At 55.6% G+C, this 71,190-nt stretch overlaps 1 protein-coding gene and 3 non-coding genes across 4 annotated transcripts; all 4 read right to left on the bottom strand.

Moving 5' to 3' along the window:
* Positions 1-32,393: 32,393 nt before the first annotated feature.
* Positions 32,394-68,456, bottom strand: LOC119110885 (transcription factor SOX-10). Its single transcript, XM_037234764.1, has 6 exons — positions 68,195-68,456; positions 55,157-55,300; positions 35,250-35,420; positions 34,407-34,537; positions 33,142-33,345; positions 32,394-32,491 (listed from the first exon to the last, which is right to left on the bottom strand). Exons 1-6 carry the CDS (start codon positions 68,305-68,307, stop codon positions 32,394-32,396), a joined length of 861 nt encoding a protein of 286 aa, XP_037090659.1. The 5' UTR covers positions 68,308-68,456.
* On the bottom strand, positions 46,123-46,196 carry TRNAT-AGU (transfer RNA threonine (anticodon AGU)). Its single transcript has one exon. It is a non-coding gene; the product is annotated as a tRNA-Thr (tRNA).
* TRNAT-AGU (transfer RNA threonine (anticodon AGU)) lies at positions 52,314-52,387 on the bottom strand. The gene has a single exon. It is a non-coding gene; the product is annotated as a tRNA-Thr (tRNA).
* TRNAT-AGU (transfer RNA threonine (anticodon AGU)) lies at positions 54,133-54,206 on the bottom strand. The gene has a single exon. It is a non-coding gene; the product is annotated as a tRNA-Thr (tRNA).
* Positions 68,457-71,190: the final 2,734 nt, after the last annotated feature.

Genomic DNA, 71,190 nt, shown 5'->3' with positions numbered 1-71,190 from the left:
CGGCCGGTACCGTACTGTGCTGTAGCCGCGGCTACGGACAGTGTGCTGCGGCCGGTACCGTACTGTGCTGTAGCCGCGGCTACGGACAGTGTGCTGCGGCCGGTACCGCACTGTGCTGTAGCTGCGACTACAGACAGTGTGCTGCGGCCGGTACCGTACTGTGCTGTAGCCGCGGCTACAGACAGTGTGCTGCGGCTGGTACCGTACTGTGCTGTAGCTGCGGCTACAGGTGTCTGCGGCCGGTACCGCTGTGCTGTAGCTGCGGCTACAGACAGTGTGCTGCGGCCGGTACCGTACTGTGCTGTAGCCGCGGCTACGGACAGTGTGCGGCCGGTACCGTACTGTGCTGTAGCCGCGACTACGGACAGTGTGCTGCGGCTGGTACCGTACTGTGCTGTAGCTGCGGCTACGGACAGTGTGCTGCGGCTGGTACCGCACTGTGCTGTAGCTGCACGCTACAGGTGGCTGCGACCGGTACCGTACTGTGCTGTAGCTGCGGCTACGACAGTGTGCTGCGGCTGGTACCGTACTGTGCTGTAGCCGCGGCTACGGACAGTGTGCTGCGGCCGGTACCGTACTGTGCTGTAGCTGCAGCTACAGTGTGCTGCGGCCCACCGCACCCGCACTGTGCTGTAGCTGCGGCTACAGACAGTGTGCTGCGGCCGGTACCGTACTGTGCTGTAGCCGCGGCTACGGACAGTGTGCTGCGCCGGTACCGTACTGTGCTGTAGCTGCAGCTACAGACAGTGTACTGCGACGTTACCGCTGTGCTGTAGCTGCGGCTACAGCACAGTGTGCTGCGGCTGGTACCGTACTGTGCTGTAGCTGCAGCTACAGTGTGTTGCGGCCGTCACCGCACGTGCTGTAGCTGCGACTACAGACAGTGTGCTGCGGCTGGTACCGTACACTGTGCTGTAGCTGCCTACAGACAGTGTGCTGCGGCCGTACCGCACTGTGCTGTAGCTGCGGCTACAGACAGTGTGCTGCGGCCGTCAACCGCACTGTGCTGTAGCTGCGGCTACAGACAGTGTTGCGGCCGTCACCGCACTGTGCTGTAGCTGCGACTACAGACAGTGTGCTGCGGCTGGTACCGCACTGTGCTGTAGCTGCGACTACAGACAGTGTGCTGCGGCCTGGTACCGCACTGTGCTGTAGCTGCGACTACAGACAGTGGGCTGCGGCTGGTACGTACTTGTGCTGTAGCTGCGACTACAGACAGTGTGCTGCGGCTGTAACCGCACTGTGCTGTAGCTGCGACTACAGACAGTGTGCTGCGGCTGGTACCGCACTGTGCTGTCGCTGCGACTACAGACAGTGTGCTGCGGTTACAGTATGCCGCTGACGACGCCTGTACTGTACACAACGTACTGTGCTGTAGCTGCAGCCGCAGACAGCTGCTGTGGCCGGCTGGCTCCTGCACCGGATCGCCAGACAGGCGTCCAGGATTGTCTGCCAACAGTCTGAGAGGCAGGAAAGCACTTTAGATCAGGGATGTATTCCTTTTTCAGTTGGAGGAGGTTCCCGCCCTCTCAGTCTTGCCGTCAGTCCTCTCAGCTTCGAGTGAAATTGGGTTAAAGCCGCAGAGAAAGTGGATTTTCGCGTGAAAATAGGGGAGGCTTAAAACTCTGTTGGCTTGAATAGCCCCTCCCCCACGTCAGTTCGTCGTCACCGCTGGTCCAGGCATGTGTTCATCATTGTCCACAGCAGTACCTGGTGCCACGGTGCCATGCCGCGCGTGCAGTCTGCCGTCGGCTGTTGGCTGGCTCCGTTTGGCGCTCGTCGGCCCTCTCCTCGCCTCGCGCCGTTCAGCAGCTGTGGCAGGGAGGAAGTCGTGTCTGGTATGCCGGCCAGACGGAGAGCACTGACCGGGCTCCAGACGGCATACTGTGCCGTTGAGCGCCCGGTACGGCGGCACAGCATGCCTTAGACTCTACAGGCGCAGCGTGCCCCCAGATGACACCCACTGCCCAGAAAATCTAGCTTGGCTTAGAGGTGGGCAGCCCACTGGTAGTGTCACGTCAGGGGTGGCTCGAGATGCGCCCTCTGAGTACGCGGCTGTCTGGGGTCACTAGACCTGCCTTGCCTTGCCATGCCATGCCATGCCATGCCATGCCATGCCACACTATTCCATGCCCTGACCTGACCTGACCTGACTTCGTGGTGTGCAGTGCTGGGCGTAGAGCACGTCCCTGGGATCATCATGGGCGTGCGGGAACAGCTGGTTTGCGGCGCGGGGGGAGATTGCGGCCCCGACGGCCTGTCCGGCTGAAAAACGGCTCTGTCTGGCGCCACGTGCCCGGCGGGAGCGAGGCCGGCCGGAAACGCGTCATTTCCGGGCGGCGCCGGGCGCTACGGGGGCTTCCGGCAGTCCGCGCTGGGCCGCGGAAGGCGCGCGCAGGCGGTGAAAAAATCAGGGGTTGCGGTATAAAGCTACAAGAAGCTAGCGTGAAGCCCAGTTTTCTCTGCGCGGCACTCCGGAGAGACGATTGTCGCAAGGAGGACGCGTCTTATGTCGGCCAGTCCAAGTGCCGATCTGTACTCCGGGACCCGACGAGGCGGCTAGCGTCTGCGGTGCCGCCGCGCTGTGTGTGTGGTGTTTTGTGTGTGTGCTGTGCTGAGCGGTGGCGTTTTGGGCGCCGTGCTGTGTGTTTGGTGCTGTACTGGCGGTGCGCTTAAAGCCACCGTGCTGTGTGTGTGTGTGGTGCTGAGCTGGGCGGTGCGCTTTGCCGCCGTGCCCGCGCTGGGTGTTAGTGCTGTTTTGGGGCTCCAGTGGTGCTTGCTCTGTTACCTGATGTACCCGCCGGCGCCTCAAAGGGCTTATCGCCTGAAAACCCAGCCCAAGGAGACTGCACTCCTGGCTGTTGGGGACCGTCTGGTAAGCCGTGACCTCGGCGCCCTGGAAAGGCCGGCGCTGGGTCCCATGTCCGGCGCCGCCGTGGCTGGACGGTGCGGTATCGCACCATTCACTCGAGCTTACCCGGCTCAGAACATTGAACAGGTCACGTGCGCCGCCCGGTCGGTGCTCACGACCAGGGCCGCCGCTCACCCCGGCCGTCTGTGTGCCGTCTTTGCGGTGTCTCATTCCGTGCCCGACGCCTCTTGTGGCGCCTCAAATCTCCCTGACTGCGCCCCTGTCGACACCCCACCCCTGCTGCCTACCTGGCCTCAAATCTCCCTGACTGCGCCCCTGTCGACACCTCACCCCTGCTGCCTACCTGGCTCCGCCTCTGCTCCTGTTGCCCTCCCATCCGTCGGTGAGTCCGCCGCTGCCGGCTCCGTGCCCCGGTCGCCGCGCCTGGCTCCGCCACTGGGCCGTCGGCATCCCCCGTCTTCATTCACCGGCACGGCTGGGTCGACGGCCGGCGGCGGCCGCCCGCCCCGGCCGACTGGCGAGCCGTCTGGACCGGACGCCGCCGGCGGCCCCGGCCGGCCGTGTCACGCTCGAGAGAGGACCACTGACACCGGGCAGGGAGAGGGTCAGAGCGGACTGACGCCAGTCGGAGTATTACAGCCCAGGGGGGATTGACGGTAGGCAAGAGGAGTATCAGGGCCGGCGGGGAAATGACACTGGGCAGGAGTGTCACGCCCGAGAGGACTGACACCGGGCAGGCGGAATGTTACGACCAAGAGAGGATTGGCGGGGAGGAACGTGGAGAGGGAGGTAACGCTGGGGAGGGGGTGTGTCACTGCAAGGAGAGAGGTAACGCTGGGGAGGGGGGGGGTGTCGCTGGGAAGAGAGAGGTGACATTGGGGAGGGGGGGGGTCTCGCTGAGGGGAGAGGGGAGTGACATTCTGATACTGGCGGCGGGGCTGCTAGGTAGGCTGCGCGGTTCCATCCGCACGGGGCCTCTCTAGTCAGCGCGGTTGGTTCCTCTGTGGAGACATGTGGCGCTGCTGCTCGCGGCTTGGGCCGCTGAGGACTCGGGCGGCTAAGGACTCGGGCCGCTGAGGACTCGGGCCGCTGAGGACTCGGGCCGCTAAGGACTCGGGCCGCTAAAGACTCGGGCCGCTAAAGACTCGGGCCGCTGAGGACTCGGGCCGCCATTACACCGGACTGGACGCCGTCGGCGGCGGGTCAGGTGATGACGGTCATTAGACACATCTGTCCCGGACAGATGTGGCGTCGCGACAGATGTTTCAGTCGTTTTACGCCCTGAATCCCCGCACTCGGCGCATGTCCGATTCCCAAACATTTTACCCGTTGGCCCACCTCCACAAAAACAGCCAGGCCCGGACTACATTTCAATCGACCGCTGTGCTTTGACGCACGGCGGAGTCCCCCTGATCAGCGGACCTTGGCCGGCCAGATGCCTGGCTGGCGAGCGCGAGGCGGCGGCGGGGGTGGGGTATCTCCAGCACGGCCCCTGCCCTGGTGAGCGGGCCTTCTCTCCGACGCGACGACCCCGCCTTCGCCGGAGGACAGACGACCTGTGCCATGACGTCACGGCCGCCCGGTCCGCCGGCGCGGCGGCTTCCGGCCAGCCTGCCTCCAATATCGCGTGCCAGTTGCGCCGCCGGCCGCCGCCGCCGGGCCGGCGGCCGGGGTCACCTGACGCTCCAGCGGGGGGGCGTGCGCGGCGGGGGTGGGCACCGGCGAGCGCACATACCAGAGCACAGCTCCGGTGCGGGCCATCGGAGCGTGCTGCGCGCGCGACTGGCATGGAAGGGGGGGGGGGGGTCAGGACGGGGTGCGCCAGGCGAGGGGGGGGGGGGGGTTGAGGTGGGGTAGACACCTGCTGCTTCATGTGAGGCTTCCCTGGAGCCTGCGGCCGACGCCGGCGGCCCGGAGCTCCGCGCGACAAGGGCGGCCGGCCGGCAGCTGGCGGCGGGCCCGGCTGGCCCGCCGCCCGCGGCCTCTGACCCCCCGCCCTCCGGCGCCCGCCGTCCAGGCGGCAGCAGTGCGCCAGTACCCGGCCTAAGACGGCCAGTCTCCCAGCGAGTCTGACTGTTCTGTCTCCCTTTCCACCTGTCTGTGTGGTCCGTCTGTTATGGCCTGCTCGGTCTGCTCGCGCGTCTTCTGTCTACTCTTAGCGGTCCAGTCTGCCTGTCCGAGACTTGCGTGCTGAGTTATCCTGTCGTGGTCGGCTTTTGGACGTGACACCGCGCTCTGCGCCGTCCCGTCCGCCCGACCTTGCCTCTGTGCGGTGCTCCGTCCGGAGACCACGCGGTGCTCCGGTGCTCGGCGCGGTGGCCGCGCCGCCGGCGCCGGCGCCGGCCGGCAGCAGCCCGGCCCGCACCCATCCTGCCTAATGCCGGCGGTGGCCACGCGCGAGCGGTCGCGCCCTGCACGTGGTGGCGCCGCCGCCGCCGCCGCGTGGCTGGGATTCCACGGCCGGCATTGAGGTCAACGCTTGGACGACTGGCGCGCTAGACGGCGGCGGCGGCGGCGGCAGTGGATTGGTGGCGGCGGTGCGGAGGTGGCGGTGGTGGTGTCGTCTGCGGGCGGTGGACGGGCGGCGACGGCGGCGGCGGCGGCGACGGCGGCGGCGGCTGATGCTGGGGTCGATGTCGGAGCGGCGGCGGTGCGGGCCGTCTCCTGGAGGCCGGCGGTCCCTGCTCCGAGCCCGGCCCTGACACGGCCCTCCTACCCTCCGCTGACGGCCGGCTGCAGCGCCACAAGGCGGCGACAGCGGGCCGCTCCAGCCCGGTGAGCGGCCAGCCACTGCGCCCGTATGCTGCTGACGCCGGCGCGAGATAACCGCCCGCTGCATCCAGAAGAAGCACAATGAATGGGGTGCAGTGATGTGGGCCTTTCAAGTCCGGGTGACGGCTGCGCCCCTGTTGCCAGTGCATCCCCAGCGCTGCGGTAGGTGAGCGCCTTCTCGTCTCTTCGCGCGCCTTGCCGCCTGACACGGAGGCCTGGTCTCTGTCTGCTCCTCGCACCCCGGCCCCGTCCCGCTCTCATGGTCTCCGTCCTGCCGGTGCTGCGTGCGGCGTGCGGCTGGGCGCCAGCGGCCGGCCGTCGGGGCGGCGACCGGCGCCGGCGCCGCCGTTCCCCGTGACCGGGCGCCGTCTGACGGGCCGCCGCAGCTGCCCTCGCCGCCGCGCACTCTGCAACGAAAACATCCGGCCACAGATCGGCCGACCGCAGGCCCCGCCCCCGACCGCGGCTGCGGCTGCGGCTGTGGCTGTGGCTGTGGCTGTGGCTGTGGCGCCCACGGGCTGGGCTCCGCTGGGCAGGGCTGGGCTGCGCTGCACTGGGCTGAGCTGAGCTGAGCTGAGCTGAGCTGAGCTAAGCTGAGCTGAGCTGGGCTGAGCTGGGCTGGGCTGGGCTGGGCTGGGCTGGGCTGGGCTGGGCTGGGCTGGGCTGGGCTGGGGCTGGGCTGGGCTGGGCTGGGCCGCGCTGGGCTGGGCTGCCCGCACAGCTCTGACACCCAGCCCCCGAACTGCTGCGTTACCTGTCATTTCCGTTACGCTAGTGTCACAAACTTTTTCTTCTGACCCATTTCCTTTCTGAGTTTCGAAGCAACACAAACGAGGCACTAAGGGTGGCGCGCAGGCGCCTGGTGAGATCTTGCATGTGATATGTCATGCGTAGAGTCTGCAGAAAGGAAGCGCCCTATGACAAAACCTATGACAAAAACCACATGCGGCTTGCAAGAGAGCCGCCCAGTGAACACGGGAAGCGTGCTCTGCTGCTTCTAACTCGTTGCTAATATTCATTGTTGAATTGTAAATGAGCATTGCTGGCATTAAGTTGCATGTGACCCCGACGCGTACCTCCCGTCGGCGTCATTTGTGGCTGCCCCTGACGCGGAGACCTCCCCCCCCCCCCCATTCGCGATGTTTTCTTTCCTGTCCTGGCACTGGCCAGGAAGCCTGTCTAGCGAGACCTCGCCTGACATGGTGTCGGCTGGCGGACGGTTTGAACTAGCTTTGATATGTAAGAGAGACGGGAGGTTCGCACGACTCGCTGTGATAGCCTTTCCTCTGAAGCGTTCCCTTTCGGGGTGAAAGGCATGCCCGATCCGCGTCGATATCCCATGCTCTTGCTCCGCTGGCAACGAATCGCTGGGGTGCCGGCTGTATCGCTCCGTCCAGATCACTGGGCTCCGATTCGCGACGCCGCGCGTTACCGAACTGCCAGGACCATCGGGGATCAGTAACACGCGAATCGTGGTGGGGCAGCGGCGGGACGCTGTCGCCTCGTGCGTGGACCCCGCCTCCCCTGGGTACCCTTAGGTCTGGGCCCGCCTCCCTCGGTCCCCTCAGGTCTGGGCCCCTTACCCGGTCGCCTCAGGTCTGAACCCCGCCTCCCCTCAGTCGCCTCAGGTCTGAACCCCGCCTCCCCCCAGTCGCCTCAGGTCTAAACCCCGCCTCCCCTCAGTCGCCTCAGGCCTGGGCCCAACAGCGCGCCCGCTGGTGGCTGCTGCCGGACGGAGGGTGGGTCCGCCGACCTGACCCCGGACGGAGGGCGGCCGACGGCTGGCGGCCGGCGCTGGCGTGTGAACCTGTGGCGGCGGGCTGACGGCTCGGGGGCGTGCCTCCCACGGTGGCGGCACCGACGGCCCGCCCTCCGCATACCGCTGGAGCGGGCCCGGCGCGCCGCCACCGCAGCGCTTCAGGCTGTGTTCTGGTGGCAGCGAAGCTGGTTTAAAGCGGCCACGTTACGAAAAGAAGACGGTTTTCCCTCATGAACGTTGCTATGTGCAGGTCGTCTTTTTATGCACTTGAGTTCGCAGGTGAGAATGCTTGCAGTCTCTGATTTCACTTGTGCAGATGGTAAAGACAGTTTCATGAGGCTGTAGCAATCAACCTCGGCATCACGGATCCTTATGGCAGCGGTAGCAATTTTCTTGCCTGTACTGAGCAGAAAGCCTGCGATGTATGACAGTCATTTTTGGCGGAATTTCTAGCCTCCGCTGTCTCTGTTGTTTGCGTGCTGGCTGCTCCGGGCGTAATCCACTTCCCCTCCGGTTACGCCATGTTGAGATTAGCGTCCCAAGAAGAGCACCATCCATTTGACCCCTAAAGCAGCTAGAGGCACGGAACGAGGATGGCCGTGTTGTTCGGCGTGAGAGAAAGCGGATGGTATCTGACTTTAAGGTTTAAGAACATTTTCAAATAAGATTGAGGTGCACACAGCGTCGTCTCGTGCGTTTGTTTCCCAAGGGTCCAGGGACTCGGGGGCCCTGCGTTTCCCAGCTCTAGAGGCTTAGTGTCCGTCGCTGTCGATCTGCCCTGGGGCGCGCCCGAGGCCCGGGCCGTCCCCCGATCGCTCGCTAGGGCAGGAGGGAATACGCGTGGCTTGTAGGTGAGTTTCGGGGTTTAGTTCGGGTTAGTTCGGGTTAGGAGGAATCGTGATCCTGTCTTACCTCAAGGGAAATGGGCATGAAAGGTGCCGTCTGAACACGGCTCTGGAGCGAGGAGCCGTCACCAGATCTGTCCTATCAGAGACTAAGCGTTCTTTCTCTCTGATCTGAACACGACGGCAGCATGCCTGCGGTCTCGACGCACGGGCTGCTCTCCAGCTGGGGTGCGCGCTGTCTCGCCGCCCCCACGCCGGCCAGCGGCGCCCCTGGCGGTGTGCCGTGCCCCTGCCGGGAACTCCGCGGGCCCCGACGAGCCCCCCCCCCCCCCGCCGGCGGGGGGAGGGTGCGAGGGTCGGCCTGGCCGCTTCCGTCGCTCCGCCGCTGGTTTGTTTAGGCGCGCAGTACGGCTCCTCAAGGACGGATGGTCCCACGCGGCCGCACGGAGCCGCCGCCGAGGTGGAGGGCACTGCGGCGCCGCCGCCGGCGACTGCGAGCGGACCCCAGCCGCGCCGCCGCCGAGATGAAGGGCACTGCGGCGCCGTCACCGGCGGGCTGCGAGCGGACCCCAGCCGCGCCGCCGGCCGAGGTGGAGGGCTCTGCGCCGCCGCCGCCGGCGACTGCGAGCGGACCCCAGCCGCGCCGCCGGCCGAGGTGGAGGGCTCTGCGCCGCCGCCGCCGGCGACTGCGAGCGGACCCGAGCCGCGCCGCCGGCCGAGGCGGAGGGCACTGCAGCGTCGTCACCGGCGGGCTGCGAGCGGACCCGAGCCGTGCCGCCGGGCGCCGCTGACCCCCGGGGCGAGGCAGCGTGCCGGGCCGGGTCGTGGCGCCGCGGCGCCTGTCGTCCGAGCGAGACTGGCGTGACGGAAAAAAAAACACGTAGGAGGAAGCGGTTGGCTATCAGGAAAGCAAAAACCGCGCAGAAATTAAGAGATCAAAGACAAAAAATGCTTGATGAAAGCCAGAAGTCGGAAAAATGCTGGAACAATGGCGTGCCGTGCGTTTCGGTGACAGTGAGCTGGTTCATGGCGAGTCTATGCCGGCGCCGTGACGGGGGCGCGTGTCGTGCCTCTCTGCGGCACGCTGTCGCCGTCTGTAGGGGCCGGCGTCGGGCGCTGCTGGGACGGTGCTGGGTGGAACCGCGGCCACAGGGGGCGGGCGGGTGCGAGCCCCTGGCGGCGCTCGTGGGCCGGTGCGGGCACCAGGGGCTGGCGGCATCCGGCTTCATGGCCCTGAAGGTCGTCGTACGCCTTCACAGAGGTGCGCTTCGCCGCTGCCGGTCGCCCGGTCGGTCGGGGATGGTCTTGGCCGGCAGGAAGGTGTGGAGGACTGGGATTAAGATGCAGATTTTCGAGCCCGCGATGAGGTAGCTGACTTGAGATGGGCGGTGGTTGCCATGGCGCCAGGGTTGCCGACACTGGGAATTTTTAGTCAGGAAAGGCCGACATGCGACCTGCATTTGGACCTGGTACCACTGTCGCTGCCAGCCACTCCTACTGCACCAGGGTGGTGTCCATGGCGATTACAATAGTGTATCTATACGATGCTTCATGCCACATGGCTTGAAGTATCTGGATCGGTACCGGTTGTCGGTGCGGTTTTTAAGATGGACGTCATTTTCAGTCTGCATGTCCAGCGGCTCGCGGCTGCCCTGGCCAGGCGCTAGCTGCCCAGCCCCGTCTCAGACACCACACTGGTTACGGGCGGGCTGGAGACAGCCGGCCCATTCATTCGCCCTCGCACCCGCCGTCTATACCGGTCGCCCCGCTTCCAGCACGGCGCATGCGCCGTGCTGGTCTCGCCGTTTTCCTGTGTGCGCCACGCCCCTCCTTTTTGTGCGGCCTCCGAACTCGCCCCGCCCGTGGTGCCTGGGCTGCGGCCCAGCACGGCGCCGCCTCCCCCGTGGCGACTCTCGGCTCTCGGCTGCGGCCGCCGCCTTCGGCCGGCGCTGGCCGGCCGGGACCTTGAGCCGCGCGCGGAAGCTGCCGAGTCCCGGCGGAGTCGACGGCCGCCCGGCAGGGGGCGCCGCCGCCGCCGCCAAACCGTTTCTCCGGTCGCTAAGGAAGCCAGACGGCGACGGACCGTTACCAAGGCCGTCTGCGGCAGAGGGCGACATCTCGGGAGCGTGCCGGGAACTGTGAGCGTGTGTGGCGACATCTGTGGAAGGAGGACAGAACCCTCAACTCCCACTGCTGTGGGCGACATCTAGTGGGAGAGGTACGTGTTGCTGTGTGGAAGCCACCTAGTGGAAAAAGGTGTAACGTACAGTCTGTTACCGTCGTAGAGGTGGCGGGTCGTGTGCGATGATGCACTCGACACCAATTTTTAACAGCGGATACGACATTACCGCGTATTACGTGTGGTTTTAAGAATGAAACTTCCACTGCTTTCTTGTTTTCTCAATGAGTGCCACCAATTCTGCTAGTAATCCCTGGTGGTGATGGTGGTGAAACGAAAGTGTACACGGGACTCTGACACGTGATTAACAGCTCGGGTCCCTTGTCCACAGTATCGACATGCTGCGACGGCAGCGATACACATCCGATGCACATCTCCGGCACACATCTCGCCGGCGTCTGAAGGCTTGTTCTCTGCTTCCTTTTTGTTTGCGGTCGTCTCATTGCATGCGTCTCGAAGGTTGTTTACGTATGACCGTCAACGATACTGCACTCCTTGGTTGACTTATGATAGCTGACGGGATACCTTGCGACGTCAGCAGCGGGGCCTGACCTAGCTGGAAGGGTCGCATTTTTTATGGCAATACCTTCGCAGCCCTCGATCGCAACCACTATGCCGTGTTTAAAAAAGCACAATTTTTGAAGTAGTTTTTAGTTACCATTTTGAAATATAGGCATACGTACTGTTTGATTAAGGCCATTTCTAATATCCTCCCACAATTTTTAAGTTTTTCGGTACCGTTTTCAAGATATTTGCATGCATACTCTTCGGTGAGGTCATTACTAATTTCCTCCCGATCATTTCCACTTCGATCCGATCATTTCCTGCAAAACCGTGGTATGGCCAAAAATAGACTTGCTCGTTTTACTTACATAGGAAAGTGCGATCTAGAAATTTTCGACAAGTGGCATAAACACGGACCTAAGATGATGTCTGATTCGGCGGCTGTTACAAAAGGGCTGTCGATGTTTGTTTGCCTTTGTTTTTGACAGATACCATTCATCCTGCGGTCATCTCGTTCGTCCCACAGTGATCATTGCCTTACTGATGCCACGATTAAATATTAACCAATCAAACGAAACGAAAAGTCGCTAGCAAGGAATCGCACCGGTCAAAAGACCAGCGGCATTACATGAAGGGTAAAATAATGGAATTTTCAGCCATTGAATGTGCAGCCCTGGAGATGTACAAAATCGCCAACAACAACAACAAAAAGCTGCACCTTGCAGCTTTCGCCACCTCGCCTCTTTGCTGAAGTCCTTTGTCTTTTCCGGAAGGCTGTCTGGTCGCGCAGTCCTCGCAAATTGTGTATATGTGTACGCGCGCGCGTGTAGGTGTATATGTGTGTTTATGTGTACTGTGTTTTTGCAGTCCTCGACCCACGTTTGTTGGTCTAAGCCGAAAGTTTCCTGTCTGGTTGTTTTCGCATCGGAGAGTCTGTCCGAAACCGGACTGTCGCCGTCGCCATCGTCGTTGGGTGCCGCATCGCTGTCAGGACACTGTACGCCGGTCCTCGTGACGTGAGGCTTGGGGCAGCCGCCAGGGCGGAGGCTCGACAGCTTTATGAGCTCGCAACAACTTCAGTCGGCACTATGCTGTGTTCCCACGACTATTAGACAACGCGCGCTCACTCGGGGGAGGCTGAGCGTCAGAAAGACAGCACCCAAAAATGCTGAGCATTGGACTGGGCAGAGATGGCTTGTCACGTGTCTTGATTGATCAGTCCACGGCGTGGTTGATTTAGGATTTGCTGTGACCGTGTGTAGAGTGCCGTGCCTGGGACTGTACTGGGGACGTCAATGGGCGTGTTTGTGACGTCATCGAACATGCTGGAGACCTGAGCTGCCGTTCCATGCAGATGCAATGGGTGTGAGACGGGACCGAGCTTTGGACGCTGCTTCTCTGTATGGTGTTTATCTACCCAGCCATGATCTCGGACTGCGTCAGTATCATGTGGCCGTAAGGCACGAGCAGTCGTCCGCGGCGTTTCCTTCGCAGTGCGTGAGCATCATTAATCACGGCCTGCTGGGCCATGAACCAACAAGCCGCCACGTCTTATGAGCGACGCGCCAGACCACGGCTATGCTGATGGGGCGACTAATGTATGCCTGGTCAGACCACCTGGCCGCGGCGAACTCGTCATCACATTCTGCAGGGCTGTGGGGGGTTTTTCCTGTGGATAGAAAAACTATGGTCGCACGTTCGCGTGAACCTGCTACTGTCGTTGTCATCTGGTGAGCCACCGACCCAGCCGAGAGGCAGGAGCATGCCCTGCCCATGGACGGCACCACGTGTCTCTGTCCGTCCTGCCGCCTCTGTGCCAGATATGTCGCCTGCCAGCCAGCTGCGCCGTTTTAAATCGCCGGCCCTCCGCGCCTCGCGCGAACGATGTGGACGGCCATTAAAGCGTCGTCAGATTCGACCGATTTCACCGTTTTACGGCGCCGTTTCCCGTCTGTAAATGACGTCACCGATGGCCGTAGCGGGCGGCGACATCTGCCGCCCCATGGAGCCGCGCCGGGGGGGGGGGGGGCGGAGCACGGTGGCCCGTTTAGGGGTGGGATGACGTTTGTTGGCGCTGAACTAACAAACAGGGGGTGTGGGCGGTGGCGGGCGGCGGCGCCGGTGTGGTCGGAGCCGGACTGAGGGACGGCTGGAGTCAGGATCGGCCGCAGTCACCGCTCACTCGGGGACCGCAGGGACCAACCCTTCGCGAACGCCATGAGAGTGCCGCAGGAGTGTGCAAGTGCCCGAGGCAAGGCCCCTGTTCTCCTTAAGTGCAAAGTATTTATACGGAACGGGATGTAATGCGGCACAGGTGCTCGGTGCTCATACGATGATAATATACAGTGCTAATGATATGCGCCAATAGTGCGATGTTGAGATCTCGTAGTTTGGATCGCAGTCCCCGAGTGAATGGGAAACTGATGCGGTAGATTGAAACTGTGACATAATCAACAAGTCGGTGTATGATGATCAGTAGATGAAACCCTGGTGCAGTAGGTTCTTCATAAATGGCCGCCATCTTTGTCATCTCGACCGCTTGTCATCTGGAAGGACAGTTGGCGGATTATCTCGATCTAGAATGGATTTTTCACAGAATCTAGTTTTCAAAAGGATGAGCTGCTGTACTAATGACCTTCACAATTGCATTCGGTGATCAGGACTTCACGTGAACCTTCAGCTGGCCGACTCAGTCTGCGCTTGAACACCCGAAAATTAGACACCACACGACGCGGCCGGCAACACCTTCCGAAGTGGCGCCCTCTCGTGTCACCTGTTGTGTCGCCTCCCGTGTCACCTCCCGTGTTACTTCTGGTGTCATCTCTGTGTCATCTCTGGTGTCAACTCCCGTGTTACCTCCCGTGGCACCTCCTGTGTCACCTATCGCATCACCTCTGTCTTCTCTTGTCACTTTCCGTGTCACCTCCCGTGCCACTTTCCGTGTCACTTTTCGTGTCACCTCTGGTGTCACCTCTCGTGTCACCTCCCGTGTGACTATGGCCGTGCCCCGGGCTCCAAGTCTGCGGGCTCTCGTCGGGTCCGGTTTACGGGGCCCGCCGCGATGTGCCGATAATATTTGGCGGCGGCGGCGGCGCTCTCTGACGGCACCGCGCCTCTGAAGTCGCCGCCAGTTCCGGTGCGGTTTCCGGCCACGCCGGCCAGCGCCGCTGGGTCGGCGCGCGCGCCGGGACATGTGTCGGTCCCGACGGGCGGCGCCGGCCGCCCCCCGGCGGCGCGCTCAGGTGGCTCGGCACACAGCCGGACCCGCTGTGTGGCGCCGAGCGGCGCAGCGCCGGTGCCTCTCGGCTGGCAGCCGGGCGGCCCTCCGGCCCTCCGGCCCCCGGCGGCCCCCGGCCCCGGTCCCCGGCCCCCGGAGGCCCTCCGCGCGGCACACCCTGCGCTGCCGCCCCAGTCCCGCCAGGGTCTGTATGGGTGTCCGGTTGTATTAGAGCAATCGTAGTGACTCCTGAAGCGTCGCTGAGCGGGCCCGTCCATCCCACCCACAGCTGGCTGACCGGACGGCCACTGTGCGTGCGCCGCGGCGTGCGTGTCTGGCCGTGCTCCTCTGTGGCGGACGTTGTGAATTGTTGTCCGTGCAGGGCACTTCATATGGAGGCTCCGTGCTTAAAAAGCTCATGCAGGAGGCTATGTTTAACACGGACGCACGCTAAACGGAGAAAAAAACACTAATCCAACAAGCCCTGGCTCCTTTGTAATCCGTGGACTGCTGCTTGTCGGGCCGTTTTCGCGGGTTGCGGAGGAATGCCTCTTCAAGTGGGGATCGGGGATTCGCTGTGTGAATTGAATTATTTTGCCCATCAAGATGGGGCTATTGCTAAATATTTACGAAAATGGTGAGGGAACCACGGTACGCCGTTCCCCCCTTCTTGCTACGCATATTCTGTTCGCCGATCTGTTGACACGATATTGATCCGGTTCGTTCGGGGCTGTCTGGTGGGGCGTCAAACAACCCGGGACGTGCCCCCCCCCCCTCCCCAGAAGCGTTGCCCCAGCGCCCACCCGTCTCCTCCCCGTCTTCCCGTCGTCAGGGGCTGTGCCCGTGGAGGGGGGGGGGGGGGGGGGGCGCCGGTGTTTGTAATTAGAGCGCATGCGCCGCCGGTCGACAATTAGGCCCTGCGCACATGTGGGGCCGCGGCCGCCGTCGCATCTCCGGAGCGCGGGTGCCCCGGGTGATGAATAGTTTTTATACAGCACCGTCGTGAGCCCTGAAACCGTCGGGTTGGTAATTGCCGAATTAAATCTGGATGCGTCTGCGATTGTAAAAAGTGCCGCTCCGGCGCCGACCGACGCGATGGGACGGTGCATGCTCGGTGTCACTTTGCGGCTTCTTTTCGCGGGAGAACGGGTTGCCCAAGGTCTTGACGCCTAATACGTTGAGCAGGCCGGGCCCCCGTTCACAGAATTTTCGTCTTTTTTTCGCGAACATGGGACGGTTTTCATAGGATTGTTACCACAGAGGAGTGAGTGATCTCTCTGTCAGGGCTACCGGGCGTCGAGTGCACGCTGGTGGTGAGCGATATGGACAACAGCATGATTGCCGACGTCATCGTTCGTTCATGGCGCGAGGACAGTTTTGGAGTTATTGTGTGCAACACATTGTGCACCCGGCAGACATTGAACCGGGCCATGTCTGGCGCAGGGTCGCGGGCTTGTAGTCATGCCGTCGACGCCGTCACCACGCGGTCCCCTTGGCGGCCGGCCCGGGGCGCCGCCGCGTTTCCCGCGAACGAAAGTGTCGCCACAACGAGGCTACCTAACACCCCTTTACTGCGGAATGCCCCCGGCCCACGCCTGGCTGGGCTGCCCGTTACCATGACGACACATGGCGACCCGCGGCCCCCGTCGGCCCCTTTGAAGTGCCTTCCCCGCGGGCGGCGTTTGCGTTAGCGGCGCGCCTTTCATCTTTCGGACGCCTCCAGCCGGCAGATACTGCTCAACAGTTTCAACAGGCAATAATGGCTGTTTGCAGATCATCGGCGCGCCGATATCGTCGATATCATCGATATCGCGCGGCTCAGAGCCGGCTCGAGCCGATCGGCCGAGCGCAGCGGCGATCGCTCGGCCGGGACGGGCGCCGTCTCCCTGTCCGAAGGCTTCCCGCCGGTGTGTTGTGACGGCGTCGGGCGGCTTGTCAGTCAGAGCGCGTGCGTGGGCGCTGCCGAGGCGCGCGTGGCTGGCGTCTCCGGCGGGAGATTCTGTTTGCTCTGATGTCGACTGGGCTGGGCGCCATCAAGTGGCCCTCGTCCGGCGCGGGTCTGCGAGCGCTGAGAGGCCAGGGGTGCCCTGAGTGTGCCTCGCCCACGCTAGACCCACCCGCGCATGACGCGGGTCACCCCCGCCCAGACATGACCCACGCCCTACCCACGCTAGACCCACCCGCGCATGACGCGGGTCACCCCCGCCCAGACATGACCCACGCCCCGACCCACGCTCGACCCACGCCTGAACCACGTCTGACCCACGTCTGATCCACGTCTAAGCCAGGCTTGACCCACGCCCGAGTCACGCCCGACCCAGCGAGCAGGTCACCACTGATCTACGCAGACGGGCCGCACTTGACCCACGAGTGCCTAAAAAACTTAGATATGATTGGTAGTAGAACGGATGCAGGATGATGCGTTCAAACGACGCATGTCTCGGAGGAATGCCAGCTATTGAGGCAGCTGGGGAAGGAGCGCGCGCCGGGTGACGGGTCCGTCTGCCTGCGGCCGCCGCTCGTGTCACGCGGGGCTGGCTCAGGGGCGGCGCGTCAGCTGGCGGCGATGTGCTGTGTCAGCCGCGTTATTTACGCCTCAGCCAGCCTCAAACGTGGCCGGCCACGATGACAGACGGCGCCTGAGAGATGGCCGCCGCCGCCGCTGCGGCCGCGTCCGTCACCGGCTGGCGAGTGGCGTCTAACGAGGGCGACCCCCCACCTGAGGTCGGCTGCCGGGCGGCCGCCGCCGCCGCCGCCACACGACGTCCGCCTTGGCCGGCGTCACCTGTGACCAGAATAGTGGCTCATCGGCATTCCGGGGCCGAGCAAATCACGCTGAGCGGCCCCGACTCCGCACACTGGAGGCGCCCGCCCCGCCCCGCCCCGTGACGGGACGGACGTGAGCGCGCGCCGGCAGCGCCTTTGGGGCGTACACAGGTCACTCCGGGGGTCATAGCGTACGGACGGCCACATCTGAGGCAGACAGCGCCACATCTGAGGAGTTCGTAACCTCGGGGTCGCCGGCCGTGAGCGCAGCTAGGTTGTCATACGAGATTGGAGGCGCCGTTGGTGTTTGGCTTTCATGGCATTATCGTCGTCTGTCGTGAGGTCCGCGTCTTGACTCGCTGGGCGCGCGGCCGCGTGTCACGGGCGGCGGCCGGGGCTATGCAGCTGTGCCAAAACCGCTGAGTGGCTTGCAAATATGTCGCCGCCGGAAGCGCCGGCCCCTGGCGTCGCCACGCCGCGGTGTTACGAATGGCCCCGCCCTGGATGAGATCCTCGCTCGTTCTGGCGGAAAAAATGGCGTCATTTGTTCAAGTCTTGTCCCGCTTTGAAGCCCAGTCGTCGCGATATTAATTGCCTGCCGCCTGGCCTACCGTGCCGGCTGTTAATCCCGCTAGCTTTCAGCTGTGGCGACGGATGGGCGCGGTCCTCTGAAAGCCGCATCTGACCGAGGCGCGCCAGTGGCTGCTGGGCGGGCCCGGCCGGATGCGCCGCTGGCCCTCGCGGAATCGCGCTGAAGTAGTGTCTGCAGCGCCCCATCACGTATGAGCCGCCGCGCGGGGCGAAACTGACGCGTCTGGCACGCTTCAGTCGGCCTCGGGCGTGAACGCCGACACAGATCGCTGGTTGTTTGTTGACGAGAACGCGGCTTTTTGTTGCAGCGTGGGATTTTTTGCGCCATTTGCAAATCCTGCGGGAACTGGAAACGATCGCGTTGGTCTCGTGTTATGGTGGTTGATTTGGGGTTACTTTGTTTTCGCTTGTCCAGCGGGCACAAGCCGCTGCCGTTCGCCAGTGAACGGAGGATTGAGAGCGCGGTGATCAGGGATTCCCTCGTCCATGGAGTCCTCCGTAACCAATACAGATGTCCGGCCGGGTTTTATACACACGGCCACCGCGGCACGTACAAGCACCGCCACCGCCCGCCAGGCTGGTCCCCGGCCCCGCCGCCGTTTACCGGCGGTCCTCGCCGTCCATCACGCCATTCAATCTGCCACCCTGTTCGCCATCGGCTCGCCATACAGGTAGTGAGCGGCGATAACAAACGGTCCGCGCCGTCCACGCCGGCCGCAGCGGCTCGGCAGCTCTGTGTATACGCGGCCGACCCCCCGCCGCTCACGGCCGCAAACATGGCGCCCGTAACGACCTCGGCCATCATTTGGGCCCTGATTGAGTTATTTGTGCAGGCCACGACGCGAGCCTCAAATAATCAGCGGCCGCGCCCGTCTTCAAACATTGCCTTTCTGTGGTTGTTTTTTCGCAGCCGGCGGCCGCGCGTCGTCGCATCTGGCAGCCGGCGGCGCGGTGAGCGGGCGCTGCCAGATCGGGGCCGGGCCCTGCGCCGCGGGCGCAGCTCGGACGGCGGCGGCTCGGACAGCTGCGAGGGTATCGCGCCAAACAGGATGATCGCCTCCCCTATGTTTATATATTTCCTGGGAAGATCTCTGGCCGGGCCTAGCCTCCAGGGCATGCGTTGATTAACGGTTACACCCTTAGAGCGTTTATGAGGATCGGCTTTTGAGCACTCACCGAGGACGGAGAAGCGACCGCTACATGTCATTCGGATCGTTGCTGGCCGGTGTTATAGCCATAGGTCCGCGTGTATTTACTGCGGAAAAAACAACGGCGAGTAAACATGAAAGCAACATAGGAGTGGCGACGGGATGCTGCAGTTAGTAACATTTTATACGAAAGCTTTATGCATTTTGCTTCTTCTGGATTTTTCGAACGCAAAGTATGAAATAGTACCGGTAGGAAGTACCGTGTGTTGTGTGTGTACTGTGTGTTCGGGCGGTGTGTTACGTTGGGTGCCTTCAACGCGCTCAATCGTTGACAATTTGTCTTGCTGGCGCAGCGAGTGACGTGCGCGTGGCGTACCGGCGACCAGTGACGGGTGTATGGCGTGCCGGCGACCAGTGACGGGTGTATCGCGTACCGGCGACCAGTGACGGGTGTATGGCGTACAGGGGACCAGTGACGGGTGTATGGCGTGCCGGCGACCAGTGACGGGTGTATGGCGTACAGGTGCTCAGCAAGATGTCCGGTGATATGATAGCTCGCGTGACGGAGCTTTTGGCCTTTGTATTGATGCTAGCCTAAAAGCACAAGCTTTCATTAGCTAGCAATAGGTGGCTTCAACCTTGGAGACAGCACGTCTGAACAAAACTGGTTTTCACAGTGATTTGCAGAATATTTGACTCTGAGATCATTGTGAAAGCTGATTTTGTGAGGGCAGCCAGCGAGACCCGGCTGTGAGACCAGCCAGCGAGACCAGCCAGCGAGACCCACCTGGGAGGGCAGCCAGCGAGACCCTGCTGTGAGATCAGCCAGCGAGACCCGGCTGTGAGACCAGCCAGCGAGACCAGCCAGCGAGACCCGGCTGTGAGGCCAGCCAGCGAGACCCGGCTGTGAGATCAACCCGTGAGACCAGCCAGCGAGACCCACCTGGGAGGCCAGCCAGCGAGACCAGCCGGTGAGACCCGCCTGGGAGACTTGCCTGGGAGACCTGCCAGCGGGACCCGCCTGTGAGGCCAGCGGGGGAACGTCTGTGGCCAGCGTCTGCGGGGAACACAGAAGGCCTGCTGTTGACGATGTGGAGCGTTCGGCTGCCGAGAAGCTCTGACGCCCGAAATGTCCAGAGCTCTCTCTGCTGCAGCCCACAGCCCTGGCGCAAGCTCGCAAACCGGTGAATGGCCCAGGGGGAAGGTGGTAGGAGGGCACAGATGGGAACAGGCGCAACATACGACTGTCGGAGGTCGATGGCATTCAGGAGTGTCACTGCATATTTTTGGGGGGGCCCAGGGACCCGGTAGCATCGAGTTTTATTACACCAGGCTCATGGTGACGCATGGAAAACATGACTGAAAACGCATAGCAGTTTGGTTGGAGCCCATGCTATATTTTTTGACAGCTTATTGACGAGAAAGTTTGGTGGGTGGAGAAGTTTTTGATGATAATTTTTAACTCCTTGATCACAAAGACGTCAACATATTTCTGATGTTTCTATGACGGCCAGAGGAGGTCACTGACCTCAAATGAGCTTGCTGATAAGCAAGAAAGTCTTCAGCTCTTGGTTTTCCGGCATCATAAGGTCAGAGTTCACATGCTGAGCCATCGACGCTCCATGTAAAAAACGGTTGCTTCCATATAGCTTCCATATGGGGGGGGGGGCTGGTTAATAATGTTACAGGGCGATCATTGCCAATGTTATTGACGGATTATCACGAGTGCTGAGGCCGTGCTTCTGATTACCCGCAGCCGTGCCGCAGCCGTACTGTGCTGATTATCACGAGTGCTGAGGCCGTGCCCTCTGATTACCGCAGCCGTGCCGCAGCCGTGCTGTGCTGGTTATCACGAGTACTGAGGCCGTGCCTCTGATTACCGCAGCCGTGCCGCAGCCGTACTGTGCTGATTATCACGAGTACTGAGGGCCGTGCCTCTGATTACCGCAGCCGTGCCGCAGCCGTGCTGTGCTGATAATCACGAGTACTGAGGCCGCGCCTCTGATTACCGCAGCCGTGCGGCAGCCGTGCTGTGCTGATTATCACGAGTGGTGAGGCCGTGCCTCTGATTACCGCAGCCGTGCCGCAGCCGTGCTGTGCTGATTATCACGAGTGCTGAGGCCGTGCCTCTGATTACCGCAGCCGTGCCGCAGCCGTGCTGTGCTGGTTATCACGAGTACTGAGGCCGTGCCTCTGATTACCGCAGCCGTACCGCAGCCATGCTGCAGCCGTGACATACCGCACCACTGAATGCACGTAAAACACTCCACACTTCTGTCTGGCGAAAGGACTGGGACAAAATTAATCGTGGAACTGGACGGCATGGCTTGGGAAGTGGGTTCAGGGTATACACGATAAGATGTACGTAGCAGGCACTTAGAACCCAAAGCCACCCTTGAAAACCATTCGGAATGAATTTATGGAAGGCGTTAAACCAGAACCTCATGGCTTCTAGTATGTCGTTAACTCAGCGAGACTCTGAAGTCATAAGGACTTGCCGCCAAGGGAGTTCTTGACGTTTGTTTCAAAGTGAAAGACCCAAGTGGTCTCAAAACACGTCGCGGAACTTAAATCTTTAAAAGTTCAGGTGATGCTACTCACCTAAAGTGACCTGGACTGACATTCCACGTGAGAAGCAAGTTCAAGTTGGTTGTGTGAGTAGGTAGGAGCAGGATACTGATGGTTGTGTAGTGGTTAACGCATCCGCATCAACCACGAAATGTCTTGGAAGCCAGGCTTCAGGTTTCTGTTCCCTCGGGCCCCCCCCCCCCCCCGCCCCCCCTCCTTCCAGCCAGGTTGAGGGGCAGGCGACGCCCTATAGCCTCAGCAGCTGAGTGCGTCGTAAAGCCCCAAGGACGACGAGTGGTTCGGAGAGCATGTCCGACAACGATTCCGAGTTCGAACTTGCTTGGTCTTGTTAACCCGAAGGTCACCACAAAAGCATACAGAATTTCACATAAGCGTGGAGAATTTCACATCATGGAGTTTATACAGTGTCCTCCATGCCATGTGGATTTTTTCCCTCTACCTTTTTTTAGCTCTCGATATCCCAGGGGATGGGGGACAAACTGGTCCGCACCTCTAGGTGGGCTCGTCATATGTAACTGATCCCCCCCCCCCCCCCCGGACGTGCGTTAGCCATTTTGAGCCAGAATGTTGCGAAGATTTATGGCACTGGAAGCAGACTTCGTCCACTTCTATCACATCTTGTAATGAACGATCGGCCGCTGTATGAACAGAGTGCCACGTCAGTTGACCAGTATCTTTGCAGGTACTGAGAACCTCGTGCAAGGGGCATTTAGTGGTAATTGTAAAATACTGCCTGTCTCCTTACTCAACGCACCGAAACCATATTTGATATGACTACTGCAGAGTAGTTTTAGACAATGAATTCTCACATGTAAGGTATCAAAATATGGGCTATATTTTATTTACGTAAAGGTGCTGCAGCAAGTACCAGATATGATGAAACAAACTAACTTATAGCTATTGGTATACTTTTAAGTAGAAAGGATTGCTTTAGACGACACAAGCTGGCTGTTTAGCAAACATGCTCCTTAATGCGTCATCGTTTGTCTCCGTCACCATCTTTTTTAGATTTGATCCGAAACCTTTGCATAGATGAATTTCTGGGATCAGAGCTCACGCTAAGCAGCACTTGTTGTGTGAGCCCTGACTCCTACCATCCGATCGCGCAATTCCAGGCAACGGCAGAATTTAATGGCGAAAGTTAAACGCGCCACCATGTTCGGCTCCGTCGGTGCTGCCCTCTGACGTCAACTGGCCTTTAACGCGACCGCTGCCACCGGCCGCAGGCCATGCCTGTCAAGGGCAGATAGCGAGGGTCTAAGGCGACTCGAGCTCGCCCCGCCACGGGTGGGTGAATTGGAAGGCGGACGCTTTAACCAACCGAGCCACCGGGACGGACAGACGGATCACACCTTGCACAACATTGGTTGAGACCCAATTGACAGCCGTTATATGTGAAAATCGTGTTCATGAGCGCCGGATCTGAACAACTCGATCATGACTTTTTTGCTCGGCCTTGATCGCCGCATGATATGGAATGGTAGGATTTCAGTGACGTCATTATGCCGTCGTGACTGCCAAGGTGACCTTAAAATACTTTCCCCGAAATACTCTCCCCACTTTTGCAGGCGTGTAGCTCATGAACTAGAGGGGCTGAGTTTACTAAGAAGGACAGGGTTGTTAAATGCACCGAGAGGTCTTCAGGATAGCTATTTCACTTCAGAACCACATATGAATCTGGAACACGCCATTTAGGCTGCATTTAATTGGGGTGACAATGACAACTAAGTCCAGGTTATTACTGTAAGCAATGACGATTAATTTTTTAGTCTCCACTCACCGCGTCGTTCGAGCAGGTTTATAAATGAGTTGTAGTGACAGCCATATTACTTTACGGATACAGATCGGTGAGCTGCGTGATGAATGATGAATCAAGTTCTGCATTTGTATGCCTTCCATGCTGCTTTTTGTTAATCTGCCGAACGTTACCAGCCCTCTTCAAGTTAATGCTTTATTTGAAGTGAACATGAAGCTCATTCTGAAAGGAGCACGTTGTGTGGAAAAATGTGGGCGACACACACCCCCAAATTGAAGGTGACGTCTCACATCTACTCACCACGGTGTGTCACAAGACTGAGGTTGCAAACACCAATGCGCAGATTTAAACACCAGAAAACCCCTGCCCAGAACACATTTTAATTCGAAGTGGTAATGGAACTATGCAGCAAAAGGTACGTTATGAGTCGCTCACGTTGGCCTTCACTGTTTCAGGATAAATTTCGGTTCAAATTAAGTTTCGAAGAAATGTGATTAAGGGATCTTGACCATTACATTTTATATCTTAAGAACACCAAGCACATACGCAAACAAACGCAAACACAAAAACGAAAAAGTTGCAGAGTGGCTTAGATAGATTGAAAGAAACCATGGCGCAGTGTTAACGCGCTGCTCAGCGTTCTTAGAATCGGCCCATTTTTGCACTGTGACCCAAATCGGTTGGTTTTTGGTCAGAATGTGAGCGAGGCAAACCGGCATAGAATTGAACAATATTTTGGAATTGGTCGAACGATCTGGTATCACTAGATGACATGGCAAATCAGGCACGGGAATAAGTCGCTTGCGGTGGGTATCTGCAGTTGACCGGTATACTTAACTGTCCGCCCATTGGCAGGCGTGTCTGACGTAAAAGTGCTCCCTCGACCCGTCCTTACCCTCCCCCTAACAAGAAATCTGAACCCCTCGCCAGGATATCCCGGATTGGTTTTCTGTTGAACGCCTACTGTTGCGTCAGCGACCGGTTTTCAGAATCGGCTGTTGCCTGCTGGTGGAACAAATCTCACCAACAGCAAGACAAATAATCTATGCTAAACGTTTGTACGCTATGGCTTTGCCAAACGATCCTCCAAAAGACTTCTGACGTCGGCTTCATTGATGTCCGCATTCAGTTTGATGACCATTTAAGATCGTCGTCATCCCGTGTTGAGGCGCCAGAAACATCAATAAATACTCTGTCGGCATTGCTCTCCAACGTGAGGAGTTCTGATCATGGCACACAGGAGTGAGGTTGGAACAAAAGACAGCTGGATTCAATACGTTCAAGACTAACGTGGCCCGTATTTGGTTTGGAAGAGCAGATATAGGGCAAAACATCACCGTGTGTACTCCCATTGCCAAACCATTGCCAGACGATGCCGTACAGCCTCAGCAGCTGGGTGTTTTGTACAGCCTCAACGACGCACACATTTCTGATGACAGGAAGCTACGCTGCCCTCTTCACGCGAGATCTTTTCGCGAGATTCCAATCCCGCACGCACCGACTCTGATCCCGAACCGTAGCCAAATAGACTTGTAGGGACGCAGCAGCCTGGCCGTGGGAATGTACCACGTGAAGAAAGCTCGTAATCGCAAAATTCGCCAGATTGCAAATTCGTTAATTCCATCATCTCCGGGTGGACAAGATGTGTATATGTGAGCCAATCTACACACATTTCCTCCACCACCCCGATGTTTGGCTGTTGTATGTTCCCAGTTTTTGTTTGAGAGCCTCTGCGTCACTTCTTGCGCACTATATCGCGTTAAGCTTTACCTTTCCCAGGACTGCAGATCCGCTTATTGTGTAACATTGGCTGCTTTCCACATCAGTTAGAACCTGTTCAGCTCCGGACTTCTCTTCGCTCGTACATCTGCTGTCCGACGCGAGCTTGCCCTGTTCGACGGGACCGCTGTGACGACACTACAGGTCACAAACGTCCGAGCTTGGGGGAAGCCTGCCCTCTACTCCCCGCTGTGACGACACTACAGGTCACGAGCGTCCCAGCTTGGGGGAAGCCTGCCCTATACTCCCCGCTGTGACGACACTACAGGTCACGAGCGTCCCAGCTTGGGGGAAGCCTGCCCTCTACTCCCCGCTGTGGCAACACTACAGGTCACGAGCGTCCCAGCCTGGCGGAAGCCTGCCCTATACTCCCCGCTGTGACGACACTACAGGTCACAAACGTCCGAGTCTGGGAAAGCTTGCCCTATACTCCCCGATAAAAGGCGGTTCGTGAAAACTGTCTTACGGAGCCAGTTTGGAGGTAACGTAAAATAAGGGGAATATTCACACTGGTAAATGGTGTCAGCCTTTCTAAAAGACGCGTCAAATACATCCTATCGTCACTAGGTATAAGAAGCCGACATTTATACTTAAGTGCCCGGCATTACCCGATCTGCCCCTGCCCCACATAGCAGGGACCAGCTCTGGTCACAAGTGAGGTCACTGCCCCGCGGCCTCGCACCCGTCCACATGACATGGACCAGAGGGGCGGCCCGTCAGGCGGGAGGCTGCAGCGGCCCACGGCTGTCTCTGGTGCAGGGGACGGCGGCGTCCGGACGGTGCAGCAGCCGTCAGCACGTGAGACCGATGACGTCATTGACCTCCGCCGGCGACGGACGAGCATCGGCTGCCGCTGCCGGCGCTCAAACAGACCTCCGACCTTAAACAGACCTCGGACCTCAAACAGACCTCAGACCTCCGACCTCAGAACTCCGACCTCAGACCTCAGACCACTGACCTCAACCAGACCCCCGACCTCAAACAGACCTCCAACCTCAACAGACCTCCGACCTCAAACAAACCTCAAATCTCCGACCTCCGACCTCTGACCTCAAACGGATCCCGACCTCAAACAGAATTCAGACCCTCGCCCTCAGACCTCCGACCTCAAACAGATACGCGACGTCAAACAGATCTCCTCAAATAGATGCCAGACCTCTGAAGTCAGACCTCTGACCTTAGACCTCTGACCTCAAACAGACCCTCGACCTCAAACAGGCCTCCGACCTCAAACAGACCTCTAACCTCAAGCAGACCTTGCACCTCAAACAGACCTCCGACCTCAAACAGTTTTCTGACCTCAGACACCGAGCGGGCCGCGCGGCGCTGGGTGCGTCCTCTGCAGCACTGCCAGCACCACAGCATGATATTGCCATACCCCACCCCACTACAGCACCACCAGCCGATTCGCATCCCCCAGCTACACCTCGTCTCATAAGGCCTGATGTCGATGGGAATTAGCCATGCTTTGATAACGGAACGAAGAGTGCTTCCATCAAAGCGGAGTCGGTTGAACATAGCAGATATTGTCAGGCCAAAATGTCGAAACATATTCCACCGAAGCTGGTTTACTCTGCTATTATAAATGCCTTTGTTCATGCCATTTTGTTTGGTTAAGTCCATAGCACGCGATATAAGCGCGCTGAATTGCCTTAAGTCCCGGAAGTAAAGCCGCTTCTCCGTCACACCAGGATCCCTCTTGAGTTCTTAAGGGCTTCTATCGCTCTCAGCTCTCAGAGACGGATCCAGAGCGCCACTCTGATCACACCAAGATCCCTCTTGAGTTCTAAAGGGCTTCCATCGCTCTCAGTTCTCAGAGACGGATCCAGAGCGCCACTCTGATCACACCAGGATCCTTCTTGAGTTCTAAAGGGCTTCCATCGCCCTGAGCTCTCAGGGACGGATCCAGAGCTCCACTCTGAGGGGGGACGGGGAGAGGAAAGACAACCTGCGCAAGGGAAAGCAGCATCTAAAAACTTGTCCTGATTTTCAAAGCCCGATCGGGGTTCGGTCCCCTTTACCCAAAAGCTTGTTCTAAAACAAACTCTTGCTCAATCACAGTGAATTAATCAGTCACGGCGGGATCTTACAACTTCTTTTTCAAAGTGCAGTGGTGTGCCACTTTCGCCCAACTCGAGGTAGCTTCTGGCAGTGGGGCCGGTCTGACTGCTCCTCGGATCCGTCGCTGCCGGCTCGCCTTCATCATGACCTGCCGCGGCGTCGCAGTGGCCATTCTTCAGTAGCGCGCCGGTCACGACTGGACGAGATAGGAAGCATGGACCGTGTCAGGTTTCGGTAGCGGCGAGCGGCCTCGGTCCGTTTCTCCGTGACGGAGGTGTGGACGGATGCCGCCCAGCTGGCAGCGACGCTGCTCACTATCTGCCGCACCGTAACGCGACACGTGCAAAGATAGCCACTTCACCGCAATGCTCATGCAAGTCTGGCATTGACCACGTGGGCACTATATTACGGCGGAGCGCTCAGGTTCTCCGGCTATTTTTGGTCAGTGTCTTCTTCAGCATGCGCGTTGAAAGCATAACACTGCGCCGTAAGCGAAGTGATTGCTGTTTGAACGCGTAATGATTGCATTTTAGCGACCTTGACCCTGGTAATCTAAATATTAAAAAATCTCTGGATCATTAGGAGCTATCCGGCATCAGGTTTTCTGCCACTGATACCACTGATTGTCGTGACTGGTAGCCAATGAGCTTCAAAGGCCGCTGAGCTGCCGGCTGCCGCTCGCATAATTTCGGCAGCAGAGTAGCTGCTGCGGCGCGCCCCGAACAGGAACAGGTATGCCATCATGGTGTCGGCACCGCCATCGTGGAAAAGCGGGCCAAGGCGCCCACCCTTGTAGCGTGGGGCTCATGGAGTCGATTGTGAGCCTGGCACCCGTGGAACCCATGTACGTACGCTTGTTAACGCGCGGTGACGGATGTTAAAAATATGGGTATGGAAAAGCCACCGAAATAATTATCTCTCTATGATAAAAAGTGCTCATGCAGTACGGCCATCCAGCAAGGCTGCTGTGGTTCCGTGACGTCACCACCAGCTGACGACAGGGGCGACGGCGTACAATTTAAGGATATTGAAGGCGTTCCAGGTCCGTTCTTTCTACGTGAAGCCATCGATGTTGTCAAACAATTTAGATAATGGGGGGACACCTCCCCTCGCCAATAGCCACGGTAGTCCCGCCAGCATTGATGGTGGATACCCTCTCAAAAGGCAGCCCCATCACAGTAACCAGACCTCCCAGTGCATCAAGGTGTCGCTAATGCCTCTGACTTCTTTGTGATGCAATTCCTGATTATGCATATATACATTTCCTAGGAGTACTGGCCGCGGCGAATTAAGACACGTTTCCTAGTGCTCAAAGTCGTCTGCCACTTCTAAAAAAACAGGCAAGGCAGGTGCCACTTTGTGTCGTGTCTTTAGAAAGGAATGTGGGAACATGGTTGGGCGCGCATCGGATCCCACGATTGCAGTACGACCCCAGATTTTATATAGTTCCATAAAACACCGCTCTGATCTCCTAATGCATTTGGATATCTTCCTCTTGTCAGGAGTTTGCTTCGCGGTACGATAAATATGCAAAGTTTTGACCTTTGCATAGGCCCATTTTAGGACGAAAGCGCGTTAGCGGCACTGCAATGATGACAGTGTTTTAAATACTAGGGCCGAAATCAAAGAGCATTTAGAGATGAGACTTCAACTGAGGTGTGAGATGTAAAAGATTCATTGAAACTCTTTTTTCTGGTAGGAAAATAAAACCAGGGAGCTTTTCTGTAAGCCCGATTCCTGTGAGGCCCATTTCGGAAAAAACAGATTGTACGAAAAACGTTTGTCCGGCCGGCCGTCTGACGCCCAGAATCGTCACAGATCACGTGATCTGGACTACCCATTGTTCGTCAAAGCTTAACTGCCTTTATCCCCACCTTTCCCATTCAGATGGTGCTTCTGTGTCCCCCCCCCCCCCCGCTTGGGCTGTCGAGCTTGAGAAGGAAATGGGCTAAAATTCTAAGGAGAACTTGCCTGCTGGTGCATTTCTGGAGGATTTTTCACTGCTTGGTCCCTCCCCCCCCCCCCCCACACACACGCCAACTCATGCTGTGAAACTACGCCCCTGCACGCAGGGACCTCGTGCCTCTCCGTGGTGAATACAGGACACCGGGACATTGGAGACAGTATGGAAGAGGAGAGTCAGAAGAGCGCCATACTCACCACAACATACGTAAACGTCAGATCAGACGAGAAACGCCTGACAAGTTTCCCTATCTTCTGCTCTCTGAGACGAACCTACTCAGCTGTTTGCCGGACCGCACGAGGGCAGGCGGACACCCACCCCACAGCAATCCCGCGTGACCGGCTGGACGTACACCTGACGCGCAGCCTCGCGCCGCCGCCGCGCCGCCGTCGCCGCCGCCGGCCCCGTGTTTTCGTAGCGCGCGGCTGTTTAGGCGGTCCATCGTCGTCTTGTTAGCGATGTCGACCCGATACAGTGCAGCCAGACCGGTGACAGGTACGGCCCGGCGCCGGCTACCGACGCGCCGCCGTCGACACCCTATCGGCCTCATTAGGTCATCGTTTACGCCCCGAGCGCCGTCGTCCCGGTGACGAGAGTGAGGGGCGCGGACGGGGGCCGTGAAGGTCGGCTTGCGTGTGTCGCCGGCTTTGCTGCCGCCTCCAGGCGGGCTGGGCGGCGAGGCCTCGCTTCGGTGGTGGTTAGAGGGCAAAGGACGGCAAGATTCGCCCGACGAACGGGCCAGCCGAGTCGAGCGGGAGTGACCGACGGCGCCGGGAGGAAGCCTACTGCTCGATGGGGCCTGCCGTGTGCACGAATGACAGAAATTGCACGCACAGCAGCAACTGCAGCTCACGGCCGCGGCCACTGCTGTGAGTAAGAGCAGTTGAACCTGGCTAAACGGGGAGCCGGAAGTGAAAGCTTCTTCCGTGTGTCTGTGTGTGCCGGCGTATGGACGGCGACGGTGCGTGTGTCTGTGTGCCGGCGTATGGATGGTGACGGTGTGTGTGCCTGTGTGCCGGCGTATGGACGGTGACGGTGCGTATATATCTGTGTGCCGCCGTATGGATGGTGACTATGCGTGTGTCTGTGTGCCGGCGAATGGACGGTGACGGTGCCAGCGCATGGATGGCGACGGTGCGTGTGTCTGTGTGGCGGCATATGGACGGTGAATGTCAAGGGACCACGATGTTGCTCGCAGAAAGAAATCAGCGGAAAGCGCTCCAAGATTGATGATAATCTTACTGCGAAAAATGGAGCCGGCTGCCTGGATGACCCAGTGCTGGAACATCAAGGATTAAGTTATCTCTGGGGCGTCCTCTGGTGCTCAACTGACCGTAACTGTAACCCATACTGACAGCTCACTGGATGAATGGCTGGTATGTGTATTTGCTAGACATGACATTCACTCACCAAAGAATGCCGCCTGCGGTACAAAAACGACGTAGCTCTCGCTGATATAAGTTCGATACGCCTAAGCTTATCACGCAGGTAGCGTTCACTCTTGCTTCGAGTGAGTAGCAAGTTTTTATTCGTACAGCAATAAACCTAATATAGTGGATTTTAAACGAAATATCCCGTGTCCCCAGCTCGGGACCGTCTATAGTCGATTAGCCGGCACGCTATTTTTTAAAGAAATTGAGCGATAAAAAGCTTATACACACTCCACTGGTTACACAGGGTCAGGCTGGCCGGGGCAGGAGAACAAGATTAGTTTGCACCGGTTGTCTTCATCTCTGCATTAAAAAACTATGCGAACTTAGGTCTGGGACAGCTTTGCGTACGACGTTTAGTTATATTAAAGGGATCAACAACAAAAAAATCTGAGCTATTTTCCTAGAACGAGCAATACGTTATGATTTTAGCATGCAGGTTCTCATAACCAAATGATCACGAATGGCTGAAATATTGCACCTTTCGTGCTCCGTACTCCACAGTGGCGATATGGACTAAAACGCCCCGTAGCGGAGGTAGCGCCTGGTCGTTTTCATTTTCAATTTGGGCCGCATGAAGACCTTAACATTGCAGAAGTTCTGTGCCGTAATGAGAAATCTTCTAGCAAAACTAAGGATACTCTGGGAGCACGATGTGATGTCGTGGCGTTTACCTGCTCAACTCAGTTTTACATGCGTATAACTGAAGGAACATCTCAGAAAGTGATGTGGTGGAAATGCTTGAGTCGATTCTATTTTAAGTATCACCACAGCCTAATGCTTGACATCTACGAGAACTTGGGGGATACGCCCCACCACCACCCGGACTTGCCTTTCTCTCCGTTTCTACGCCTACGCCTGCGGGTACCTCCCATGGCGAAGCTGTGCCCTGCAGTAAGTGGCGGCTGCACAGCCCTAGCCGGGGCTTACGTGTATTTGTGCGGGAGAGAAGACACCTGACAGGTGACAGAAACACCACCGGACGGACCCAGTCAGCGTCTACAGAAGCGGAGGTGCGAACAGCCGTCATCCACACGAACTGAGCATCACAGCTTGACGACACTGTATACAGGCACGTGGCGTGGATCAGCTGAGCGGCGGAGCGAGACTTAGAGCGTGGCTGACACCAACGGAGCATGCGGCCAGCAATCATAAACGTAGGGCGCCGGTCTGAGTTCCTGTTCCTTGCTACCTGGAGTCGCAATTGTTCCAGATGGGAATGCAGCACACACACGAAACGCTTTCAGGGGCAACAGAAGAAGTACCTGCTTACAAGCTAAATGCGATGGCAACACGCGAGTGAAATTATAATGTAACGCATTACGCAGAGTCGTTGATGTCCAGGCGATAGCAGAGCACACGTGTACAGCAAACCAGCTTGACGTCGAAGGCCAGCCATTGGATGCGCCGTGGTGCGCTAAGGCAGTCGAAACTTGAAACGAGGAGGCAAAACATCAAATATTACGCTTGCTAAAAGCAATTTATCCGAGAAACGTTGCCCGCAAACGAATCGTCGGAATGATAAAACGGCTGAACTAAGAATACACTGATAAAAAACGATCCCACGGGGTTATTTTATCGCTTCATTTTGTCAGCCTTGACTGCGTGCAGACTGAAACTCCAAGGAGGGAAGCATATTTTTATAAATATTATACACGATGTTTGGATGGCAAACTTAACGGTCAAATGCGGCGAAAATATGCCTAAATACTCTGGCCAGCTCGAATCGGTTCTAGTTAACAAACACCAACAGGAGTCCGTCGCAACTTTATGTGGAGTCGAATTTAATCCTTAAAAACCATTTGCTCGCGCACAAATGGAGGCATCAAAGCCGTGGCGCTCAGCGTTAGCACACGTCTTCAAGGCACCAACGTATCACTTCCATCTGGGCCGTCCACACCAAACTTCTCCACTGCGCGCAACCTCTCCTTGTGACGTGTTTTACGGCCTTCAACACGCGCACCCGCCAGCGAGTCCATAAAACACATGATCACTCCGAAAACGCACCGCGCTGTCATTGTCTGCTTGTTGCTTGCGCAAAGGCGCCATAGCAAGCACCAGCGAAGCACAAAATACAACTGTTCTTTGTTGTGCCACTTCACAGTTCACCGACAGAACACCGAAAATGTGTTCTCGGTTGCGTAGAAACTCGCATGCCGTCACTACATAAATGTCCACGGGTCGTTGGCGTCGTACGGCCTCTGGCTGGGGTACTGATATAAATTCTGGTAGTACGCCATGTTCTCGGCCGAGTAGCCAGCTGACGGCGCAATCAGCTGGCCACCGAACGGCTGGCCACGGTACACTCGCTCCTCGTGACTTCTGTAGAGGCGCTCCTCCTCCGGCTTGAACGCCGCCTGGTTATAGAAGCCGTCACAGGCCATCGGCTGCGGCAGCTGCGCCAGCTGGCCCGCGACGCTGCTGCTGCCGCTGCTGCTGCTGCCGCCGCTGCTGCCGGCTGCCGAGGTATCGCGGCTGTCACATACTGGCTTCAGATCTTACAGCGCCCAGCGCAACGAGCAGTGGGCGGTGTAAGCTGTGCCTCACATTGGAATAGGCTGTCTTTTTATGCAGGCACAGTCAATATTATTTTCCTACATTTATGTGGTTCAGAGTCATGAATGGGGTAGCAACACTTAAAGCACGACAACTGCATGTTTCTTGCATGACAATGCCCGTAGTTATAAAATTATCAGCGTACAGAACAGCCGGCTGCAACTCTGCGCATGTTGCCTCGTAATGCAAACATTTCGGAACGTTTACGTCCCATGCTACATGAACACTGTGTCAATGGCGTTCTGTATGAGTTGCAAGAAGAATTAATCACATAATGTGTAGCGGCGAGCTATTTTAAGTAAGCTGCCATTGTCTCAGCCTATGTTCAAACGGCGCCCGCGAGCCTCCACTTACCGCCGGCGGCGGCCGCGTGCGCGCGGAATGCCTCGTCCCTGGCCCAAGAGACCTTGGCCGTGTCCTCCGGCGAGGGCTGACCCATGACGGAACGGCCGAGGGCGGCGCAGGCGGCCGGCGCCGAGGCGGCCGTGCACTGACCTCGGGTCAGACCGGCAGCCCGCTGCGGGTAACAGCCCAGCCCGCCGCTGCCCTGCAAGAAACCTGGCGACACAGACCACCACCAGCGTCAAACGCGCTGGCGACACGCGTGGAAGGGGCAGGGGGCTCCGAGGGGGCATAACCTGAGTGGAAGTAGTGGCAGATGGGGGGGGGGGGGGGGGGGGGGAGATAGAGTAGCGCTGCCTTCGCATATGGTTGCAAATCATGAAATCTTTAAAAAAACTTTTTTATTTTAAAATCGTGCTGCTAGAAGGTACCATTTGGCTTTCAGTCATAGCAAGCACGCCCGTGTTTGTGTCGCATCCAAGTTCAATCAGGGGTCAAAGGAACACCTCTAAACTTTTTTTCCGGACATTACTCTTAACGCCGTGGGAATGGGATTGTCTTCAAAATAACCAGTGCATAAACAGGGGAATGGGGCTCAAAATAGCCAAACGTGCATGCATTATTTATGGAGGTCCCGCAAGTGAGCTGCCGTTATTGATGGACGGTTCTGAAGGTGGCTGCCGCATCCACGCCATCTGCCGGACGCTTGGCTGCCATTGATCTGGCGCTTGGTGCGGCGTTTGACGTAAGCGGCAGGCAGGCTATGGAGGGAACAAGCCAGCCGAAAGCGAACCGATACAGCTCAAAACTAGCCAGATGCTCACTGCCCACATTAAGTGATTAAGACCTGGACCATGTATCCGCCTCTATCACTTTGAGTAAAAGCACTGAAGCTTTTTCATTTGCTTTCAAGCCGGTGAAGCCTAAAAGCCAAGTGCATTCGGTACCTTTCATCACTTTATGCGCACTCTGAACATAGGGCGTCTTCTAAACTGAAGTATATAGCTCTGCTCCTATTTATTTCCGCTTCTTCAGTGCAAAATCAGATGAAAGCCATCCCACAAGCAAGTACTTCATTCGTGAGCGAAACACTCATTTTCTTTGTCGGAGCTAACAGCTACGACCCACCGTAGTGAAGCCGGCATGTCTTGGGAACATAATTCAGCGATGGATCGCAATAATAATAGATTCCACGATGCAAATAACGAGACCTATATGGCAAGCAGGCACCGGCTGCTGCTCGTGACAGCCCGTGAGGAGGCTGAGCATTGACCTACCCATGGCCTGCTTGTTGTCCCTCATCAGCTCCCCCTGTGGCGTAGTTGGCGGGGTGGGGGGACCGTGACCTTGCCCCTGACCCTGCGATGACAGCAGCCGAGCGGCTTCCGCACCATCGCCGAGCTGGCGACTGGAACACAACACAGCTCACCACAACACGACGGAGCAGCGAAAATGTGCACAAACATTCGTACCCTGCCGTTTGGAGGCTTAGAGTCTTACTTACATGTTTGAAACCTTTGCTTATCAGTGAGAGGAGCGATTTCAAAAGGAAAAAAATTAGAGACAGCCGAATTACTTCACGTAAATATGCCTTACAGTTGTGGTGCTGAGCCGTAGCAATGTAACGCATGCATGACCGATACACATGACGGCGATCACCATTTCCAACTGGATATGTCGCAAGTACTATACGCTAAAGCTCCAATAGCAGCACCATCTTCCAATACTTTCGATGAGGCAGCACGTGCAGTTTTGCATTGCTTATCATCAATTGCAAGGGCACAAACATGGGAATTTGCAACATGTCGTTATCAGTGCCCCCCCCCCCCCAAAAAAAAAGTTGCCGTATTCTCATAGGTCTCTCCAAATGGCACACTACATCAGCAAGGCCCCAATCACTTACACATGATCAACAAGACTCATTACACAACCATCAGCAAGATTTTGCACAGATAAGTTATGTACTTGTCAGCAAGTTCTTGTACATGAGAGGGGAGGGGCGCCAAACAATCAGACGCACACCTTAACAGGCTGGCGCGATCGGGAGTCGAACCCCAAACCTCCCACTTCCTGCACCGATGCACTGTCCAGCCGTCAGCGGTGCAGTGCCGCCGACTGACCTGCTGTTGAAGACGACTGTGTTGCCCTGCTGGCTGGCGGCGCCGGTGGGACCCTTCAGCGCCTTCCTACGGCGTGGCTGGTACTTGTAGTCGGGGTGGTCCTTCTTGTGCTGACGCCGGAGCTTCTCGGCCTCCTCGATGAACGGCCGCTTGTCGGCGTCACTCAGGAGCCTGCCAGAGAGGTCAGGGGTCACCTCGGGAGTTTGATAGATAAGTCAGAGGTCACCTCAGGAGTCTGCCAGAGAAGTCAGGGGTCACCCAGGAGTTTGCTAGACAAGTCAGAGGTCACCTCAGGAGTCTGCCTGAGAGGTCAGGAGTCATAAGAGGTCCCCGGGAGAGGTCCCGTCATGGGCTCCTCGGAGTTCGTGGAGCAGATCAGGATTCACGCAGAGGCCTGTGGAGAGGTCGGAGGTAACTCAGGTGTCTGTGGGGAACATCAGAAGTCATATCAGGATACTGTGAGAGAGGTCAGATGTCATCCAAAAGTCTACGTAATTAGTTAGGGATCACCCCGAGAGCTCGCAGCATTGCGCACCGCTCGTCTCGGGGTCACGCAGCGTCGATCAACAGTCGCCACCGTGCTCGCAGCGTCGGTCAACAGTCGCCACCGTGCTCGCCGACACGCAGCGTCGGTCAACAGTCGCCACCGTGCTCGCCGACAGAACAGTGCAGAGAAAGCTCGAAACGGACTACCCAGTCAAAACTCAACTGAGCGCAAGTAAATCACTAAATGTATATTTTCAACCTCGATAAATCGACATCTAATCTAGTTTCAAAAGAGACAAAAAGAGTTTTTAGAGAATGTAAATGCTGGAACATCGAACTAAAGAAGTGGAAAGTTACGACACCTTCGCCTGATCCATTTGCGACATATTTTGACCATGAGGTCGCTCTTAACGCTGCAGTACTTCTGCAATATCTGGCATTAGTATCGGCCGTATGCTGAGATAATGGTACTTTCAGGTAATGACAGCCGCATAAGTGGCATCCTGAACAGCACTGATACTCGTAAGTGTACCGCATGGTGGTTACTAGCTGATTACAAAGATGATTGTCTGTCCTGTTTTACATCTGTTCAGGCTCAAAACGCCTGGTTAAAGTCACATTTTGGAAAAAAGTAGCGAGCAAAATCCTTTTGCAGCAATTTTCGATGGGCAAGTTGCTTTAAACTGAAAGAGCTGTGGTTAAACGACAGCCGATGGTAGATAATGCATCGAGAGGACACTGAAAGGGCACTGAAAGTGCGAGTTTCTTTCTCCGCAGTGTGTTGGTACGACAGAGCTTAGTCGGCTGAACTGTCTGCCCAGTCCACGAGAGATCTAGAGTTGCAATATCGACGATCCGAAAGCGGTACTACAGAGAAGCTCGTGCCTCTCCAGCGGTGAGACGGCGGACTTAGGCATTGCTGTTATCCTGTTCCTTCAGTTCTGTCTGAAAGTCACACACAGCCCGCTTGGGAACTTTGCATAAGCATTACAGGAAATCCCTGGACGTGACGTTGAAAAGGCAAATGACGTCACTTTGGATCAATATGTTTGAAGTGACAAACAAAACTGACTATGCCCTCAGGAACATTGGTCACACATCTATCCAGTTTGCATGTCAATGTATATCTTTATGACATTCCGACCGCCGCAGGCAATATGCTGCACATTGTAGTGATGTTCTCCTCATGCCGCGCGTGTTCCGTTCAGGACCACTTCCATTCCGTCCAGGATCACAAGAGGACAGGACATACAGGGCAAACAGGCGGACAGGCTTATTTAAATCGGACTCTCATGACATATATATCAAATGCAAGATTTGCAGGAATATCAACATCTATTAATAACGTTCATTTCCCAGGTCATTTTTACATTATCTTCCTATATGGACATATATCTTCCATTATCTTCCCAGTTCTAACAAGAAAACGATTGGAGCGGAAATGCCTAATCTGTGTCTGGCTCCCTGTGAGTCTGGCCCGAACTTGCATCATTATCCGGCTGTATCCTGCTTAGCTATCGTGGTCGGAACAAGCGCCGTTATCCGGCTGTGGCCTGCTTAGCTGTCGTGTTCAGAGCAAGCATCATTATCCGGCTGTATCCTGCTTAGCTATCGTGGTCGGAACAAGCGCCGTTGTCCGGCTGTGGCCTGTTTAGCTGTCGTGTTCAGAACAAGTGTCATTATCCGGCTGTGGCCTGTTTAGCTGTCGTGGTCGGGACAAGTGTCATTATCCGGCTGTGGTCTGCTTAGCTATCGTGGTCAGAGCAAGTGCCACTATCCGGCTGTGGTCTGCTTAGCTGTCGTGGTCGGAACAAGCCCCATTATCCGGCTTTGTCCCGCTTAGCTGTCGTGTTCAGAACAAGCCCCATTATCCGGCTGTGGTCTGCTTAACTGTCGGCAAGCATTGATGCCAGCCGGGCTTACATGCATGATTTCCGCCGCCTGTGCCCACACGCCCTGCAAACAGGCCAGCCCTATCTGCTTCTTCAGGTGTGCGGTATCGTCATGCAACAGCGGCTATCGGGCCGCACCGTTTGTCTTGTCGATTACGACTGTTTGCCGTGGCTCCGCTCGGTGGAGCCCGCCCGCCGCAGCCGTGGGACATTGGGTCTCGGTGGGTCAAACGGCGGAACGTCCCAGCGTCACGTGGTGCCGAGCGGCTCAGCCACCGGGTCTGCGTAAGTGTGCCGCTTTATGTGCTTTAGGGGGGGGAGGGGGAATACTGAGCCAATGAAATGCGGACGATTGCTCTGAAATGCTGGTACATTTGGCACCTACGGGAAGATATGACTATTTGTTACATGTTGATTTTATACCGTATAATATCCTGTACATACCCACCTGCATAGTATTGGTAGGTTTTCGTGCATTAACATCCGGATGGTGGCAAGAAATGCACTGAAATGTATGGCAACGTTTAAGTAAAAGGTGGCTGCCCACATTCATGTGTTTCTTCATTGTTTGTTATCCTATACATCGAAGCCGAAATCTGCGAGTGATCAGGCTTTGAGGTTAGTTTACGGTCAACCTTACGAATTGGCACCCCAGCCGATTTGAAAAATAGCACACATTTTTGCACGCCACGAAAACACGTCGTGGTCCTTTCGCGACACCTTAGAGGGTCCAGCCGGGTCGAAAACATCTCGGGGCCTTACGAAATTGCTCACCTTTCGAAAAATACATTGTGGGCACGACATATCCAACGTACTGCACATGGATAAAAATAGTGAAGCATTTTTTATCGCCCATGGTCTTGTCAATGACTTCCGAAAATGCAACTAATTTAGACAAATATTTCACTTTGCTGGACCCCGGGAAGATAACCAGCCTCCACTTCGGTCAAAATCCTGGATTCGGCCCCAGCGTTCGTAACGCGATTTGAGGGTCAGTTTCCTCTTTTCTTTAGGTTTATGCTTTAGATTATCAAGTCTTCGTGGGCCGGGTACATTAGCGGATGACCGAACCAAACTGGTATTGTTAAGGATTAGGTAATAAGGTAAGGATAATAAGGTAAGGATTAGGTTAAAGATAAGGTAATTCTGAACTACACGCCCGCAAAGATGTGCAGACTATTCGGGGAGACTATTTCAAGGTCATCCGGACATCTATAACGCCTTAATAACGTCATTTAAATCCTGTCATTCGATTATACATGCGGTAATCAAACCCGAGACAAATATAATTGTCAAGTCATTCATATCTGGTGTTCGTAAGCACGACTTCCGGACATAACGGCCGTTAACTGGTTCTCAACCAATGTTGTTGCAAGGTACGATGACATGATCAAACAATGACGTATTGAGCAGGATTTTCACTTAACAGAGAAATCGTGCTGTCTAGAAAATTTTTTTCCACTTGAAGTATACCAATAGTTATACGTGGGCTTATTCCATCATATCTAATGCTCGTTTCAACATCTTCAAACGTGGAACTTCCCCTTTAGCACTATAACGGGACCGTACCATACAGGCGGATGCGTCGTCGCTCTGGCCTATGCACGCTTATCCTTTCACGTCCTAAGCTAAATAAGCTCTCAATTCACGTTAACAAAATATGAATTACCTACCCTACTCACTCAAATTGGCGCCGCCAACATTGGCGTGCGCCAGTGTGGGTAAGCGTGGCGGTGCCAAATAACTGGGCTTAAAATGTTGATGTCTGACCGAGATGTTGGCGGAATCTTGGTGCTAGCCAAGACCTCTGGCCAAGTTTGGTTAGTCGGGTTATTGCATAAGTTGCCGGCGCGAAGCCAGGCTATGTTTCTAATGGTGAAAATTGAGTTGGAGGCAAATTAAACAAATTAAGACGACTGCATAAGTTATTATGGTCTAGATGATAATAAGGATAGTATTACGATATAGACGATTCGAAACTATTAAATGCATGCGTTGTGACAAACAGAGATTCATCACGATCTAAGTTTATAACATACTTTTAAAAATAACTCAGGTGGGCTCACAAATTCGGTCAGACAGTGCATTAAAAACCCACAAAGAGGTGCCTTTTCTGAATGATTCTTCCGCATATTGCAAGAGCATGCCGATTTATAGTAAGTGGATGCAATTGTTTTTGGTGGATTTAGGGTTTAATTCATTGAGCACCAGCCCATTCTAAGCCTGCATCCAAATGCCCCTAACCGGTGTGCACACGGGCAGAGGGTACAATATTTCCGATGGGTAAGTGACTGAGAGTTGAACAAACGGTTAGTTCAACCGCCGCCGAGAGGAAGCCGGGCGAAGAGGGAGGGTAGGCAATGCATGCATAAGATGGGGGGGGGGGGCACACCTGACTTTTCTTTTACTCATCACGGGCGGTAAAGGAGACACGTCAGGAGCATTTGGCATTACCTTTGACCATCGAACCATTACCTTTGACTATTACCTAACCATTACCTTTGCCCATTACCTGACCATTACCTGACCACTATCTTTGACCATCCAAGACAGTTCGATCGCACCGTAGAAAAAAAGAGGACAAAGCGAACTTGTTCATGACCCCACAGCTGCTGGACACAACTGCCGAATCCAGCTGACATGTGCATCGCTTTGAGCACCTCTTGTCCCCGTCCACGTCCGCTCCATGCGTCACACCTCCGCCTCATAAAGCCCCGCCGCCGGCTCGTGCTGCCCGCGAGTCCGCCCGCCGCCGCCGGGACCTCTAACGGGGCTCCACCCCCGATGTCGCAACCCTCCGACGCCAGCTGGGGGCGTCGCAGCGCCTAATCTGGGCTAGAGAGCGGGCCGGACTGGGGTGAGAGGGAGCAGCCCCTGTCGTCGGCGCCGGGATGGCCCGGGAAGGGCCTCAGCCCCTGCTGACCCTGTCTAGAGGGCCGGACTAGGGTGAGCGGGAGAAGCCCCTGTCGCCGGCACCCGTGGAGGGACGGCCCGGGAGGGACCCTGCCTCTGCTGACCCTGTCTAGAGGGCCGGACTGGGGTGAGCGGGAGCGGCCCCTGTCGTCGGCGCCGGGACGGCCCGGGAAGGACCCCATCTCTGCTGACCCTGTCTAAGGGACCGAACTGGGGTGAGCGGGAGCGGCCCCTGTCGCCGGGGCCGGGACGGCCCGGGAAGGACCCCTGCCCCTGCTGACCCTGTCTGGAGGGCGTCAGCAGGGCTACGCGGGCGGAGAGAGCTATGGCGTGGCGCCACAGAGCATGCGGTGGCGCCGTGTTGCTCAGAGGTGGCTTCTGTTCCCATTACATCACAAGCACCTGTGTGGAGCATCTGCGGATGGCAACTGAACGGATGCACTGAGGCTGGATGTGCTTCTTTTCTGACCAGAAAACCTTTTCATTACAATGGTTTCATGCTTGCCTTTCGTTTACCTATGCCACTGTTGCTGGGATGCAAAGGAATCTGTGCATCCCTCGTGTTGTGGCCTCTGAAAACACGCGGCAACAGCCTGCACAAAACCGCACCACGCACAGGGTCACAGAGTGGTGAGCCAGGACTGATACATCGGCCGCGACAGCACCCCAGGCGAGAGTACCTGCCGCGACAGCCCCCCAGGCGAGAGTACCTGCCGCCACAGCGCCCCAGGCGAGAGTACCTGCCGCGACAGCACCCCAGGCGAGAGTATGTGCCGCGACAGCCCCCCAGGCGAGAGTACCTGCCGCGACAGCGCCCCAGGCGAGAGTACCTGCCGCGACAGCACCCCAGGCGAGAGTATGTGCCGCGACAGCCCCCCAGGCGAGAGTATGTGCTGCGACAGCACCCCAGGCGAGAGTACCTGCCGCGACAGCGCCCCAGGCGAGAGTACCTGCCGCGACAGCCCCCCAGGCGAGAGTATGTGCTGCGACAGCACCCCAGGCGAGAGTACCTGCCGCGACAGCACCCCAGGCGAGAGTACCTGCCGCGACAGCCCCCCAGGCGAGAGTACCTGCCGCGACAGCACCCCAGGCGAGAGTACCTGCCGCGACAGCCCCCCAGGCGAGAGTATGTGCCGCGACAGCCCCCCAGGCGAGAGTATGTGCTGCGACAGCACCCCAGGCGAGAGTACCTGCCGCGACAGCGCCCCAGGCGAGAGTATGTGCCGCGACAGCCCCCCAGGCGAGAGTACCTGCCGCGACAGCACCCCAGGCGAGAGTACCTGCCGCGACAACACCCCAGGCGAGAGTACCTGCCGCGACAGCGCCCCAGGCGAGAGTATGTGCCGCGACAGCACCCCAGGCGAGAGTATGCGCTGCGACAGCACCCCAGGCGAGAGTACCTGCCGCGACAGCACCCCAGGCGAGAGTACCTGCCGCGACAGCACCCCAGGCGAGAGTATGTGCTGCGACAGCACCCCAGGCGAGAGTATGTGCTGCGACAGCACCCCAGGCGAGAGTATGTGCTGCGACAGCGCCCCAGGCGAGAGTACCTGCCGCGACAGCACCCCAGGCGAGAGTATGTGCTGCGACAGCACCCCAGGCGAGAGTATGTGCTGCGACAGCACCCCAGGCGAGAGTATGTGCTGCGACAGCACCCCAGGCGAGAGTATGTGCTGCGACAGCGCCCCAGGCGAGAGTACCTGCCGCGACAGCACCCCAGGCGAGAGTACCTGCCGCGACAGCACCCCAGGCGAGAGTACCTGCCGCGACAGCGCCCCAGGCGAGAGTATGTGCCGCGACAGCACCCCAGGCGAGAGTATGCGCTGCGACAGCACCCCAGGCGAGAGTACCTGCCGCGACAGCACCCCAGGCGAGAGTACCTGCCGCGACAGCACCCCAGGCGAGAGTATGTGCTGCGACAGCACCCCAGGCGAGAGTATGTGCTGCGACAGCACCCCAGGCGAGAGTATGTGCTGCGACAGCGCCCCAGGCGAGAGTACCTGCCGCGACAGCACCCCAGGCGAGAGTATGTGCTGCGACAGCACCCCAGGCGAGAGTATGTGCTGCGACAGCACCCCAGGCGAGAGTATGTGCTGCGACAGCGCCCCAGGCGAGGAAATCTGCTGCTACAGCACCCTAGGCAAGGGTGTCCGCTGCGACAGCACCCCCGGCAAGGGAATTTTTGAGACTAAGGAGAGTCTGCTGTTGCTTGTCGAAGGTGACAAACTAGTGCTCGGGCAGGAAGGCCGATAGTTCCGGAAGCAAAGCGATCACAGGAATAGGATCGTTACTGACAACCTAAAATATCAAATATTTAATGAAGACGATACTTTTCAGCGGTGAGCTATGCACATCTATATGGCTAGGAGACGCTTATGCTATAAAGTGAACGGCATTCATTACTGCGTTTGCGAATTCGGCAGGGGCTGTATTTTACTCATGTTAGACACGCCTCTGACGGCAACGTATTGTGCATTGGTAGGTCTTGAAAGCATACGCAGCTCTCGGAACTCTGAAACAAGCTATGACAATCAGCTTGGCTATACTTACATCCAGTCGTCACTCAGCTTGGCTATACTTACATCCAGTCATCGCTCAGCTTGGCAATACTTATATCCAGTCATCGCTCAGCTTGGCTATACTTACACCCAGTCATCGCTCAGCTTGGCTGTATTTACACCCAGTCATATCCCACAATGGAGCACGCTATCTACTTCATTCCGATGACGACTACACCTTCCGTCCTTCAAAGTCAACCTTAATTCGCCTATACTGACACGATCGTCTTTCACGATGAGAATTCCCGAAAACAGTTAGCTGTGTGATGGCTGTCAGGGGTTTGCTTTTAATTATTCCAAAGCCACAACACCTTCGACCTCCTGAGCCCGGAACTGCCTCTGCAAGACGTATGGCTAAATCTTCCCGCGCCATCCCCTACGAAGATTGATCGACATCGTTTGATAAAGACCGTGTTAAGGTACGTGCCACAATCCCCGACAAGAGCCGGACGGTTCATATCTGCCTTACGTTCCGTGCGCAATTACTCGATATTGGCCTCTGTGGTGTGTCAGGTTCGTTGACAGTAAGCATGTGGAACATTATGCTCAAGGTAAGTAGCAACGCCAACGACACCAGCGTGCCTCACTGGTCGCCCAAAACAGCCAGGTCCACAAAATAAAAACAACCCGTCGTCGTGAAGAAACAGGCAAAGACAATGGTGCTTGGCATTTCGACATGATGTTTGTGGCTGCTCGTGCATAGACGCTTAAAACTGTCTTTATCCTTCCCAGGATGATGAACTTTGACGCCGTGCAAATTCCCTAAGAACCTCGCCAATCCACCAGCGCGGTGTGGAATCAGTATTATTTGTCATAACAACCGGGGTTTAATGCTGTGACGACGACAGAGCAGCTGACCAATCACGGCTTGAGAATGGTGTCTGGATTAGCGAGCGGTCCGAGGCGCTGGACAACTGTGGAACAAGGGGGGGGGGGAGCATGAGCCATACCCGCCCAACTTGGGTTCCAGCCGCCCCAACTTTGAGAAGAAAATGAACCACGTCGGTTGGCGCATTTTGGGATTAGCTGAGTTATTGTCACTGTGCAATCCTCCCCTAACGCATTTTACGAAACTACGCCCCTAATTCGTGCCCTTCGCGTTGCCTTCTCTGCTCGCCTCCCGTGGCCGCGCACCATCGGCCAGTGGCGGCGAACTCTGTGAAGAGTTGAGCGGTGAGCGTACGAGGGCAAACACGGCTTTCTTGGTTTTTCGTCATGTGGCTGATGTCAAAGTTTGCAGCTTTGAAGTCCGGAACGCCTCCCGCCTCCGAATACCCGATCCTCGGCCCGGATCGATCGAGCCCCTGATGCCACGGCCGGCGGCCTCTGCCGTCAGCACGCGCTCCGGAGGCCCTGCTCTGCGGCGGCTCCTGGGGTCACCAGGAAGGAGCCAGGTCGCGGAGGCCCGGCCGGCTGATAGCAGGCTCCGCCGACACCGCGCCCGACGCCGAGGCGACGTCGGAGCTCCCACGGCGACGCCGGCTGTTGCCATGGTGACAGTGGAGCACCCGGGAATTTCCGAGACGCGGATGCAAGATATCGGCAATCGGACTGGTGCGCCGTCAAGCTCGTACTAGTTTCAGTCGGCGTCGCTTCAGACCTGTTAGTAAACTGCATCGGGGGTCAGAGGATTTCTCGCGTTTGATAACAACCGACTTGCATGACTGAAAGGTCGAAAGGCAGAGAGAACTGGAGGTATGATGCACGGACTGCGACAAGGAGCAATGCTTGCATGTCGAGGGGTGGCGCATGCGCAGATCAGCCGCCGTGGTGACGTCAGGAGCTCACCAGCCCGATACGGCCCCCACCGTTGAGGGAGGCCCTATTGGGGGCGTGAAACCTCTTGATCTGCATTGCGTAGAAATGCAAGACTCAAGCGCTGAGATAACCGTAACTGGTACTGCGTTAGTTGCAGAAGCGACGCCGTGTTTTTTTTTAAAGCAAACAATGCATTGTTTGCAAAAAAACAAGCCATTGCAATGGCTTGGCTTGTCAAGGGTACCTTGTCAGCAGGCGCCATAACACCGCTCAGGTGTCTATGCAGGCGGTCCTCTGGTAGCACTTGGCTAACGATGTCGGGAGACTAAATAGCCCATACTAGCTAGTACCTGGGCTATCTGGCTCGGAGGTTTAATAACTCGATGGATCTGTCAGACATTATGGCATCTAACATGCAAATGTTCGTAGTCCCGGCAAAAGTTAGGCTGTTGTATTGAGGTTGGAGTCATTGAATAGGTGATACGTCATCTAAGGCCAAGAGGCCTGCAATAGATCGGCGTCATGGTCTGACAGCTGTCGTATTGAGGCTGGCGTCATTGAATAGGTGATACGTCATCTAAGGCCAAGAGGCCTGCAACAGATCGGCGTCATGGTCTGACAGCTGTCGTATTGAGGTTGGCGTCATTGAATAGGTGATGCGTCATCTAAGGCCAAGAGGCCTGCAATAGATCGGCGCCATGGTCTGACATAGCAAGGCGAACTAACCCATCGCAGGTCACCAGAGCTATATGCTTGTAACAAGCCAAAGCTCCGGGGACAATACTTTAATACTTTGAGTAATCATGACATTTTACATGGCATAAAAACGTGGAATTTTAAAGGCTAGCCTCGTAACCGAATGGAAATGTTTCCGGCGGGATGTTTATTTGGTCAGTTGCCTCACCCGGTGTGCGTCCGTTTGAATGCGATTTAAACGCTGCCACGAAAAATGACGCATGTCAGGGTAACTTTACATAAGTGTATTAGTCAACCGTGCACTGGTGACGACTATGGAGTCCTGTCTCACAGCTTTAAGCAGGGATACCGCAACTTGGATGCTTACTTTCGCATTGCTTGATGGGATTAGCGTACGATTCGTTTCCTCACGGTGGAATGGGGACGGACACTCTTGGTCACCTGAAAATTGGTGGGGAGGTGCCTCGAGCACGGGACGAAGCCTCTCCGTTATGATGATCCCCTCTCACCAACAACAACCCGAACGAACGGCTGGTGGCCCGTTGATGGCGCTCAGGAAGAACATCAAAGAGGCACCACCGAGATTCGAACTCGGGATCTCCTGTTTACTAGACAGGCGCTTTAACCAACTAAGCCATGGCGCCTGACGTGCGGGACCAGTCGTTACCCAAGATAACGAGAAGGCCAGTGCTGACGTAACCCAGTGGACCGGTTCCGAGGTCCCACCTGGCTGGATCTCCCAGGCGAGATAGGGAATCGGTGTGCATGCTGCGCCGCAGGACACATGGCATTGCGGCACAGTCTACCCGGCAGAAAAACGACCATCTTCTCGGCCTGGACTCAATCGCTGTCGAGCGCTGTAAATCGAGCCGAGGTGAGACACAGCTCGCACCGACGCGGACTGGGAATCGCCGCACGTGTGGCGACGGTCTGACTCAGCGCTGTCGGCGCTGACTCTCTCCCAGGCCTTTCACCCGGTAGGAGTCGAAGAGTCGAGAGGTCAGGCGCCTGATCTGGTTCTCCCGCCCGGGCCACTCCCCGCAGCCGAAGTGCCAGTCACGCCGATCCATTGCCGCCACTCCCTGCCCCCTGTCCCCTCCCCCCCCCCCACCTGCCCGCGGTCCGCCCGTGCCGCGCCTCGCTGCGGGCGGCGCCCCCGCCTTTCATCCCGCGCGCCGGGGCGCCGACGGAAAAAGGGCGCAAGCGGCGCTGAAAAATGGCGCGAACCGCGCCATCCGCGCGACTATGGATGGCGCAGCGCGGCCAGCTGACGCGCGCGATTGAGACGTCGGCGGCGCGGTCGCTGATGAATCGCGCGTCGGAGCGCTGCCAGATCGCAGCGGGCGGGGCTGCCAGATGGCGCGGTCGGCGGGCGGCGCGGGAGCGGGCGCGGCGCGGCAGCTAACTGCAGGCGGCGTGTCAGCGGCTAGCGATGACCTCGGGGCCTGTGGAAGTGTGTGCGCTACGCGATATGGGTCATATCGACCATATAGGTGACTCGGTTGTATGGAACTTGGAAGCGGAATGTACCATCAAGCTCGGGCAGGAGAAATGAACCACATCAGTCGGGCGGGTGGGATACAACACTCACCACACCAGGGACCCTTAGCATGTGTTTTTTGTGATGTCATATAAATCGCGCGAATGTTTGGCTTCCGGACAAAACCAACGTCAATTTATGTGACGCCGGCACACCTTGTGCATCCTGCAGCACCTCAGACCCCCAAAACAGAAGGTACGTCCAGCTACGCCTGACCACCAGCCTTAGCGCAGCCAGACTGTCTGAGTCGGCTCAGCTCTGAGCTGCCTGTGAGACCGCCGGCTGGTCAGCAGCTGCTCTGAGCTGCCTGCGAGACCGCCGACTGGTCAGCAGCTGCTCTGAGCTGCTTGGGAGACCGCCGACTGGTCAGCAGCGGCTCTGAGCTGCCTGCGAGACCGCCGGCTGGTCAGCAGCTGCTCTGAGCTGCCTGCGAGACCACCGACTGGTCGGCGGCTGCTCTGAGCTGCCCGCGAGACCGCCGGCTGGTCAGCAGCTGCTCTGGGCTGCCTGCGAGACCGCCGGCTGGTCAGCAGCTGCTCTGGGCTGCTTGTGAGACCGCCGTCTGTTCACCAGCTGCCTTGAACTGTTTGGGAGACCGCCGACTGTTCAGCAGCTGCTCAGCGCGAGCCCAATTTTGCTTTTTTGCGCGCAGTTTCGTTCTACATCTCAAGTGGAAGTGACATCAACATTTGTTTGCTCATTCCCACAGTCTGGCCGCGCATGAAGAGCCACAAGCTCCGAGCAGATCTGGAAAATGTAACTTCATCTCAAGCGTGACTGCGGACCCTCAAAGCCTCCGCCGCGCTCTTTGCGGCCCGGGCTCGCCGTTCGCTGTCGCGGCGGCCGCCATCGCAGGACGTCCTCTCGACAGAGGTGGCAGATGTGCGTGTCAACAGCTGACAAACAATCAGCTGACAAACAGCGTCCAGAGCCGAAGCGACATTAGCGTGAGGTGCCACACGTCTGCCGCTGTCCGCCACACGACGCGCGACGTCTGATGTCCCATATACCTCCGTCCGTTCACAACTGTTCGCTCCTCCAGCTGGCTTGGTTCGTCCCTTCTCACCGACTGGTTTTGGTTTTCCCTCCCACCGAGGGATTCACCATGCGGGGGGAGCTGACCATCTGGCGGCTCCCACGCCTCCCCCATTCCCGCAGCGCGCGGCATGCCGCCCATGTCCATCTGACAGCCGAGACGACGGCACGCCTTCTCGCGTGCGTCACAATACGCTGACACGATGCCGGCATACCCCTCCGCATGCTGACTCATGCTGCGCCTCGCCGCATGACGCAGGATCCATGCCCAGTCAGGCACGCGCGCGACGACGAGAGAGATCGCCATCTCCCGCGGACATTGAGTATTGTTCTGAGATATGGTTGGTATAGCATTCAAAGCCCAGAAGCACAAATACTTTTGCTGGGAAGTGCCTTCGAGTCACAGTTGAAATTATTATGATCGAGCGCCGCCATGTGGATAAGCTAATGCCACCTTTGCTTGCTTTTCGAACGCTTTCAAATTTGAACGTCTTCATCACGTGAAGTCACACTCAACAAGTTTCAGGCAGCATTCTTGTTTTCACGCTGATAATTCACAACATAATTGACCAAATGATGAATTGAATGAGCCCGATGTGAACTGCTTGCAGCTCATTCCGTTGCAAAGAAATTCATCTGCCATCATATTGAAAACCCGTCCTCATCCCTACAGCTACTGTTAGCGCCTCGTCCTCCTCTCCTGCTGCTAGCTTGGCGAGCTGACAGTGCTCACAGTACCATGGCGTGATGAATGGCAGCCATCCAGAACAGAGGAGCGAGTCTGCCCGAGACGCTGACCAATCGTGGATGTGCCGGCCGCGCGAGGAGAGCGAGGAGAGCGAGGATAGCGAGGAGAGCGAGGAGAGCGAGAAGAGCGAGGTGAGCGAGAAGAGCGAAGAGAGCGAAAAGAGCGAGAAGAGTGAAGAGAGCGAGGAGAGCGAGGAGAGCGAGAAGAGCGAGAAGAGCGAAGAGAGCGAGGAGAGCGAGGAGAGCGAGGAGAGCGAGGAGAGCGAGGAGAGCGCCGCTTCTGAGAGAAGCGTCTCATTCGTTTCTTTGGACGCCGGAACGGCCGCCGTCATGACCAACCCAGCGCTGTCCGTTCGGAACGCGAGGATGCAGAGCGCTCTGATGATGACACAATTCCGACAAAGGCGGCGCACGCACGGCGCGAGCGCGACCGCTGCTGCTCTAGCGCTGGCTGCAGGTGCTGGGGCACAGCGCGGCACCTGGCGTCTGTCACACGACCTCCGCAGCGCTGCCTGCCGCCGGCCCCAGCTATCGGCGGCCTGTCCCGCACGAGCGCAGCCCGCCGACGTGCACGTGACCTAGCCCAGCGCTTACGAGCCCGCCTGTAATGGGACCATCTGGCCGGCGACCCAAGTGGCGAGCGGACGCGGGGTGACGGAGATTATTTGGATTTCCCCTCCATGCAAGATGTGAGGAACAAGGCCAAGCAAGATCCATCCGCCAGAGTTTGTCCCTGCGAACGCTGGATCAACAAACGATACGAGACTGGGGCAAGCCCAGCCCGGCTCTAAAGAAGCCGCCAGAGCCAGAGCCAGAGCCAGAGCCAGAGCCCTTCCCGCCGCTCTATCGTCGAGAGGTGGCAGCCGTAAAACCCACAGCCATAGATACTTCACGGCGCCACAGGGGCGGTGCTAGCGGCAGTAGGTAACGCAGACGAAGGCTCGGAAGAGGTTAAGGCCCACCGCTTGTATGTGCGTGCGTGTGTGGTCACGAGCACTTGGCGGAAATTACACATATGTCCTCCCATCCTTCAACCGTCAAAAATGTCCTAGTGGCAAGTGTTCTGCTCCAGCCCCCCCCCCCCCTTCCACAGACTGTGCGCGCCTCTGGCGAAGAGGCCGCCGTTGCCGCCGCTGTGTCGTGCCCAGCCCCTGATTGGGACCAGACCGTGTCCGGGACGAGCGCCCTATGGAGGGAGGGAGGAGGGGGGAGGGAGCCGGACCGCCGCGTAATGGTCCGGAGGCGCGCCCCTTCTCAAGTCTCGAGTGACCCCGTCTATGGGCCATGCCAAAACCTTCCGACATTTTCTCGACAAATGACAATCAAACGCTCAAATCTATGTAAGTTTTCAGTGCATTAGCGAGGAACATTATTCGCATAGATAAGACGGTAGTATTAGACGTATTCCTCCGTATAATGAGAGGCTAATACTACTGAAACACCAGGAGAATGGCTCCTTGGAAAAACCAGGAGAATGGAGATGCAGTTTGGTTAATATTTTGGCACATGCCTTTATCGAAACAAAAGCAAAGCTTCTGCTTTTGTTTCGATAAAGGTATGTTGCCGAAATATCAACCAAACTATATCTCCATTGTCCTGGTTTTTCCAAAGAATAAGACTAATACTATCGTCTTATCTAAACGCTCGAGTCTTCCGATCGGTGGCGCAGTTGTGGCAACAGTTGTTTACATGACAATTACCCACGGTTGGACCCTGAGGTGTGGGTGGTTATTGCCATCTGGTCTTCGCATATTCCTTTCAGAAAATTGTTCCACCTGGTGTGCCATATTTTGACACTTCATTGGTGAGCTTGCCAGTGAACTTTTGCTGGGTTTGTCCTATAATTTTCACACTTTACACGGGTTTTTCCAAGAGCAGCTTGCTAGGTAGTGTCAGTGTTAAACTACGAAGTGTGTAACTACAAACAGAAATACGTTAATGTGCTTATATCTTGTAGCCACAGCGTGAACACATAGATTATTGACAAGATAACCAATGTGTTCTTGCTAACTCCATTTAAGTAGTACTTCTCGGCATATGAAGAGATTGTTCCACAATTGTATGAGGTTTTGAACTAAAATAGCCATGTTGAAGATCTTTCGGTGCTGCTCACAAGTATGCCCCGCTTAAGACCCAAACCCGTCTAGTTTCTGAGCTACACGCCCGCAAAATGGGGGAAAGGTATACTCAGGATAGTAGTTCAAAGCCACTTTGACATTCATGACGTCATAATAGCGTCATTCAAATCCTGCCATTCCATAAGCCACGCGGCGATCAAGGCTAATAAATTTTATCGTCGAGACGTTCACATCTGGCGTTTGTGAGCGTGATTTCCAGATATAACGGCCGTCAATTGGCTCTCAAGCAATGCTGTGCAAGCTACGGTGACGTAATCAAACCATCGTACATTGAGGAGCATAGTTATTAAGTGTAGAATTGCGCTGTCTAGAGAAGTCCTTTCCGCTTAAAAAGAATGCCAATAGCAAGCTTGTTTCATCATATCTGATTCATGCTTCCATATTTTCAAATATGAAACATTCCCTATAATGGTCGATCACTGTCAGCGTTAGAACTCTGAACTCACGTGGCGAGTCAGCCTGGACTTCAGGGCCCTGAAGGCCCTGAGGGCCTTCAAATACATGTTGACGCTGTAATAGTTCTGCAAAATTTGGGCTCAGTGCGGGACCTGTGGAAGCCAAAAACCAAAAAGTGGTGATTGCTCGTGACGTGAGTTTATTTCACAACGTAACTGTCAAACATAAGGCCCCAATAAAGATAGAAAAGGCGTTCGAAGTTGCGTTGGGTTGAAATTGTCTCTCGTCCAAGCTGTCTGCTTGTCTCGACGAACACAAAATTGAAAAAGAAAACCCTTTGCGAGAGCCAGTTCCTTTAACGCACCACCCATGGCCATCCAGTGTCGGGCAAGGGCAATGGCGGTAAACGCAGCTTCAGCTCGCCTGATAAAGCTCCTCTCCGATGTTTTCAGTCCAGCGGGACGAAGCAGCAACATTATTGTCACCGTGGACTGCTGCGACAAGGCCGCCCAGTGCTGGGTCGAGCCTTTCTAACCAGCTGCCGGCGGGGCAGGCGCGCCCAGCGCTGGATTGTACCTCTTCAGCCAGCTGTCGGTGGGGCAGGCGCGCCCAGCGCTGGATTGTACCTCTTCAGCCAGCTGCCAGCGAGGCAGGCGCGCCCAGCGCTGGATCGTACCTCTTCAGCCAGCTGCCGGCGGGGCAGGCGCGCATCGGAGTTTTGATCCTGCCCTAACCGAATAAAAAACGACATCCGTGCGGCTGGGCGTTCTAAACTGCCGGCTATTCCAGTCCGCAGCTAGAGTTCCGCAAGTGTATGGTGGGCAAGAAAATAATTATTTAGAAAAGCGCCCGCACCATATGCCAGTTTGCCTGCTCTTGAAACCAGATGCTATGAGGGTTTAAAGAGGCACCACCGAGATTCGAACTCGGGATCTCCTGTTTACTAGACAGGCGCTTTAACCAACTAAGCCATGGCGCCAACGATTCTATTAAAAAAGCCTTTGAGATCAATGCATGTTTGACATATAACTTACGAGACTACATGACTTTGTGCCCTGCACCAAGGTCGATCACTTTTGTCCTGTTGCAGGCAAGTCTCTAAAAAAGTCTCTAAAGCAGGTACTTAGTCCCTGTTCTCCTCTGCTCAGCTTTCTTTGTCATTTTTTCATTTTATCCGCCTAGAAGCCAGTGATTCATGGCCTTCGCGTAGGGCTTAGCGATCACCTTCAACTCAAAGAACACAATAACAGGCAACAAACATCACAAACGTGAGTTCTTCGGTCTCCGGTTCGGTACCAGCGATAGTCATTTTGACCCGAGATTGCTGAAGGATGAGTGACGAAGTTTTACGCATTAAGAGATCTGCTCACATCACCCATCTCGGCTTTTTGTGCGAATACGTCTGCATCATGGTTCCAGCACCAGCCTTCGAAGCAGTCGCAGGCCTGGACAATGTTACCCCCCGTGAGACTTGAAGCCATGTCCTGTGAACCTCCCACGCAGCCGAGCGCCGACACCGCGGCAGTCCTGCCGGTCAGCATCAGCACAGCGGGGCACTGGTGCCGCCTGGATGACCTCCCCGGAGCACCTCTCCGCTGAAGAGCCTCGGCGCTGTGAAGCAGCTAATCTGCCCTCACTGAGCCGGGGTTCCGACATCTGAATTAGCTCGTGAGAGACGGCCCCCTCCACGCCTCTTCACATTCCCAAGATGTGCTGTCCCTGAACACGAGCGGATAACCTGGAACGCCTATCTCTCGAAAATGGACCGCTCTTGTCCACATCACGACACTTTGTATGAGGACGCCGGCAGGGGGACTGCAGAACGGAGCCACAGACGTGTAACGCTGCCACTTCCGCCACCTGATGTTGCGTGGGAGGGATTGCAGGGGAGGGATTGCAAGAAGGCATTGGAGGAATGGGGATTGGGATGTATGCGAGGAGTTGTTGTACGTGAGCGCCCGAGCATCCGGCCGACAGCGTCAATATACCACGGGATTGGGCTAAGTGCTGTCCTATCTCTCGAGTGATCGACAAGAGGTTTCATTGATAATCGATCGCGGCATTCTCTGTGGTCTCGAAGGCCTCTGCAATGACATTTTTGCACCGATAGCGACAGAGTAGGGTCTCACCCGAGGCCTGTGAGCATCACGCACCGCGGAAGTGCATTGAAGGTGCACAAACATGCCGACAAACGCCCACCGTGACGTGGGGAAAGCTGGAAGCACTTGGCGGAGGTGGGACATTTACTGATCGTCAGATGGTGTTCAAAGTTTATGCAATTTTTGTTGTATCGTCACCTAGCCATCGGCTTTTGCTCGCTGCATGGCTGTAAGCAAACCTCATACCTCATATACAAGTCGACGATGACCTCATGCAGCAGTCCCATGCCAGCTCACACAAGTGGGTGATGCATCGGACGGCTATCAGCGGCATTTTGCGCCTCCCGTACTTCAGTGACGCACCATCGCCCGTATCAGGCACTGCACTAAGACAGTCATTCGTCTCCTTTGTTCACGGACGAGAAGGGTCCATTCAGGCACTGTGTGCACAGGATCGGAGCTGGGTGCTGTTGTCAGTTGACTTCTGGGCATGCAAGCTTTATTGCAAGTATCATAAGATACGGAGCATGCTGACAGAAACGTTTCTGTTTGGAACAAAGCGCTTCTTGGTGCGATTTTTCGTGAAACCAGACAAGATAGGGGCTTCAGATTCGATGTGCTAAAGAGGCACCACCGAGATTCGAACTCGGGATCTCCTGTTTACTAGACAGGCGCTTTAACCAACTAAGCCATGGCGCCGATACCATGCTCTTCGAAGGCTAAAACTTCCTCCAGATTTGATATATTACCTACGAGTCTATGCAGCGTTGCACCCTGCATCAGGGCTGAGCACTTCCGCCCTGGTACGGGCAGCGGCGGACCCGTGCTTTTCAGGTGGACCGGGCTGATTTTACAGACGATTCTTTCTTTAAGCGACCATGTGCTTCGTGCCGAACATGTGCGAGGAACGGTGAGCCATAGGTCAGTCCCTTCCATACATCACATGCGGCCCGAGCTGGGCGAGCCTTTGACTGAGATCGGCTCACCAGTCTCGCGCAAGGTCCGTCCCCTTCCACACAATACACGCGGCCCGAGCTGGGCGGGCCTTTGACTGAGATCGGTTCGCCAGTCTCGCACACGGCCAGCGTTACAGGATATCATGCTGGCAGTTATAAGCAGCCTTCTTCGCGTGCCACGTCCTAAGCGGAATGTTAGAATACTCGGCCCGTGTTATTAGACCCATTATTATTATTTTTATTTATTATTATCATTTTTAGACCTATTGCGGTGCCCCCCCCCCCCCCCCCAATCTTATGGTCGACAGTCAGTGTCTTAGTTCCCTATTTGTTGAGCCTTCCATGATACCATGTGGGTCCCAGTGTTTCTACGGCCGTGAAACACGCACGCAGCGCGAGTCGAGGGCTTTGATGGGTTTACTCAGACACAAATGCGCAGGATCCAACAGTAAGAAATCTCTTGGGCCCATCCATGAGCTGTGACATGGCTTTCTGAGAGCTTAGAGCCTGAGAATGGAGCGAACAATCAAAGAACTGAGAGTTCATAAAACGCGTTTGGATGTTATTGCTCCAGGAAGAAGGGTATCGTTTGACATCTCAAAGCTTGCTAACAACGCCTTTCCATGCAAAAATAAAAAAATCTAACATAAAAGTTCCTCCCGGCTGCTGCCTCCGGCCCCACAGGCGACCCACCTCCACAGTTTGCCGAGCGTCTTGCTGAGTTCAGCGTTGTGCAGCTGCGGGTACTGGTCTGCCAGCTTCTTCCTGGCCGCCTGCGCCCATACCATGAAGGCGTTCATGGGACGCTTCACGTGCGACCGGCCCCGCCCCGACGCTCTGCGGAAGGGGCGGACGCTGAGACGCGGCACGCATCACCACTTCACAAACAGGCAGGTCACGAGTACCGCCTCTTCACAAACACAGGCAGATCACGGACACCGCCACTTCACAGACGCAGGCAGATCACGGACACCGCCACTTCACAGACACAGGCAGATCACGGACACCGCCACTTCACAGACACAGGCAGATCACGGACACCGCCACTTCACAAACACAGGCAGGTCACGGACACCGCCACTTCACAGACACAGGTAGGTCACGGACACCGCCACTTCACAGACACAGGCAGCTCACGGGCACCGCCACTTCACAAACACAGGCAGGTCACGGACACCGCCACTTCACAGACACAGGCAGGTCACGGACACCGCCACTTCACAAACACAGGCAGGTCACGGACACCGCCACTTCACAGACACAGGCAGGTCACGGACACCGCCACTTCACAGACACAGGCACATCACGGGCACCGCCACTTCACAGACACAGGTAGGTCACGGACACCGCCACTTCACAGACACAGGCAGCTCACGGGCACCGCCACTTCACAAACACAGGCAGCTCACGGGCACCGCCACTTCACAAACACAGGTAGGTCACGGACACCGCCACTTCACAGACACAGGCAGCTCACGGGCACCGCCACTTCACAAACACAGGCAGCTCACGGGCACCGCCACTTCACAAACACAGGCAGCTCACGGGCACCGCCACTTCGCAAACACAGGCAGCTCACGGGCACCGCCACTTCGCAAACACAGGCAGGTCACGGACACCGCCACTTCGCAAACACAGGCAGGTCACGGACACCGCCACTTCACAAGCGCAGGCAGCGCGCGGGCGCCACCACTTCACAAACACCGACAGCTTACGAACGTTTAAGTTTACGAGCAACGTTAATTGAAGATTAAGTCATTCAAAACCATCACTAAAGCAGAGACTTTGTCGTTTGGCGCGCGCCACCAATTTGCAGATACTGTCACTACGCAGACATTCTGTGTTTACAAAACGCTTCTGCGTCACAAGCAAGCCGCCTTACAAAAATCGTCCGTTCTCAGGCATCGATAGTTTGCAAGCACCACCACTCCACAAGCATCGTCAAGTCACAACCACCATCTCTTCACAAGTATCGTCACGGTAAGAATACAGTTAGTTCACAGGCTAAAAGCGCCGTCAATTTACAACTACTGTCGGATCACAACCAAGCCACCTCTCAGTTTGCAAACACAAGGTGTTTCACATCACCAGGCGGTCACCAAAGCGTACCACACCTTGCCCTTATGAGCGTGAGAAGGAGCCGAGCTCTTTACGTGCTTACAACCATCTGATCACGCTCAGTTTCCACAAAATTTGCAACTCTTTTGGTACACTGTGCATGCATTATTTTTGTTGTTGATAGTGTTCACATTTCAAATACATTTCTTTCCAGTGGATCTCAACAAACCTTGGTGTACGCACCCACTAAAAGACTAAAAGCAATATGCTTGCAAAAGCACGGTAGTCATTTTCTAACTACTTCTCAAGCAACTGAGCAGAAACTGCGCAGTCTAGCCATCTGTGTCCTACAACCATAGGTGCCTCGTAAAGCTCGGTCTTAAAAATGGCAGCTATGACGCAACCTGCGCTAGGAATGTGCGGAACTAGAGGTCACCGCACCCAAGTCTAAAATGTACACCAGGCTCATCCAATGCACAGATAAAGCAGTCATTTGGTTAAATTTCAAGCGTGAAATTCTGGGAAAAGCTGCGAGCCGCACCACGTTGGATCAAGTATGGCCGACACCGCTGGTGCATCGGCTGCAGGCAAGCACAGAACACGTGGTTTGCTGATTTATCGCAACGCGCACCGTTGCTGTCCACATGGGAGAAACGCCATGTGCCGAGGCCTTTGCGTTGAAGGGCACTGCGCATTGACAAAGATCAGACTGGATTCGATTGAAGTAAACATTATTCTGAAATCAGGTACTACAGCCTGCCTCAAAGATTGGTATCTGCCAGAGTATTCAACGTTTTTGCATGTAGTTTTAATGCCATTTAAATTATCTCAAGATGCTTCACTGGAGGGCTTTTATGCAGAAAACAAACTGCGCAGAAGATGCAAAGGCAACAGTGTCTGAAACATTCCCTGTTACTAACAGCTATTCGGTGCGGAAATAAATCAAGAATGAATTTTGACAGGCTATAACAAAATCAAGGAGGTATGCGCAGGGTTCATCACGGCTCCACTAGATTATCAGCAATTACAGCCTTTTGTCCTCGTGTTGGTGCGGTTGGCCGTGCCCCGCGCGCGCTGACTACCATTATCGCCGATGACGGCACGGGTGATGCGACCGGAGCTACAGATACACAATCACGCGGCTGATTCAGCGCCGCTGTCACCCGGACGTGACATTCCCGGGGTCTATCGGACATGTGTCATGCAACACGGGCCGCTGTTGCTATAATACGGCTGCTACGAACTTATGAGTTATACACGATCTAGTCTAAGTTTCGGTCCTTTCTGTTCATGATTACAAGACATCGGATGAGCTTCAGCAATTTTGTTGGAAGTGGAGCAGCCACACACATGCGTGGAGTGGGATTACTAGATGTCGGCGCATCTGCATCTCAAACATCAAAAGTGGGGAATGGTGTGTATGGTGTGTATGGCGTTGCGTGACAAGAGTTGGCCGAAAATAACAGCTGCATCCTGAACACGTCCGCAAAGTTTGCTCTTGATAATATAGACATTGCATGTTGAAAGAGAATCATTTGGATCAATTTCGGAGCATGCAAGGGCTTGCGGCTCACACGTTCGCAGAGCACCAGCTCAGGATAGCCGCCGTGCTATGGCCTCACATGGCTCACCACCCACGATGGCACCAGAAACCACTCACGATGACACCAGAAACCACTCCCGATGACACCTGACACCACTCCCGATGACACCTGACACCACTCCCGATGACACCTGACACCACTCCCGATGACACCTGACACCACTCCCGATGACACCAGACATTCCTCCTGCTGACACCACACCATTGGTCAAGCGGGGAGGCAGGGAATACGCCGGGTCGGTGTTGTTGGTGATTATAATGTTGATTATAGGTCAGAATCCCTCGCTGGGTCGCGAATTGAGAAGGGGCGTGATATTGGGTAATTTGGACGGGCGGACATTGGGGAAGGGACATGACATCATGGCTACTGTGTTCAAATTTTCCATTGCGGAACTATAAGGGTGCGATTTGTTACCAAATGCCCGGGCGTTGAAGCTTCCTCGACTTGTGAATAGTTGGATCTTCCGAAAGATATCGCATATTTAACACGAAAACTAGCTAAGTCTATGCATAGTTACACTTGACAGCCAAACTCTATTGACAGCATAAGATAATCTCTGCAGCAGTTAGAAATAAACTAAACTGACACCATTTGGAAACCTCAGTGTAAACACAATGCCGCACGATTCTCGGCAGACCACGGTACGTGATCTCTGCTTTGAGACGCGGCGTACGTTAGCCAGCAACTTAGACACATATTTGTTCTCATGGTAATCACTTAATTAAGAGACAAGACGGCGGTACTCAACTGTGTGAAAAGCTCCTGACCTCAGATTTAGGAGCCGCCCCTCCGCCCGTCCCCACAGCCAGCACAGTTTCCTGTAACGTCCCATGTCAACAAGAGCGCCTGCATGTCGTGCAACACGAACTGACATGAAATCTTGCTGCGCCTCATCCGAGCACCCCACGCCACCAGCCAGCGGAGCACCCCAGCGCCGCGGGACGGTGGTATTGCGCCTCATCCGAACACCCCACACCACCAGCCAGCGGAGCACCCCAGCGCCGCGGGACGGCGGTATTGCGCCTCATCCGAGCACCCCACACCACCAGCCAGCGGAGCACCCCAGCGCCGCGGGACGGCGGCGTCCACGGCCGCCGGCCAGCACCGGGCCCGCCCGCGGCGCCGCCCACCGCAGTTACCCCCTTCCGGGAGTCGTTTGACTCCGGCGGCCGACGGGGCGCGACCGCCGCCAGTTTACACCTGCAGCGGGCGTAAACGCGCGCCGTTTTATGCGGCCGCCATTACTCAGGCGTCCGAGTGTTTGCGGCTGGATGACAGACGGCCGCCCGTCGGCTGCCGTCCGCCACTCCCCCGGTGGGCCGGAGGGGGAGGGGCCGCTGGGGGCACCTGCAGAGGGCGCCAGCGCCGCAGCCGACTGATGTCATCCTCCGGGTCACGTGCGGCTCACGTCACGTGACCAGGTGCGAGCGTCCTGGAAAACGCTGCATGGACTGTTGGCACGCCTGTGCGAATCGGCGCACGCTTGATATATGTCACGTGTCTGGCTGCTTTGGAGCCAGGCCCCAGCGCTCAGTAACATGGTATTCGTGGCAACACCATGCGATCATTCGGACCGACTTTAGTGCCAAACTGTGGCGTCACTCATAGTCATCCACCAATCAGATCGGACCAGACCAAACTGTGACCTCAATCATAGTCATCCACGGATCACATCGGACCAGACCAAATCACATTGAACCGGTCCGGACCGGTCCGGATCGGATCGGATCGGATCGGATCGGATCGGATCGGTCTCACCGATCCAATCGTCCGCCGCTCCCAGCCCTGTTTTGAACAATTTCAACACCACGCGATATTTGACCGGGCGACATACAGCGCACAATGAATGACCTGTTTATGTTGGTCACTGAGGAAGATAAGATGCTGAAATGAACGGCGTGGGAAGAAACTGACCGTCGCCTGCGAGGTACCCACACAAGGTCTTGCAAGCACTATAATTGCTAAGTCAGTAGACTCAGGTCAGACGCAGTCGGGATCCGGGCAAAAACGAAATATCAGCAAGTCTGTCCATGTGTTAATGATATCCAGCAAACATTTGTGTTAATTTTCACCCACCACTCAAGAACCTTGTCCCAGACTTAACTGGGGCACGTGAGCAGACATGCTGATGTTTCGTTTTGCCAAGACCCCATCGTGTCTGCCCTTTCCCTTCCGCTACTTTACTACCATTTTTATCTACACTGTTGTCGGTAAGATAGGGCAATCTGAGTGGAAAAGTCAAGTATGGTGGGTTGTCCACTCGTTTTCAGCGGAGGCAGATGACGCGTCATGGAAGGGGCCAAGTCAGATGGTGCAATTAATGTCGTTCTACTGCTATTGCACGAAATGTTCGAAACAGGTGAGCGCTTAGTGAGCGGGCTAATTCGAGCTGCAGGTCGAGCTGGAGATGCAGCGAACCGGATTGACGCTGGGTGCGGCGTAGGATTTGAATTGGATTTGGATTGGGTTGGATTAAAGAATTTAACTTGGAGCTGGAATGGAACAGGTTGGAGCCGGAGTTACATGATATAGTCGAAAAAACACCAGCTTGCAGGGAGATCCTTTCCTCAAGTTATCTTAGACACGTCAGCATAACGCAATATAACACTTATGCGGCTATGCAGATCTGTAGTGATACAGTTATGTAGTTATGCAGCCTTCAACTCAAACGCAGCTTTCAATCACAGGTGAAGGACACTTAGCGACAGTCGGAGTTTCATCTGGATTCCCTGGTCCGAATCCAGCCCATGATATGTGACGTCGCCCGTCAACTCAGTGACGACACACGGCCATCAGAGGAGCTCAGACCGTCCAGCACACGGCCATCAGAGGAGCTCGGACCGTCCAGCACACGGTCGTCAGGGGAGCTCGGACCGTCCAGCACACGGCCATCAGAGGAGCTCGGACCGTCCAGCACGCGGCCATCAGAGGAGCTCGGACCGTCCAGCACACGGCCATCAGAGGAGCTCAGACAGTCTAGCACATGGCCACCAGAGGAGCTCGGACCGTCCAGCACACGGCCATCAGAGGAGCTCGGACCGTCCAGCACGCGGCCATCAGAGGAGCTCGGACCGTCCAGCACACGGCCATCAGAGGAGCTCAGACAGTCTAGCACACGGCCATCAGAGGAGCTCGGACCGTCCAGCACACGGCCATCAGAGGAGCTCAGACAGTCTAGCACACGGCCATCAGAGGAGCTCGGACCGTCCAGCACACGGCCATCAGAGGAGCTCAGACAGTCTAGCACACGGCCATCAGAGGAGCTCGGACCGTCCAGCACACGGCCATCAGAGGAGCTCAGACAGTCTAGCACACGGCCATCAGAGGAGCTCGGACCGTCCAGCACACGGCCATCAGAGGAGCTCAGACAGTCTAGCACACGGCCATCAGAGGAGCTCGGACCGTCCAGCACACGGTCATTAGAGAGGCTCGGACCATCCAGCACACGGTCTTAGAGGAGCTCGGACGAGTGTTGTAGAATTGCCCACTTTGGGAGTAAAGCAACACCCTACGATGAGAAAGTTCTCACTCCTTTTCTCCATATTTTATGTGATTTTCTCACTTATAGCTAGCAGCTGTTGTCTAACCACACATATCAAACCCCTATTTCTCTTTCAGAGGTTTTAAAATGTCATCCAAAACAGAGCTATCTTGAAACCAGTAAGCATAAACGAGGCTCCACAGAACCTGGACACCTATGGCTATATCTTGTCTCATCTACATCTGAATAATGTCCGTGTATACACAGAGCAAGAGCTTTAGATACCTTCAAGCAAGAGAGCCCCAGCGACTCCATCCGCTTGCATGCGTGTGTTTTTGTTTATTTTTAAAATATATCACAATCTATAGCTGTGTGCCAAATACGGGTGTTCCCGCATTCCCCTACTTTTTGGGTGACACCACGCAAACACGACGCCAAGAAAGCAAAGCCTGCTACAAACACCAACAAAGCCTGGTAGAGAATTTCACTTCACGCTTTTTTTTTGCTCCGAAGAAGCTTGTCCACTAAATTGCACTACTTCCGAAATATAGGAGTAAAAATTCAAGAAATGCCATCTAAATGAAATCTAAAAGATGAACGTTGCCATTTGAGCGCTCATTTTCACAGTGTTTTAGTCAAGTGGGTTGAGTACAAAATTGGACCACACAGTCCAAGTCTTTATACTTGTTTTACACTGCTTTTTTGTCTCATACGGATGTGGTACAAGGCCATTTTTTCTTCCATTTCGATAGTCTTTAAAGATGCCATCATGGCCAAAATTGTTAAACAGTTTCTCTGTAATATATTCCAACCGCAAACATGCACATATTTCATAGATATATTGCAATAATTCGCCAGCGACCCAAACATGCTTGATATGCACCCAAAAGTGAACAGTTCATATGGAATAAAGAAGACCATTTGAAGCAAGGAAATTACTTTTACCGCCATTTTTAACTTCTTAAACGCCTAGTTAGCCTTTTTTGGTTCATGGTGTGGTTCAGCAATGACAAATCTAAGTCATGCCAGCTTCACCACCTCCTGACGTTATAGTATCCTGCCTTGCACATCTTTGGGACAGATCTGGCACAGCTAATACAGAAGTGTTTGGTGGTGAAATTATGCCCTTTTGAAACTGTTTACTCGTGCAAAGCTCTTCTAGCATATTACGCATTTATATCTTATAGGTGGTTGGGCATGATTAATATCTTTATTTCGCGTGTAAGTTGGGCGACCCGGTCTGCCAGCAAACGATGCAGAGGATACTGACTCGTTGTTTGAGGGAGCAGAAAGAAGCCTGCCCTTAAAGAGCCAGGAAGTTCCTCCTGTGGGGCACCTTATTGCCAGCCGTACCTGCTTTCAAAACATAGTTGGTAACAAGATTCGACTATTTTCTGTTTAAATCTATCCACTTCTGTTCATAGAGCAAATCATGACGTCACAAGACTTGTAATCAAACTATTCTGTTTCAGCTGTTGACCATTTGCTCCAAATTTGTTGAAGTGGTCCCTCATGTCTACTTTCACAAGACATTGTCCAAAGCTGCCGTGGTTTGCTGTTTGGTAAATGACTGTGCTGTATATACGCACTATATTTTTAACACAGGAATGCTCTGAGCTGTATAGCAATTGCAATGTGAGGTAGATATAGGTGTTCAGCAAAGAGCCAGATCTTGCCATCTTGAGTGTGAAGCCAGCATCTCAGCCTTTTAGTCATTAAATGTGACTAACCAAACCCAAATGAATGCTTTCGCTGCGGTTGAAAGCGCAAGTAGATTTGGTTTTGTGGCTATCTACAAGTTATGCCACGTTTGGAGGAGAGATTGTGCTGTGAAGTATACCCACAATTACCCTTGACGGAGCCTAACCGTGACACCCGAATGAGTTATTCAAAGTGATTTAAATAGCTAGCGAACATTCCTGCCCTCTCAGTTGGCTCCTCGGTTTTGATTTGTGTGTTGTCGCCTTTTTTCTGACGTTAACAAGCGGACACATACGAACTCGACCAAAACGCGAGTTAAGACTAGCCAAAAATAAGCTTTATCATGTTTCTATCACAACTGCTGCTGTCAAGAAACAGATGAGATGAGTTAAGATGATATTCACTAAATGGGCTACTATGATTTAGGTTAGGTTGGTTACTTGCATGGTAAGTAGCAGTAGGAATTTTGCAAGGGTCAGTGACTCACAAATGTTGCTGTGATACAAATAGGTTGGACAAGATGATATGAGGTAAGGCTTCTTTAGGTTAGGCTGAGTTAGGTTACTGTCATCGAAGTGACAGACGTGTTTTGCAAGAAACAGCGTCATAGTATTTGTATTTCTGACCCCATATTAACAGAAACCAAAAGCATGTCTGTTGTTTGCTTGATTCGGTGATGTGTTCATGTGCAGGAGTGTTGTTTTGTATTAAAAATCCTGTGGAAAGGAAGTACAAAGTACAGCATCAAGGCATGTCCAGTGGTGTTGAATGGCTTTGAGTTCTCATTACACTTTCATAAAATTATTATCCCTTAATGTATTCTGTGTCAGTGTAATGACGTATGATGGAAAAACTGCCATGTTTTTGATATTACGCCCATGCCAGAGTGAAATGAATGCCGTTGCTTGCCTAAGCATCTCTCACTGACTCTGAGTCCCAACTTTTGTGACTTGAATTTTTCCCTCCTGTATGGTCTTTTCGCAATGGAATTTTTCACTCCCACCTTAGCTCAAAAGTGATTCTAGCTCACTGGCTCGGGGGCGAGGTACAGAGCAGACAGCCCGGCTCGTTTCACGCGCAGCTAGAGAGGGTGCCGCACGTCACGTCAACTAGGCCCAAAAATGTGGTCGGCAAAATTGCATGTGTAGGCCAGTTTGATTCTTGACAAATGGCAGCGATATTCGCAGACAATGCATAACATAAATGCAAGACATGTTTTTTTCTGTGATATGTGTTACAAAACTCAGATATATTGCAATGATGCACGGGTTTCGTGTTACATCCAAGAGATGATGAAACTTGGAAGCGCCATTTTCAGTTTGGGAAGAACTTTTTGAGCAAATTCAACCCCTTAAACAAGTCCTGACGACATCATGCAGCAAACTTTGTCCTAGTTAATTGATTGTTGCCACAGCCCATCATGTTTTCTGTGGCATAACACCAGGCTTGATATTGTTAACAATGTTATGGAGTCAGTATGAACAAGAAGTCCCCAAGAACAAGAAGTAAGCAGTCCCCAGAAGTTGATATGGAAAATTGGAAAATTAACCAATATCTAGGCGTGCCGTTTATATATTCTAAACGTCATTGTCTGCTGTATTTCCTCCAAATATACCCAGCTATTTCCACTAACTGCTCTCATTATTCTCAATGGAGTTGATATATATCTTCCTGATCTATTTTTGGATGGTAGGAAGCTTGCTCTGTTAAGATGGACACATTCGCCTCAAGAATTGCATTCGTTGTGCACCTCAGAAATTTAAGATGCTTATCCAAATTTCAATCACTGCTACGTGCAAACCATTGTCTGGTTCTGTGCTCGGTAGTCTTTACAAGAGGATTAACAAGCAATGCCAACACCAGAAAAACCATGCGTGCATTCATAATCAAAAAGAAGCTGTACATCACGGCTTTAAATAAAATAAATTTCACCAGCAACCTGTGCTGGGCCTTTACTGTTCAGAATAGCTAAAATCTCCTTGAATGAGTGGTGGTGTGGTTTTTTTTGCCATGCGTTCGATTTTTTTCAACAGCGTATGCCATAAAGGAACATAGAAACGATTGCAGCGGCCTTAGTTTCATGGACTTTTAAAATTTCCAAATGCAAGCAGCCTGTCTATGTGTATCTTAGCCTTCGGTTAATATTTGGGGGATGAACCAGGTCTGGCAGCATTCGGTCACAGCTTCAGCACGTGGATTGCTGTCAGCTTTGACAACATTTTGAAACTGCTAACATCCGATTTCAGTAGCGTTAACAGAGGCTAGAAGACAACGGTCAACGGACAGTGGACAACGAGCAGTGGACGACGGACAGCGGACGACGGGAAGTTGTCAGCAGACAGCGAACAACGGACATTGAACAACGGACAGCAGGTGACTGGAAGTGGACAGAGGACTGCGGACAACAACAGTGAACAGCAAACAGCGCATAACGGGGAGTGGGCAGAGGACAGAGGACGACGGGCAGTGGACAGATGACAGAGGACGACGGGCAGTGGACAGAGGACAGAGGACAACGGGCTGTGGGCAGTGGACAGAGGACGACGGGCAGTGGGCAGAGGACAGAGGACGACGGGCAGTGGACAGAGGACAGAGGACAACGGGCAGTGGGCAGAGGACAGAGGACGACGGGCAGTGGACAGAGGACAGAGGACAACGGGCAGTGGGCAGTGGACAGAGGACAGCAGGCAGCGGACCACTGACAGCAGTCACGACCGGGTCCAATGGTGCTCTGTTTTCGAGGTCTCCGGCTTGTTCCTCAATCGCTGTTGATTCGGCGGCATGGCTTGTTCACACCACGACATAACATGCCGACCGAGGTAAGCGAATACCGAAGTCGCCCACCCTAAGACCATGTCAAGGACCACAGACTGGTCGGAGGCGAGTCTATGGTCCTTGTCATGGTCCATATGAAACCACAGTGGCATCACGCGACGGATCCCAACGAAAATGTGTGGTGCACCACTCTCACATAAATTGCCTGTGTTCCTCTTGTCTGGCAGTGGTGACAGCATGCGTTCGGTTGGAACGACACTGACAACAGACATGCGTCTACCTAGCCGACGCATATCGACGTCAGCATCACCAAATCGATCAACATCAGCCTGCGAAGCGCGGTGTGCTTCAACGGAACACCCCGTACCACGTCACCCGCGTGAAGGAAATCATGCAGCTGAAGGGGTTTAACCTGCAGAATAATGTGTCTGAACTGCATGTGTACTGTGTGGGGAGCTCGGGCTTCTCCGGGCTGCTGTGATGTTCTCATTCCCACCAGCCCTTTGCTGTTTCAAGGAAGGGGATATAGAAGTCTGGGCTTCGAGATGGGGACGAAAAAGGGTGGGCACGAAGTAATACATCCTAGTGGTTTGAGACCCCATTTACACATGTCAAGCCCGAAACTCTGGAAGTGTATCATAACCAAGAGAATGAACGGCCACCAACAACAAACATGCCAACCGCTTCAAAGGAATCGCCGCAACTGTGGACATGCGTAACTCAACAGCTTGTCATGATTATCCAGTCTCTAGTTCAGTTAAAAACAGGCAATGAATGGCTGGCGCTCCGTGGCTGACCTATCTCACGTTTCTCGCATAAAGAAAAATGTGGAACAAAACCCGGGCTTCGTTTATGATAGGGCATATTTCATGACCATCGATAACCCAGTCCGTTCCAGCGCAACTCACACAAGACGCACAAATCACATGTTTGCTCATACTGTTGGCCCACGAATCGAGTGAATATTGCCCAGTACCCGAAGCTGCCGGAGCTCTTCAGACACCAGGCGAGCCTAGCAGAGCCCATCACGCCACAACACGCAACAGAGAGAGGACAGTTACACAGTCGTGGCGGCACCCCGGCGGCACCCCAGTGGCACCCCAGTGGCACCCCAGCGGCACCTCAGCGGCACCCCAGCGGCCCCCCAGAGGCCCCCCAGTGACACCCCAGCGGCACCCCGGCGGCACCCCAGTGGCACCCCAGCGGCACCTCAGCGGCACCCCAGCGGCATCCCAGTGGCACCCCGGCGGCACCCCAGTGGCACCCCAGCGGCACCCCAGCGGCACCCCGGCGGCACCCCAGCGGCACCTCAGCGACACTACAGCGGCACCTCAGCGGCACCCCAGCGGCACCTCAGCGGCACCCAAGCGCGCAGTAGATCAGCGGGTTTGAGAGAGCTGTCGTTTGGTGACACCTGACGGTCCATGGCAGCGCACAGGCCAGTGACGTACACGTCAGAGGGAGCAGAGGAGCATGCACAGGTGTAGGGTGTCAGCGCCACACAGCGCCTCTGGTGTTCGCATAGCGGAACACAGCTCAGCACAGCGGAACACCGCTCAGTGCAGCGGAGCACGACTCAGCACAGCGTAATACAGCTCAGCGCAGAGCCGTCCCAGCACAGCAGAACGGGATTCAACAGGGACAATACTCAGAACAGGATACAGCTCAACAAAAAGCATATCTTACAATACTGAAACACATCCGAGGATAGCAGAACGTCCAACGGACCCGAGCCCACACAACTGCATTACACGAGGTCCACGGGGGTGAGAGCCACGGGAAGCGGTCGGCACGTTGAGCTATTTTAATCGTTTCACAATATAAGATTGCACCAAAATCAGGCTGGACGCGAAAAAATTGCTAATGGCCCTGGTACCATTTGGTGAATGGTCCTGACCGCGCCCGGCTCTACTGGAGGGTACGGGGACGGGCGGTCACCCATCGCCTACCTATCAGGGCCCAAATGTCACGCCTACATCACAGCCTGCCCCAGCGCGAGAAACAGGAGACCAGTACAGCACAGCACAGCACAGCAGAATACGGCACGTGCTGCCGCACAACAGAACAGAAAACAGCGCGCGACGACGGGCCTCGGTCGCGGCCGCCACCTACCTGTTGAGCATGGGCACTAGGGTCCAGTCATACCCCTCCAGCACCTTGGAGACGGCCTCGTAGATGCCCTTGTCGCCGTCGTCGGTGGCCTCCTCCGTTGGCGCAGAAGCCATGGCGGCGCGCGACAATCGTGCGGCTCACGAGCGGCGGCGGTGCGCGGCGGTCGCCAGAGAGCGGCGATTGTAGCGTGTCACAATGGCCGGCTGTGGCGGACACTGGCCGTGCGTTGTTGACGTGGTGGCGTCGGTCAACCGCGCTTTGTGTCGCGATCGTGCGCAGAAGAACGCGCTCCTGTTCACTGCACGGCACTAAATAAAGACGGCCTTTCTCCCGTGCAGTTATTTATTGACCGTACGGCCGACCGGTGGACTCCGCCTCCCATCGCCCGTTGCCCAATCAGCAGCCAGTGCAGGCACGGAAAGAAATCGGTGGCAGAAGCGCGGTGCGGATTGGTTGGCGGGGGAACGGCAGCGACCAATCACAAGGGAGATGCGAAAGAAAGGGGATTACGGTTGTGCGGCGTCCGGGTGAGTAGGATTCTGCTGTTATCCGTACAGCGTCCGGGAAGTTTCCCACGGCGCTAAAAGATGTTGCCACCGTCACCGTGTGATAAAGGACAACCAAAGAGGGGCCAAGCGTATTTGAGTTTGCCGTCGAGAGATAGCGGAAGTATGCACTTGTCGGAGTTTGTACGATAACTGTGTGCTAAGGATCGCGACAGTATGGGGTGCTTGAGTTAAAGGTAGTGGAATTTTCCGCACGCAAAATCCTGGGCCATCGATTAACACACCCAAGAAAAAAAAAACATGAACAGCAAAGGTAATATTCAGAACAGATTGCAGGATTCAGAAATTGCAGCCCTCGCCTCCTGCGTGCTTCGCGTAATGGCTAACACTAAGATAAAATCCCATCAACAACACGGATGTAGCCACGTTTCTGAGAGTTAGGGGACGAATCAGTGTTATCGTACCCGCTGGGTACGTGTCGGTTGGGTTACGCGTCTTCTGCACAGAGGGAGATGATCGGGTGGTAACAGGTGATCGGGTAAGCGTGGCTGGGCTGGCCTGGCAGGGCATGCGTGGCTGCTGGATTTCTTCCCCACCCAAAACTCAACGTATCGCCATTTATAGCCACTGGGGGCAGGCTGCGTAGGACATATCCCCTCAAAAGATAACGAAGTGTCATTGTATTTGTTCTATTGTGCCCGCGGAATGCACATTTTTAACACTGTCACGCTCAGAATGTTACTTTCATGTCAGGTTGTCTCCTATTTATTTTATAAAAAACGTACATTCCATGGGCACGATTTTAGAAAAAAACGTACATTCCACGGGCACAACTGAAAAAACAGAATAACACTTCGTGATCTTTGGAGGGGATATGTCCTACGCAGCCTCCTCTAGTGGCTATAAATGGGGACAGCCTAAGTTTGGGGTGGAGAGTACTCCAGCAGCGACGCGTGCCCTGCCAGACCAGCCCACCGACGGTTCCCCGATCTCCTGCCATCCGCCGACCATCTCCCAGTGTGGAAGAGGCGCGTACCCCAGCCGGCCAATAGCGTACTATGACGTCCAGGAAGACCCCTCGTCCCAGGAGTGTTGGCACGGTGAAACAGAAATACTGCCTGCACAGCTAACACAGCTAAGACGAGCACAGCTTGTCTGAAGAAGCCTCGGACAGAAATACTGCCTGCACAGCTAACACAGCTAAGACGAGCACAGCTTGTCTGAAGAAGCCTCGGACAGAAATACTGCATGCACAGCTAACACAGCTAAGACGAGCACAGCTTGTCTGAAGAAGCCTCGGACAGAGATGCTGCTCGCACAGCTAACACAGCTAAGACGAGCACAGCTTGTCTGAAGAAACCCCGGACAGAAATGCTGCTGGCACAGCTAACACAGCTAAGACGAGCACAGCTTGTCTGAAGAAGCCTCGGACAGAAATGCTGCTGGCACAGCTAACACAGCTAAGACGAGCACAGCTTGTCTGAAGAAACCTCGGACAGAGATGCTGCTGGCACAGCTAACACAGCTAAGACGAGCACAGCTTGTCTGAAGAAGCCTTGGACAGAAATGCTGCTCGCACAGCTAGCACAGCTTGTCTGAAGAAGTCCCGGACAGAAATGCTGCTGGCACAGCTGACAAGCCGACAGCTACCCGGCAGAGCACGGTACAGTTAACATGCACGCTGCCCAGGTGTCCACGTTTTTACAAAGTGAACAGTAGTTTCTCCTTGTAAACGCTGTGGACCATGCACGAATCGCTACAACATGTGGACGACTTAAGACGTGCAGATTTTAAGCGAATATCAGGCCAAAATAGTTCAAGGTGCTCGTTTCCTCCGCTGTCTGGGAACAGATCGGTGGATGAGCCCGCTGTAATGATGAGCCCGCTGTAATGATGAGCCCGCTGTAATGATGAGCCCGCTTTAATGATGAGCCCGCTGTAATGATGAGCCCGCTGTAATGATGAGCCCGCTGTAATGATGAGCCCGCTGTAATGATGAGCCCGCTGTAATGATGAGCCCGCTGTAATGATGAGCCCGCTGTAATGATGAGCCCGCTGTAATGATGAGCCCGCTGTAATGATGAGCCCGCTGCGTGAACACTCCCGCCGTCGCATCACTCTTGCAAAGACATTCAACGAGTGTTGCATGACATCGATTCACTCGTGGACACATAGCGTGAATTGCAGCTCCGTAACACGGGTGGTAAGGGTTTCCATTCTAAACGGAGGACTCATACGAATCGATTCGGCAGAACTTAGCTACCAAGCCCCGCTCGTACGATGACGTAATACCAGCCAGCGTAACGCCGGTCCTGTGTCAGGTCTGTGTGACCAGCTAACGTCACACCGATCTTGTATCAGGCCTGTTTGACCAGCTGATGTAACACCGTTTATGTGTCAGGTCTGTGTGACCAGCTAACGTAACGCCGGTCCTGTGTCAGGTCTGTGTGACCAGCTGATTTAACGCCGGTCCTGTGTCAGGTCTGACGT

Source organism: Pollicipes pollicipes, unplaced genomic scaffold, assembly GCF_011947565.3.
Source record: "Pollicipes pollicipes isolate AB1234 unplaced genomic scaffold, Ppol_2.1 Scaffold_7244;HRSCAF=8685_pilon_pilon_pilon, whole genome shotgun sequence".
Taxonomy (NCBI): Eukaryota; Metazoa; Arthropoda; class Thecostraca; order Pollicipedomorpha; family Pollicipedidae; genus Pollicipes; species Pollicipes pollicipes.
The sequence above is the reverse complement of the archived record's forward strand: the minus strand, read 5'-3'. Positions and strand labels throughout refer to the sequence as shown.

Bases quoted from the DNA above. Each gene is read 5' to 3' on its own strand.
- LOC119110885 (XM_037234764.1), bottom strand. From the start codon at position 68,307: ATGGCTTCTGCGCCAACGGAGGAGGCCACCGACGACGGCGACAAGGGC. The intron at 35,421-55,156 runs GTGGGTCGCCTG...CCTCTCTGGCAG, and splicing joins ACGCTCGGCAAACTGTGGAG to GCTCCTGAGTGACGCCGACA. The intron at 32,492-33,141 runs GTAAGTGGAGGC...TTGCGCCGTCAG, and splicing joins GCACGCGGCCGCCGCCGGCG to CTGGCTACTCGGCCGAGAAC.